The sequence below is a fragment of the Mustela nivalis genome (assembly GCF_964662115.1).
Source record: "Mustela nivalis genome assembly, contig: HAP1_SCAFFOLD_868, whole genome shotgun sequence".
Taxonomy (NCBI): domain Eukaryota; kingdom Metazoa; phylum Chordata; class Mammalia; order Carnivora; family Mustelidae; genus Mustela; species Mustela nivalis.
The window spans coordinates 805-71,251 of record NW_028135796.1 but is presented as its reverse complement, the minus strand read 5'-3'; the positions used below and the strand labels follow the sequence as shown (position 1 = coordinate 71,251).

At 55.0% G+C, this 70,447-nt stretch overlaps 1 protein-coding gene across 1 annotated transcript; it reads left to right on the top strand.

Moving 5' to 3' along the window:
* Window positions 1-32,294: 32,294 nt before the first annotated feature.
* Window positions 32,295-67,956, top strand: LOC309857544 (uncharacterized protein; the record flags this gene model as incomplete). Its single annotated transcript, XM_082750274.1, has 5 exons — window positions 32,295-32,474; window positions 37,872-38,045; window positions 41,377-41,564; window positions 58,497-58,585; window positions 67,932-67,956. The coding sequence occupies exons 2-5, from the start codon at window positions 37,991-37,993 to the stop codon at window positions 67,954-67,956; spliced, it is 357 nt and encodes a 118-aa protein (XP_082606400.1). The 5' UTR covers window positions 32,295-32,474; window positions 37,872-37,990.
* Window positions 67,957-70,447: the final 2,491 nt, after the last annotated feature.

Genomic DNA, 70,447 nt, shown 5'->3' with positions numbered 1-70,447 from the left:
TGGTTCCTCCTAACCAAAGGAACTTAGTAAGTGCTTACTGTGTGTAAGTCCTGCTTTAGGAGCTCAGACGAGACATGGGGGAGAGGACCTGGCGTCAGGTGTGGGCAGTCCACAGACCTGTGGCTTAAATGACAGCACTTCATGTTCTTGCAGTTCTGGAGGCTGGACATCAGAGGTCAGGGGCCAGTGAGGTCCATGCAGATGGCCGCCTTCTTGCTGGGGCCCCAAGTGGCCATTCCTGCCGTGTGTGGTGGGTAGAGGGAGTGGGGAGAGGGAGCTCCCCGGAGTCCCTTCTCACGAGGACACCAGCCATAGTGGCTCAGGGCTCCACCCTCATGACCTCTGTTAAGCTCAGTCACCTCCTCCAGTCGCTCAGGGGGATTTGGGCTTCAACATATGAGTCTGGGGGTAAGGGGGGACAGAAGTCAGCCCTTGGCAGGTACCTGAGGCAGACCAGTGTGAATTTTGATGAAGGGGTACTGTGAGGCCTCAGAGCTCAGGGGAGAGCAGAGAAGGCTTCCAGGAGGAGGTGATCCCAGAGCGGAGCTCTGAAGGAAGAGTGGCATGTGTGCAAATGTGCGTGTGTGTGTGTGTGAGAGAGAAGGGGGGTGTTAACAATCTGCTGTTTTCCAATTCGTGTGTTTTCTTTTTTTTTTTTTTAATATTTTTATTTATTTGACAGAGAGATCACAAGCAGGCAGAGAGGCAGGCAGAGAGAGAGAGGAGGAAGCAGGCTCCCTGCTGAGCAGAGAGCCCGATGCGGGACTCGATCCCAGGACCCTGGGATCATGACCTGAGCCGAAGGCAGCGGCTTAACCCACTGAGCCACCCAGGCGCCCCTCGTGTGTTTTCTTAAGTCATTCCCTGAACGTTCCCCGCGGTTTGCTCTACACAGAACTTGGAGACACTGATGTGGGGCCCGGGGATGATCCGGAAGCTCACATGTGCAGTTTCCCAAATTACAGGCCGTAATGTTTGCTCTATCCTCATCAGCCAACTGCTAGACACTCCCAGTATTTGATTACAGCTGCTAGCCCCTAAAAAAATCAATTGCAAGTGGGTCCCCAGGCCACCAAGTGGGCCATGTCTGGCTTAGGTCAGGTAAACATTGAATTACTGCTGGAGTGGGCCTGCGGAGAAGTGATGGGTTAATACCTACAGTAATAGGAGGTTAGCTCTGATTGCATTTTAAGTCGCTTTGAATTTATCTTTCCCGGGGCGGTTTCTCCTCTCTCAGTCGGACGTTTCCTTTGTTGCTCCCCGTCCTCCTTCCAACATTCCGAGTTGAAGCGCACAGGACTTCTGACTGACCTGTGGGTCCGTGTGTGGTGGCTGGGCCTGAGCTCTTTAGGCACCTCCTCCAGGCCGATGGGGTGGGCGGTGGCCAGGCCAGCTGATGTCGGGCTCCCCACAGTCACCCCGTCTACTCACTGCCTCCTGGGAGCCCTCTGTCTCCACCCGCATTCTAGCTTCCAGACGTGGGTGACCCCACTCCGGCGCACGGGTGTGTGCAGACTGGTGTGAGGAGCCTCACATGCATTCGTTACCCGAAAAGAGTCCAGAACATCCCAGGCTCAGGGCCAACTTCTCAGGGCCCTTGCTCAGGCAAGGGAGGACACGGTGGCCAGGGGCTTGGGAAATTGTTTCTCATACTTAGGGTTTCCTTGTTTTTGAAGTTTTGGACTTAAACGCCTGGGCTGGGGACAAGAATGTGCTGGGGACCTTTGGGTGGAGAGGTCGGGCTCACCGGGATGGGCAGGAGCCTTTGGAGTCGCCCTGCGGTTAAACCCCTCACTCCCCTGGCTGTGGCACGCGCCGCAATTTAGAAAGACTGCTGTCCAGCCGTTTCACTCTAAATAGTAAAACAATAAGTAAGCCTCGAAGAGGCAGCGATCATTTGCTGAGCAAGAATATTCTGAATCGTTCTGATGTGCGAGGCTCTGGGCCAGCCAGGGTGGGAGTCAGAGATGAACAACAGGCAGGACACAAGGCCTGCGTTGTCTGGAAAGTCACATGTGGGAAAGAGTCATCTTTATTTCTCCCCCCGTCAAAATGGGGGTAGAGTGAGAAATACTCCAATAAATGACAAAAATGATGCTTCTGTCTTAGTTATCTCTGTAATTCAGCACGTCATTACGACACATTGAAGTATTATGGGCTTTGTAAGTGTAATTATCTGCTATTATAAATGGATAGCTTCGTGGCATAGGAGAAACTGTGTTTTTGTTTTTGTTTCCCATGATGGCTATTAGAAACATAGTAAACGTCTTGGTCGTTCAGACCCGTGGCCTACCCAGCGTGGGCCCTGGACACGCACCCATGCTGCAGGGACCTCGGAGGGCAGATTAATCACTGCTGAGCAGGTGGACTGTGCGTCTCCCAGCAGGCTGGCAGTGGAGCCAGGATGGGGACCCTGATTTCCTCTCCCTGAGGGCTTCCCTGTGATGTCACTTGCCTTCCTGCAGATAGGTGGGGGCTGTAACGGTGGCCACCTCCCTGGGGTTCTCTGGCTTAGACGAGGTCACATGTGGAAAAGCACTTACAGCGGTGTCTGGGCCAGCATGCGAGCTCCGCGGCTGCGAGCCATCCGTACCTCCTGTGCTTCTCATTCTCCACAAATCCTCTTTAGCCTGCCTTGGGCAGGTGCTTTCCCTCACATCTTGGGTATTAGACTTTGTGCATTCATGAGCAACTCTGTCCTCCCTTAAATTTCCCTTGGACACATTCATGGTTGGGGGGTACTTGGATAAGCTGGTACTTTCTTGCAGACTTTACTATGCAGCTGTTCTTAACCCCGTGGAGGATCCGTCTGCCCCATGTGTCCTCATCTGTCCCTGTGCCAGGTCTGTCCCCTGGGGCCTGAGTATCCAGCCCCCGGAGGCTGGGTTATGGGGCACTGGCAGTTAGCTGCCCACAGCTGGCATGGCAGGTCCCTTTCTGAGGGTGTGGGGAATGTCTGTGTTGAGTGCAGGCAGCACCGTGGGGTCCAGGAGTAGAAAGACAGGTGGAGGGCAGGGGACCAAGGCAGCGCTGTCCCTGAACAAAGTGTGAGGCTTGGTGCTGCTTGGGGGGGCCTCACTCTGGCCTGAACTGCGAGTGTGTTTTGGAGACATGTAGGTAAGAGACACGAAGCATTGCCAGGATGGTGAGCATGACGATGGTGACATGGTGGCCATAGGCCAGCGTGTAGTGGTTGGCTGCTTTATGCATGGTTTACGTGCTGTCCACATATTAATTCGTTTAACCCTGTGACTCAGGTACTGTGTTCATCTCCACTTTCAAGCCCTCAAACTGCAGTACTGGGAGACAGGCGGGCTAGGGTGGTGAGGCTGGGGTCCCATCCTGGCCCGTGGCCCCACAGCCTCCCTGCTGGGGCACTCAGCCCCAGAGCCTTTGAGGGACTTGCCAGCCTGAGGGCGGTTAAGCCCAAAACCCCAGAGGAAGGAAATGACGAACCAGAAGCATAATACCCTGAACACTGTTTCCTTCCCAAGAACTCTCCGGAAGCCGTCGGCGAGCCGTTACGGGGCCCTGAAAGGAGCAGCATGTTTGAGCCATGCTTTACAGCATATCTGTCCTCAGGTGTTGGACGCTGTCTGAGACACAGCGGTTGCCGTGACTGGGATTGGCGTCCAGAGGGCAGACACTAGGGGTGCCGCTGACCCCGGCCCATGCACTGGGCGGAACCACGCGGAGGCGCGCAGCCCAGCTCAGCCCTGGGCCCGAGGCTGGGAAGAGCTGCTCTGGAAAATGGTCTGGCTGTGTTGGACACCGGTGGCTGGGGCGGAGGGGACAGGAAGCCAAAAAGATGCCATGAAGCAAGGGAGGAACGGCAGTCGGAGTTCTCGTGACGAGCGTCCGTATGTGGAATGGAAAGTCGGGGAGAAGAGTTCATTTTAGGAAGATGGTGAATTTGGTCCCAAGACATCTGGGTTCTGACAGGTAGAACAGCCCAGCAGGTATATGAGAATGAGGACGGAGGGACAGGTGGGGGGACACGTTGGCGCTGTGTAGGCGGATTTCTAGTCCTCTTCTGGGAAGCAGTAATTGTGATCAGTGTTTGTGGCCCAGAGAGAAGACTAAAGACCGGGAATTCACCAATGGCTCCCTGGGCCGAGGTGGGACTCAGGGAGAGAGCCTGGAGCCCATCTCCAAATCCCAGCTGCACAGCTCATGACCTGTGAGCTCATTGCTCAGGGGACTCTGGCATTCTTGGGGAGCTTGACGGGAACCCCGCTCACTGCCAGGGTTCCCTGGATTTTTGGGGGGATTGATGGGAACCCCGCTCACTGCTCTGGGGGGCTGGGGAGGTTGGTCTTGGCTGGGGGCTAACAGCCCCCCACTGGTGGATACAGCCACAGCTCTGCTATTTTTAAGCGTCTGCTCCACTCCGGTGGAGGCTGTTGGCACCTGATGCTGAATCACGATCCAGCTTGCTAATTGCGGCGGAGGCCATGGCCTGTCAAGTACCCGACAGGCATCTGGCTCTGCGTGGCGGGTTCCGGAGGTAGCCGGGGATGGGGAGGGCGACACGACCCTGTGACGGGGGCCAGGCAGGCCCAGTGCGGCTGTGGTTCTTGTAGGTACCCCTGGGTGTATAGACTGACAGCAGCATCTCTGCGAGTTACCGTATTGTGGCTGGCTGTGAGATGAGGACTGTGTGCATCAAACCCGGGTATCTTTGCCATCAGTGCTGCTTTCATTCCTTCTCCTAGAGCAGAAGGCAACGACGCGCAGCCGTCAGAAGGCTGCCTTGCGCACGGGAGTCAGATGGAGGAGGTTGCGCGTCTGTCTGGGGTCCTTCTGCATTTCTGAGACAGGAAATTTAAGCAAGTCTCCTGCAGGGGAGTCTCTCCCAAGGTAGGCCTGCCTCACTTGTGCTCTCCCTCCCCGAGCACCTGTAGGTCACAGCCGGCCTTGTGTACCTCCTGTGGGGAGGTCTTCCTGCTAGAGCCCCTGGAGGGCCCACCTCCTGGGAGAGCAGAGCCATCGTTAGGCCTGTGGGTGAGTGAGGGTTTGAAGGAGTAAGCTTCCCAGTCCCTCGCTCACCTCCAGAAGGCCTTCTCTGCACCCGTGTGCCTTCATGCCTCTTCCCCAATGCAAGGGTGATGCAGATCATGGAGCCAGCCAGGGTGCTGGCTGGCTCCACACCATGAGGTTTGGCTTTCCCCCGTCGGCTGAAGTGGCCCCTTGGAGGCTCCCAGAAGTTTCTAGAGCCTGAGCTGTCCATTGCAGAGGCAGGGTGGAGTTCCTAGAGCTGGGCTGTCACGGGAAGGGGAGCGATGGACAGCACAGGCTGCCTGGCTTCTTGTACCTTCTTCCTTGTGGGATGCATGATATTGTGGTGCAGACAAGCATGTCACAGCCCCGGTTGAGACCATGGAGTCCTCCTTAGGGAGCATGATTAGTGCAGGAGGCTTGTGGGCCATCGCCCGGGGCAGGTGTGCCCTGGGCGAGGGTCATGGCGGCGGGCCTTAGGGGCTCTAAGGTTTGGCCCACACATTTCTTGGCCCACGGATGTGCCGCTCTCAGGCTTCTGAAGCTCCTGGTGTCCCAGAACGGCAAGAGTCACGGGGTGTGAGGACAGGTTCCTCCACAGCGGTCCTCCTCGGCCAGCCCGGGACAGAACCGAGTCTCTTTCCTCACTTCCAGCTCCCTCTTTGACCCGCCGCAGTGTGCTTCCAGCCCCCACGGCTCCGAAATTCTCCTGGGAGGTGTTGCCGTGGGAGGATGTGGGAGTGCCAACCCACGGACACTGTGGAGTCATCTGTTCTCAGTGCCCTTGAGCTCTTTGTGGCCCTTGATGGCTCTTCCTAGAGACTCCCCTCCTGTGGGCACCAGGCATCACTCACCAGTTGTTCCTCCTTCTGATCCGTCTGTCTGCCCGCACCAGCCAGTGCAGCCAGGTGTCAGCTTCCACCCAGACCTGGGGGGGTCCTCCGTCCCCATGGAGTTCTCCCTGCACCTGCCCATTGTCTGTGCTGCCGCCTCCCCAACCTACCTGAACTGAAGTATATTCTTCTTTCAAAGTGCTTCTGTCCCCAAGCTCCCCATGTCCGTCGGTGGCATCATCGTCTGCCCAGCTCTCCAGGTCTGGGGCCTGGGTACCCTGCATCCAGCATGCCCTTCCCACCCACCCTCCCCACCGCCAATGGACTGCTCATTCCAAATGTTCGGTGTTTCTGAGTTGTCTGCTGGCTCCCACATTTCCTGATGCATAAACCTTACCTATGGGGTTTTTGGTGTTCCTTTTTTTTAACACGGATGGCAGGATGGTTTCCCTGGTTCTTGTTCTTCCTTCTCTCGGGAAGCTGCCTCTTGTGTTTTGTTCAAACCGTAGTCACTTCGCAGACTTTGTAAGTGTGGTTCACTACCGAGTCCATGTATGTGGGTGACATTTCCTTTCCTTTCCTTTCCAACAATTTGTGTTTTTCCCAGGAGTTAACCATCACCTTGTTTTGTTTTGTTTTAATTTTCTCTTTGGCAATATTTTCTGTGTTTCTATAATATTTCTTCCCTGAGTCCCTAGAAGAGCCCTCATTCTGTCTTGATGCCCCACTCTCTGTGGCTGAATGTAGTCAGTTGGGTGAGCGATCACTCCCAGTTTTCCTGGGGACGTTACCCCTGGAGCCCACCAACCATTGCCCAGGCCTGGAGGGGCTGTTCTCCAGGTTTGCTGCAATCTCTCTGCCCCGCTGTGTTGGGCTCCCCATTTTCTGAGTCTGTCTTCCCATTTCTCAGGTGAGCCCTGAGTTTGGTGGGGACAGATGTTTTAGGAGCTCCCAGAATCAGGGGGTTTGAGGGGTAACTATTTTGGGATTTGACTGTTGAATGTCTTCCCTCCTCACCTCAAATGTGACTGATAGAGTTTTGGAGGAATCGCCCCGGAGGTTCTGCCTCCTGGAACTGTTGCTGAGGAATCTGGGGTCATTCTGGTTCTCAGTCTTCCTGTGTACCTGCCCTCCTGCCACCAGAAGCCTCATGTTTTCCCTTTATATCTGGTTTCCTGAGATTTCCCAGTACCGTGCGTGGTCTGGGGGTCTGTTTGGTTACCTGTCTCTTGCTCAGCAGGCGTGGGGGCTGTGCCCCTCACTTCTGCCCCTCCCTTTCTGTGCTGCGGTTGTGACAACTCCCCTCTTCGTCCCCTCTTCTTCCTGAATTTCACGTCAGCAGGGCACTGAAACTCCCAGACTGACCCTGTAATGTTCTTATCTTTTCTCCCCAACGTTCCATCTCTTGGACTTTTTGTTCCCTTTTCTGAGAGATTGCCATAACTTTTTTCCATTTTTTTTTTTTGTCGAGTTTTTTTCTATCTGCCGTAATTTAATTATTAGGAACGCTTCTTTTTTATATAATCAGTTTTATTCTAGAATAGTGTTCTGCTCTTGTTGCATGGATATGTTCTCTTGTTGTGTGGATTTGCTATCTCCTCCTCTCTCTGGGGCTATGACTGGTTATAGTTCTCTTCCTGTGGTGTGTCCTAGTTCTTCACATGCTGCTTCTCAGCTTGGAGACTGCCTGACCATCTGTGATTATCGCTGAGACCCACAAGGGCTGTGTGTACGCAGGTGCAGCGGTCTGGGCCACGGCAGGACTCAGGAACCATCGTGCAGGCACGAGCACGGCACCCAAGCACCACCAGCCCCTGACACGCTTCCTTCTGCCCTTCGTGTGGACAAGAGTGTTTTCTCGTTAACACTTTTTCTAGGAGTTTGATTTTGTCCTTAAAACCTGTATGTGGCATTCCACAGGAGTCAAGTCCAGCTCCTTTCTCTGCCCCCGCCTTGTGGGGGTCCCGTGGCACAGAGGAGAGTGGGGCCACTGGTCCCTTTCTTAGAGGCGGGTGGGGGACAGGGTGTGGCCTCCAGACCAATGAGCACCCTCACTCTGCCTCACCTCTCCCCAGACTCGAGTCAGCAGCTGCCCTCCCCACCAAAGAGCAGGGACCCTCCAGCTGCCTACCAGCCACGGGCACCCACTCAGGCCCCAGCCTGAGACTGCCTCCTGCATCTTGGGGGCAGAGCACGCACGGCCGAGAGAAGCCAAACACCAGAGCGTACAACCTGTCTTCAACCCTGAGATCAGCCCATTTTTGCTGTGTGCGTTGGGGCCAGTCAGTGAGCCCCTCAGGGCTGCAGTGTCCTACTCTGTCAGAGGAATGATAAGGTGCTTGCTTTCCAGGGCTGATAGGAGGGTTCAGAGATATGATACATGAGGTACTCAGAACCCTGCCTGGGTCTATGGCTATACGCACTGACTTCGTCCGGTCCCAGCTCCCTTGTGTCTTCTGGGAAGACCTCCGACTTCCCTGTGCAGGGCAGAGACTTGCACTCGGTGCCTCCGAACGCCACGCTCACGTCCCCTGCCATGCCTGCTGAGCTGCTGTAATTATTTAGTGTGTGTCTGTCGATCCAACCAGACCAGGCATTCTAAATCCTTCTGTGCTGTGGGTCCTTCCCTGTGGCGTTCTGCTGAAGGTGGTGGACCCATTGATAGAAATTTTCTTTTTTTTAAGATTTCTTTTATTTATTTGAGAGAGAGAGAGAGAACATGAGAAAGGGGAGGGTCAAAGGGAGAAGCAGACTCCCTGCTGAACAGGGAGCCTGACGCAGGACTCAATTCTGGGACTGCAGGATCATGACCCGAGCTGAAGGCAGTCACCCAATGAGCTAGCCAGGTGCCCCCAGAACATTCTTACGTATAACATAAAACGCAGAGACATAGGGTTATTAAAATATTTGTAAGAACTGATCTGTGACATGACGTGTGTGCGTCTTTATTAACACATCAAGAAATGAGATTTACCACTGGGTCTAATGAGTGCCCTAATTTCACAGGAAAGATGTGCATAGATGATATTTTGAGAACAACAAATGGTATGAATATACCCATGACTTCTGCTGCCGACAAAGTCGCAGGGACTTCTAGCATCACTTCTGCCTTCCCGAGGAGAGGGAACGCTGCTCTTCACCAGGAGACGAGCGGAAATAAAAGATAATTCTTTCTAATCTAAGACCTCTTGGATTCTGCATTGAACATTATCTGGACTGGGAGCTTCTAAGAATTCACTGTTCCATTTATCTTTATAACTTCGGTCTCAGGTACAGAGCTTGGGACACAGGAAGGACTTAGCATGTTTCTTTTAAATTAATAAACCTAGGACATGCCACAGAACAGGTGAGGCTCCTTCCTTATTAGAAGCTAAAATCTGTAGGCAAATAACTGATGCAAGATAGAAGCTGGGAGATGCTGTAAGGCAGGCAGTTAGGAAGGTAGATGGCCAGGGATGCGTGCGTGTATGTGTGGGTGCATGTGGTCAGGAGTGCCAGGACTGGGTGTGTGTGCATGTGCGGTCTGGAGTGCAGGACCTGGGTGTGTGTGCATGTGTGTGCGTGAGGTCAGGAGTGCGGGGCCTGAGTGTATGTGTGTGTCTGTGTGTGTGTGTGTTCTGGAGTGCAGGGTCTAGGTGTGTGTGTGTGTGTCCGTGTGCTGTCCGGAGTGTAGGGCCTATGCGTGCATGTGCATGTGTTTGTGGTCAGGATTGCGAGACCTGTTGTGTGTGTGTGCGTGTGTGTGTGTGTGCGTGCCTCCGTGTGTGCGGTTACGAGTATGGGGCCTTGGTGTGTGTGCATGGGTGTGTGCAGTCAAGAGTGCATGGCCTGGGTGTGTGTGTGCATGTGTGTGCAGTCAGGAGTACAGGGCCTGGGTGTGTGTGTGTGCATGTTGTGTGCATGCATGGTCAGGAGTGTGGGGCTTGGGTGTGTGTGTGTGCATATGTGTGGTCATGAGTCCAGGGCGTCTGTGTGTGTTTGTGTATGTGCAGTCGAGAGTGCAGGCCCTGGGTATGTATGTGCGTGTGTGCGCACATGGTCAGGAGTGTGGGGCTTGGGTGTGTCTGTGCACGTGTGGTTTGTGTGTGCACGTGTGTGGTCAGGAGTGTGAGGCCTGGATGTACATGTGCGTGTGTATGTGCACACGTGTGGGAGGAATGCAGGGCCATGATGGAGCTGTGTGTGTCTCACATGTTGTGACTCTCTGGCTGTGAATCTCTCTCCTTGACTGGAGCAGGATTTCCATGGACACAGACCATGTTTCATTTATGTTTGTGCAATGGGACTGATAATTTGAAAGTATTAAGAGGATGTATTTTCATTCCCTAATAATCATGCTCCCTGCAGTCTGGCCTGTCCCCAGGGCCAAGGAACGCAGCCCCAGGAAGGCCAAGAGAGGGAAGGAGGTCTGGAGATGAAGGCACCACCTGCCACGACAGCCAGGGGAGTGGACAGGTCTCCTTGCTGGGGAAGGGCCCTGAGGAGACACGGCTGAGGGCACTACCACCTTGCATCTGTCGGAGACCCTGGTCCCTTGGCATTGCCAGCTCACGTCGGCCACAGAAGGGAAATGCTGCAGTGATGGTGGGGCTCTCGGCTGCCATGCGGCGTAAAGGGAGCCAACGTGGCCACGTAAGGCAGCTGAGGGCGGTGGGCCAGGGAGTCCAGGGTGTGCAGGGAGAGGAGACAGGCTGGGGATGGGCAGGAGCACAAGGCTGAGACTCCGGGTAGGGCAGTAGCAGGCAGCTTTGACGGGGGACCTCACACACACTCCCAAGCGTTCACCAGTGACAGACTCACGCCCTGGATGCCGGCAGGACGCCTGGTGGCCACGGGGCAGAGCCTCTGGGAAGAGGAGCTCCAACCCAGCTTACTGTGCCTGCCACCCTGAGGACATCTGGGTTTCCCTCCCCAGACGACTCACCAGCACTTGGAGTGCAGGGTTGGAACACCACCTCCACGTGACGAAGCGAAGAGGCAGCGATGGGCCGCAGCAGAGCCCTGTGGCACAGTGGGACTGCACACGCTGTTCTCATCACGGCGCACCTGCCCCCAGGTCAGCACAGTCCCCGGCATCAGTCCTCCCTCTACCCAGTTGAGATGGGCCTGTGAAGTCCTCTGCCTTCATTCTATCGCGGGGGAAGGAGCCTGAGTGCCTGCTTCCGTTGGTTGTCCCCGACCAGGATGGGGCTGAAAGCTGCTATTCTAAGTTCCCTCTCTCCTATCTTCCCCACCCTCCCGCATGCCAGATTTTAGTAAAAAAAAAAAAAAATCAATAAACAAATTCCCAAAATAAGAGGATTCCTAAATAATACTATCAATGGATCAAATGGAGCCATGAAAGAAAATTCAGAGAAGACCTGACTCTAATAGAAACATGTTCACAGTGACGATGAGATGAATTTTGCAGGTTACAAAGGTTCTACAGATTTCTAGAGAAAACAACTCAAAATGTACATGAAGCTTTGTCGACGTGTGCATTTTCCTGTGAACTACAGGTTGAGCTTGTCCCAATTTCACCAAGGAAAGAAGAGCAAGCATCCTTCCTGACTGTGTGACCCGGCCGCACTCTGCCCACTCTGTGGGGGGCACAGGGTCCTTGATGGCAGGGGGCAGCCCCCACGCATGCGGGAAGAGGCAGATGGGGGTTCCAGGCCAGCGTCAGGACACGAGGAGTGTGCCTTCTCCTGGCCTGGTACCCAGGCTGGGACCCCTGTGTGACTGTCCCAGGGAGCTGGCTATACACATAAAGACTCCGTGAGATCCTATGTTAACACGCCTGCTACTCACTTGGAAGCTCCTGTTTGCCGGAACTGTGTCTTCTTGAGGGGTGAGTTGTGGTCTGGCTCTGAGGAAGCACCAGACAGAGGCTGGTTCGCAGCCGCTGCCACCCTTCTCTTTGGCCACAGAGGCAATCTTTCCCCCCAAGATGGATTGGAGTCGGGGTGGGATTGGGATGGGACAGGGTTGGGAAGGGTCGGGATGGGGTCAAAAATGGGTCAGGATGGGGTCAGGAAAGGTTCGGGATGGGGTCAGGATGGGGTTGGGACGGGGTCAGGATGGGATGGGGTCACAATGGGGTCGGGACACAGCAGGTGTAGTGTCATCTGTCATCAGTAATGAGAGTTCTTCTAAAAATTTTAAGGAGCTCTGCCATTTTCTTCTGCTCCTGGATGTGACAACGGCAGCCCAATGACTCTTACAAGACCTCCCCACCGCCGCGCCCCGGTTGTTGGACTTTGGATTTATGAGGGCTCTTGGGCCCAGCATTGCACTTCGTCCTTCCTTCGTGCCCGCATGTCCTGTGCTGTAGGGATGAGGCACGGTGATCTTGATGTCCCATGACTTGTGTGTGGTCACAGGGATGTGGCAGAGTCAGGACCACAACCACCACCAGCCCTCCTGAGATAGCCTCTCAGTGCTCAGGGCGCAGCTGGGAGTCCTTCTGAGAGAATTCACCCACTCTGTTCCTAAATAGTCCGTAAACCGCGGGGGGACACGCCAGGGACTCCTCTGCTTGGCGTGGACCTGTGTGTTTTCGCTTTGGCTAACCACCGCCGTCAGAGGCAGGGCGCGAGTCAGAGAAGGGCTCAGTGCTGCTGCTGCCCACCACTCGGCACCTGGGGGCCAAGTCCCCACCCTTTCCTCGTGCCCTGGTTCCTGGTGCGAACCCGACTTATTCTGTGCCACTGAGCTTGCGCCAGCAGCTAACCCTCTGGTGCCCGCCCCATTGCCCTGGCTGGTCGACCCGCTGACTCCTGCGACTGCACCACCATTCCGCCATTCGGTCAGAACGCGGCATGTCCTGGCCATAGAGGGGTCTGCTGTTCCAGTCCTCTGTGGATTTTGGCTTTGGTCTCATGAGCATGAGTACACGCTCCAAGCTCGGGGTCTCCAAATCCCTGTGTACCTGGGTTGTGCCAGGAAAGCAGGAGCTGGGTGCTGAGTTCAGCTGTGACCTTTGGCTCGTGCCCTGGCTCTCGGGTCTCCCTCTGTGGATGCCTCCTATGTACGTTCAGCCCACCACCCTGTCTGGGGCGAATTTCACTTCCATTTGGAGCCTTATCCATGGGTATGGGGGCAGAAGGGGGTTAGGCCCAACTTTCTGTTTTGATCGGGGGCAGGCTGGAACACATGGAAACAGAATTTGGGGTTATCAGCAAACTCCACCCCCAGCTCTCTTAGTCTCATACGAAAAACCATGGGTTATCTGTTCTGACTTGGTGATTTATAGTCTCATTCCAAGAAACCAGAAACACCTTTGCGAGAAATCACCTTTTCCTGGGGCAGCATCTCTCCCCTTTTTGCTTTCTGTGCCCTGCAGCCTTATGTTCCATGCATGCCCCTGCCCCACGCTCCTCAGGCCTTTTATGCCAGAAAGGGCCCAGCAGAAGCAGACTTAGTGATGGATGGATGGATGTCGTGGATGGACAGATGGGTGGACAGACTGGTATGGATGGATGGATGGATGCACAGCTGATGGGACAGATGGATGGTCAGTGCATGGATTATGGACGGATGGTCAGTGGGTGAATGGATGGTGGATGGATGGTCGGGCATAGATGGATGATGGTCAGTGGATGGATTATGGATGGATGGTGGATGGACAGATGCATGGATGATCGGTGGACGGGCAGAAAGATGGATGGCATAGACAGAGGGATAGTCAGTGAAGAGATGATGGACGGATGGTTGAAGGATGGTCGGTAGGCAGATGGACGGGTGGATAGATGGATGGTCGATGGAATGATGGAAAGAAGGGCATAGATGGAAAGATGGGCATAGACAAATGGACAGACAGATGGATGGTCGGTGGTGGACTATGGATGGGTTGTCGATGGAAAAATGGTAAGATGGGCATAGATGGATAGACAGATGGACAAAAGGCAGAGAAGAGGGACTCCTCCTCTCTGCAGCCACTACAACTCTCTTTCCGTCTTTCTTTGGAAAAGCTACCCACACCTGCCTTGTTATTGTGCCTGCTCGACTCAAGCACACTCCCAGCTGGGAGGTTGTGTGGTTTCTCTAGGACCACCAGAGTAAAAGTGTACCCGCAGTGGGAAAGCCACGGGCATTCCAAAACTTGAGTGGCTAGATCTCTGCCTGAAGCACCAGCCACAGATCACTGTTCTCCCTTCATGTTTAGGAGCTGAAAGTTTTCCGACGGGAAACTCTGCAGGCCTGCCCTCTCACACCTGCTTAACGTGCCTTCCAAGTGCTCCCAAGTGTCTTCATTCTTTCCATAGGTGCTGCCAGTTCTCATCAAATTTTAATTTTAAACAAAGACATTCAAAAAGCACAACCAGGGAGAAAATGCGGTAGGTTCTCTGACAGCAAAGGGAGCATCACGGATGACGCCATGTGTTGGAGTGTCTGCCTTTCACTCCCTCCCAGACTAGGCACCATGAGAAACAAAGGCGCATGCATCCCATGCAGCAGGTCCCCTGAGACAGCCCCTCCCTCAGGCCACCTGTTCCAATACCAACACCGTGGTCATGCTTGTCTTGGATCCCAGCCACTCAGAGGAGCCTGTACTACCCACCCCTGACGGGAAACAGTAGCAAGCACTCAGCTCTAGCTCTGGACCCTACAGGGGGCTTCCCAGTGCCACGAGGAGACCTGCTCCTGCCTGTGTAATCGTCCCCTGGGCCCCAAACACAAGTTTTCAGTTTTTTCTTTATTCTTTGCAATCTTGTGTACCAGCCACGCTCTGTCCTTTGCTGTAAAACCACAGGTGAACCTGCGTACTCCATGGCTGGGGCCGAGCAAGAGCAACGTGGCCTGGGGATGGCAGTCATCCACACTGGCTGCCCCGAAGCCCTTGCTGACTTCCGAGGCCCTGTTGGTTGGCGCGAGGCAGAGATGAGGTTCTCGGGGCTGAGCTAACACAGCTTGCCTGGCTGGCTCAAGCTGCACGGGGCCACCACTCACAGGACTGTGTGCGCCTCCCCCAGCCGTGCTGGGAAGATGCCATCTGCTTCCGCAACAGGCTCCGGCAAGGATCCTGAGATGCCCTGTCCCAGCTGGGAGCGCGTGTGCCCTCCCCATCTTCCCAGAGAGATCACCGCCCACACACACTGAAGGACACCGTCCAGGGTGTACTGAAGACAGTGGTAAAGTCTCGGATGAGGCAGCCAGAGCACACTTCATGAGCCCCCAAGGGGCTGTCCAACTCCTGTACCCTACTGGCTGTTGCCCGCTTGCATCTTGCTTCATGAAATCCCAGCCTGGTCGCTGCAGAGAAATGAGTCTTGGTGATGGAGGGACAGGTTCCCCTGTCTCTGAGCATGGCTCCTCCTGGTCAGGTGCCGGGTACGATGGGAGGCAGCTGTGGGGGAGGGGGGGCGGGGGCTTGTTGGGGACGCTACAAGCAGCCATAAGATACATCGGATGTGGCTCGTGAAATCCTGGGCTCCCTCAGCACAGCCTGTTGTATTCCTGATGACAGACCCATGTTCCTGCAGGAAATGGTACAGTATGTATGTAAAAGACACATCTATATTCACACATACTACCTGGATTCCAGCAAGCGCCACCGGGATTAAATGACCTTGGTGAGGTCTTGCAAAAATCACATGTCACCTGCTGCTGGCCCCTATAACAACTTCCAGGCATCTGCGTTCTTGAACATCAGCCTTCCTGGCCCATTGAACCCACATGGTTTCTTAGTATCTGTCCATCAGCCAGAGGTCCGGAGTTGTTTTTAAGGCTGTAGTTTGGATCCGAGAGTTGAGCATTCGCTTCTTGGGCACTGGTCTGAGTTATTCTGCAATGCTCCGTGACGCGAAGTTGCTGTGGGAGGACCCAGACCTGCCGCTCGTCACCAGTTGTGGCAGTTTGTGTCTGCAGAACTGTTGGCCACAGTACCAGCACCTCCTGCCAGGTTGAGTGTGAGGATTCAGCGGGATTGCACACATAAACCACTCAGAACATGTCTTGTACTATCATCCATGCAAGAAAAAAATAACTCTGCAAGAAGATAAAATGAAATTAGGGCTTTTTGCTAAACCCGACAGATTTAACACGTGGAGAGTTTTTTTTTTTTTTCCTTTCCCAAAACTCTACTAAAATGAGAATTAAGGAATAAGAAAACACACAAATCCCCAACAACACTTGAAAACAAGAGAAGTGACCATGCAGAAACAGTCTCTAAGTTTTTTAAAAGCAGAGGGTGGACTGAGGAGTTAGCTGAGCCACGAAGAGCAGCGTGAGGGCTTGCAGAAGCTGCGGCAGGCGAGGGGCAGGAACACCTGCAGGAGCAATCAGACCAAGGTGCTAGAGGCCTGGGCCTTGGGGTGAGCCATCCCCCATGGCATGTGCTTTGCTCACACCTTCTTCACTCTTCAGCCCAACCTAAATTCGAGGGTACCAGGTGCTGCAGAGAACAGGAAAGAGGAAGCAGGCCCAAAGTTGGGGTTTTGGGGAAAGCATAAATCCAGACCAACACCCCTCCCACAGCTTTCCCACCTCTGCAAAAACAGCCCCCTCCAGGCCACTGTCTTCATCCCTCCCCCCAGGGAGACAATGGAGGCCCTCCTCCTCCTCCAGAAAGATGAACAGCTTCAGGGTGAAGAGGGAACCACCTGTCCTGACAAAGTGGCTGAATTGCCCTCTGAGCCCAGCCCTGTGCCAGGGTTCAAGGCCTGAGGGGGGGTTGTGTGGGGAGGGGCCCCAGGCTGCACAGCCCTGCATTCAGACCCAGAACTGACTTCTGGTGAGCAGCCTATCCCTCTCCAGGCTTGGACCTCCCACCCGAACTCTTGGGTCCATAGGAGCTGGGGAGCTGGCACACACATCTGTTTTCTAAGACACACCTACATACAGCATCAGACACTTTTTCCAAATGAGTCTTACCTGTCACCCCCAACACAGAAGACATGAGATGAGTGGTGGTCCCATAGCCCCCTGCCTGGGCCTTGCTGTCCGTCTGAGGGGGATCTTGATAAGCCCCTGGGGAAAGACTTGCTGTAAGGTTCTGTAGCACCTCCCCACATGTAGATGTCTGCCCGGCAGTTTCTACCCAGCGTGGAGCGGCTGTCTGTTGAATACCCACCCAGGTTCCAGGGGGACACTCTGCTCCTCCCTCGTGGCTCCGTGTGGTCCTCCATGTGGAGACTGAGCTTTGGGCAGAGGAAGGTTAGTGACCTCATTGTCACAGGGTGGAATGATGGAGCAACAGCTCGGTCCCAGGGTTTGCCGTCCAGTTCGCCTATCCGTCCTCCTACCCCAAACCTGGGCCACCCGCGATGGGGGGCCGCCAGGTCCGTGCCCTGACAGGCTGGCTGTGGGTTTGGGAGTCCCCCACTCCTCAGGTTCCGTAACGACCGCGGCTCCCGGGGGAGCTGATGGGATTACAGCTGATGGTAAGTACAGGTCAGTTAGATAGCACACAGGCAGGGTGATGGCAGGGAGAGTCCCAGATGCGGAGCGCATGTCCTCGGGAGCCTCATCTTCCGGGTGTCCGCGTGCATCCCGGCAGGGAAGCGCCCTCGAGTGTGCGCATGGGCCTCTGAGGTGGCAGGGAGCTTCTCCTCCGAACGGTTGATTGCGTCACGGACCACATGGGTGAGCTGCAGCTGTAACACCCCCTCCTCCACCGAGGGCCGGCTTGGTTCACTGAAGCACCAACCCCTGGTCACGTGACTGGTGTTTCTGCCGTGGCCCATCTCCAACCTGAGTCATCCGGCTTGTGGGCGCTGTTTGAGGGCCACCATGGGTAAGAAAGAGACGTGCTACTCAGGGGATCTGGAGGAATAGCGGTGGGGGTGGGGTGGGGGGGCGGGACAGGCAGATTCTTTCTTGCCCCCACCCACTGCCACTGTCGCCTGGGCTTTCCTCCTTCCAGACCTCAGCCTGCCCCCATCTCAGCTAGATCCTCCCGTCCCCCGCCGGCCGGCCCCGCGGTCCTCGACCTCGTCAGCAGGCTACCACCACCTGCCTCTGGGTAACATACCGTGCTTCTGAGTTGCAGTGATCCTGGAAACACTGTCATCCCGCCTCTCTCCAGCCGCCTGGGGACACGGGGACCGGGGACATGGGGAGCAGACCAGGGTGATTGGGGGCCCAGGCATCTAGTTGTACTGCTCTGGGACCTCAGTTTACCAGTCCAGGTCCTTCTCAAATTACATTCGGATAGCCTTTCAGAGTTTTCAGAGAAGTTAGGGGTCTTTGCTCCCCTTGCCACCCCCCAGAGGTTCAAGACAGGCAAGGTAATTCCAGATCTCTCTTTTTTACAGATAGTAACAAGGCTCTGGAAGCTGATGCAATTTGCTGAAGGAGACGTGTCCCTGAGGTGCTAGAACAGGTAGCTGCCACTGGGTACACCAACCCTAAGCCCCATGAGTGATTGCATGTGGATTGGTTTTCCGCATGCAGACTTGAGGCCAGAGCTTCTTTCCTGCCCAGCCCGTCCTATTTGCCAGCTAATGAGACCAATTGTAGGCTCCATAAACAAATTAAACAGCAGCTGCTTCATTTTCTTCCTCTCCAACTTTGAGATCATGATGACCTCATTTGCAGGCAGCTCCAGCTAGGGCTTTTGGGGCCTGTAGCGCCCAAGAACCCTGAAATGTAAGCATAGTCCTGCTGTGTTTTTGGGTTGGCCCGAGTGAAATATTCTGAGCACTGGCATTCCCAACCCGAACCAGTCACCAAGTTCATGAAGCACGGGATGCCTGCTCAGCCTGGTAGCTCTAATTAATAATGCCGTTCAGGTAGGGGAAGCACCTGCAGCTTGTCTTTGGAATACTAGCAAGGAGGTGGAAGGAGCAGGTGATGTGAGCCGGGGGAAGATTAGCCAGATGCGGAATCCCAGACCCCAGATGCTGCTGTTTTAGCAACGGTCACTGAGGAACAGTGCAAGCCTTAGGTTCACCCCCATCCTCAGTGCAGTTCCTCCCACTTTGTTCTGGGGTCTGGCCTATGACAACAGTATGGACTGCATCTTGGCACTAGGAAGGAAAGCCTAGTTCGCTTCTGTATCGTAGAGGTTTGGGGAGCTTATAAAATTTTGCAAGAAAAATAATAACAAACCCCGAGCTCTTTCTGAGTCAACAAACACCTGCTGCATTTTTTCCCCCTTTGCGTTCATCTGAAATTACTGTGTTCCCACCCGGACTGTTCACAAACCCCCACCATCCCTGCGGTAATACAGTAAGGCAACATTTCACGCTGTGGGTGAGGGTGGAAATCTGTGATGAACGGGGTGTCTTTCGATGCCCTTTAGTGAGTGTGATTTTTTTGAAAGCAAAGCTGCTCATTAGCAACCCCAGGCTGAGCAGAACAGCCTGCATCATGTGTAGCATTTCCCTTCATCCTCCAAGGTAGTGTGTTGCTGAGATCAGAGAGATTGATGTTTGTTTTGGGAAGGGGTGGTGTTCCATTAGCCCGGTTTCTTCTCCGTCTCCTTTCTTCCCCAGCTAAGCCCACTGACAGCATATTTATAACACAGTTTCAGAAATTTAGTAATTCGGATAGGATGTAACGGTTTATTCTGGATGTCGGCCAGACAGCACTTTTATCCCCGGCATCCATCTGTTTTGCTCTCGTGGTCTCCCAGTGCCTGCCCCGCCTGCGGCCATCGGTTTTCAGCGTGCAGGACCCCATCCCGGAATGAGACCTGTCAATCACGCCCATGGCATCTCAGTGCCTGTGGCCGGGGGACGCTCCCTATAAACCTGCGGGGGCCCGGGGAGCTGAGTCAGCACCACTCCCCCAGTGGGGAGATGATTTAGGGATACCACTCGAGGGAGGTATGTGGTCTGCAGGCACCTGGGTAGATTTACTACCCGCCAATACAGAGCCTGTCCTCGTATGTGCTGCCTCGGGAGAGCCCATTTCACTCTGTCCATCTCTGAGACAGTGACTTTGCCAAGATCCCCTTGGGCCGGCTCTTACCCGCCCCAGTCCGATACTCCCTTCCCACCAGGGTTCATTAAAACATAACGTGGGCTTCTTGATTATAAGCGTTCATCATAGAGAATTTGGAAAACACAGAAATGCATAAAGAAGACTATAAAAGTTGCTCATCAGTCCTGAATCCCAAATAACACAGGTCCTATTGGGGCATCTGTCTTTCTCCACACACACGTGTGCTTTTTGTATGTTAAAAACAAGGATCATGATGTGTATGCTATTTTGTGGTTTTTTAAATTAACTATGCAGGGAATTGTCTCATAATCACCCACATTTAATGATCAGAAGATCTTGAGAGCCTTGCGTGGTGTGAACGGATCACTAGCGACGCTGGAGGTTTGGGGGCCTGCTGTGTGGGGGCTCCTGGGGAAGTGCTGTGGGGCAGGCAGGCATGTGAGGGTTCCCGGGAGGAGGGTGATAGGGAGCACACTGGCTTGCTGTAGCGAGGCCGGAGCATCACAGCTGGCCAGCCGTGCTGAAGGAACAGTTGCGGGGTGCCGCTGAGGTCGGATCTGAATTGCTGCCCTCCCCATTTGCGGAACGGCACCAACCCAGGGCCTGCCCGCCCCCAGAGATGGGGGAGCCTTGCAGGACCCCAGGACTCCCTGAAGTGGGACACAGCCTTTTCCTGCATGCACCCGGGACGTTCCCCTCCGTCTCTCCACCACCAGGCCCCGAGGGAGGCCCTCCCCTCCCTTTCAGGCACTCCTGGTGCTGGAGCTCTTGTGTGGATGGGTTTAGAACTCGGCGGCCAGACGTTGGGGGTGTGATGAGAAAGATCACACGGGGAACCCCGATTTCCTGTGTTTCATGAAGGACAAATAAGATCAGAAAAGCCTGCCTGTCAAAGGTCTGTTGGGCTCAGACGCAAACACCAGTTACTGGTTGGGTACCTCTTGTGCTCGGGGATGCCTTTCACCTGAGTCTGGTGTATCTTGGAGTAGCCACCATGGGGGTCGGCTCCTTCTCTCTTGCCCCAGACGTCTGTACTGGGGATGAGGCTCTGCGGGGAGACAGAGGGCCCAGATGTGGCAGATTCCTGCATTTTTCTAGATTAAATGTGACATCCTCAGAGCCACTCACTGCCTGGCTGGGGTGCTCCTTCCACAGTCGTTCCATGGTCCTTGGGCCAGGCAGCCACCTGGGCTTCCCGTGGTGCTGGCAGGGAGAACCCTGGGTTGTCCATCCTTGGTGGCTGCCACGTTGCCTTCTGGGGTTGCCCAGGCCCGTGTCATAGGCCTGGCTCCTCCTGGAGGGCTCAGGCTGCATCCCCCAAAGCTGATCATGATGCCAGTCCTGCTTCCCTGGCCCCTACATGCCCCTGTTCCCACGGCTGTCCCTGGGACAGAGGCAGCTGGGGAAGGGTAGACAGCATAGGGCAAGGTGCAAAAGGAAGGAGTGGTCCACACGCGGGCGTGGGGACCTGTGGGACAGTGAGGGCGTGTGTACCCTGCCACCTCCTTGTTTTCGTTTTACCCTGCAGCCCTGTTGACCTGTGGCAGGAAGCTGTTTAAGGCCGGCCTTGCCCTTCATGCTTGGAGGTGGCTGATGGAGGGACAGAGCATCAGAAGGGTCATGTGCCTGCATCTTACGGTCAGAAAAGAATGACAGAGTGGCAGACTATGCGAGTTTGTTGGAACGAATTCATGTTGTCATCCTAACCCAGAGGAGAGCCTTCTATTCAACGCCTTGACCCCTATGTGTGTGTTGGAGGTCAGTTTTGGCAGTGGCCGGAGGTACAGATTCATTGGTCAGGGTGCCCATTGTTGGGGGTGCCGCACCGTGGCCTCCCCGATCAGATGCAGACCTGGGCCCCCTCATTCAGAGCTGCGTGAGTCTGCACACTCCGTTAAACTTTTTGGTCTCAGATTTCTCAGCTATAAAATGAGGGAAATTATTTTGGGTGAATTTTAAGATTCCTTCCAGCAAGAACATTCTGTAAATTGTGTGTAGTTAAAAAGCTTCAGCTGATACATACATACATATTATTTTGTAGTTTTCAAAATATTTTTAAAGATTTTATTTATCAGAGAGAGAGCACGCACACGCACGAGCACAGGGAGGGGCAGGCAGAGGGAGAGCCAGGCTCCCCGTGGAGCAGGGAGCCTGACGTGGGACTCAATCCCAGGACACCAGGATCATGACCTGAGCCCAAGGCAGACATTTAACCAACGGCCACCCAGGCGCCCCCCCCCTGCCATTTTCAACTTACTAATCAGCTTTGTAATTTATCCACGTGTTTGTGGGATGCCGTCAGCTAATAACCCCGAGGTTTATGTCAGTGATGAGGTGTGAGTGCCCCATCTCTGGTTGATAGACGAGGCCCTCGGGTTATTCTTTTTTTTTTTTTTTTTTTTTTTTTTTTTTTTAAGATTTTATCTATTTATTTGACAGAGAGAAATCACAAGTAGGCAGAGAGGCAGGCAGAGAGAGAGAGAGGAGGAAGCAGGCTCCCTGCCGAGCAGAGAGCCCGATGCGGGACTCGATCCCAGGACCCTGAGATCATGACCTGAGCTGAAGGCAGCGGCTTAACCCACTGAGCCACCCAGGCGCCCCCCTCGGGTTATTCTGATGGGTGGTTTTCTATAGGAAAGCCTGTTCTTTTCCTCCATGTTGGGATGCAGTCTGGAGTAATTCTGTCGTGTTGGTCGCACATTTATGGAGCAGTATTGAAACTGGAGTGGAAAGCATGTTAGGCATTAGCACTGTTATCGGTTTTGTAGGAGCTGAAACCGAGTGAGAGGGTTTTGGAATAATTGGGTAATCCAAGCGAATTAATCAAGAGGGGGAAAATATCAGTTTTGGCATCAGATGGAGAGAGCGTCGACTTCCACATCTGTGGTCTTTATGCATTTTAATCAAGTCTAAATTATGCTATTAAGATTTACTTTTGCTGCATTTACTTAGATGCTGTGACACAGCTGACTTTGTATTCATCTCTGGATACTTCTTGAAACGGGGAAGCATTCTCACGGTTTCCAGGGGAAGAGTTGCTTCCCTGCGGAGTGCCGGGTGTGGGCTGGGGCCTGGCAGGAGCCATGTCCCCAGGCCACAGGGGCTTCGGGCGGTGGGTGTGCACACCATGTGGCGGGTGTGACTCTTCTGTGATCAGCAGGGCACCATGCTGGGACACAGAAGCAGCTCCATGGTCACGCGCCTGGTCTTGCTTTTTGGCCTTGTGGCTGTGTTCCCCAGGGGATCCTGCTTTTTCAGTGAAGTCTCTTTAGCTTAATAAATAGTAGCAGTGATCAGTGTTCCTTTATTCCAGATGTTTGTTAAATATGTAAAGGGAGGCCTTGTTGAACTGTGGCACGATGATATGCCATATTCACAGACAAAATTAACTTAGACGGCTTTGATTGCCTTTGTTGCATTTTTTATCTGGTATCAGAAAATCTGTCCCAAACCCATTCTTGAATCAAGTGCTTTCTGCATGTGTTCTGTTTGGTTTCCATCTGACTCGCTGGTCCCCAGGAGCATGCCCATCGTTGTGCCCACGCCGGGGAGCCTGACTGCCATCTCGTGCTGCCCACCGCCCTCTGCTCCAAGTCTGGCTCATGAGATACAAAAGGCCAACTCCAGGGCTTTGTGTGACTCTCTTGACTTTCCTGAGGACGGCATTCTGGGAGTATTTGTTGTCCTTCTGACGCTCGACAGCCAAAATTGGCAGACATCTCTAGGGCAAGTTCAGAAAAGAGCCCGAATATTTTTGGAAATGAAGGTGGTTCTAGGAAATCTGGGGATTGCCCTTTGTGAAGTGAGATGTTTTTGTTCTTGAGGGAACTGGTTGAATATTAATGACGTTAACATATTAGTGACGTTATCTATGCTTGTTGTGAACTTTCCATGTGCTGGTTGTCATGCTACTTCTATCTGTCAGTAGCTCTAGAAGCAGAGCTGTGACGCAGAGAGGTGAAGTAACTTACCCGAGAGCACACAGCTAGAAGAATGGCTGGGTCAGGCTACAGAGCGCACAGCCTCCCTCCACAACCTGGAGTGTCTATGTTATTTAAGGAAATTTATGTGTGCATATAGAATGACAGGGTAGGGTATGTTTAAAGCAGGGTCTTTCAAACCTTTTTTGCCTGTGAACTGTGGAAACAAATCTAGTTTCCACTGCAGATTAACAACTAATAAAACGAAAGAGTTCTCCCCCTTACTGTGTGGAATGTACTCTGATTTATTTCTCTTCACTTTGTTTCCCAAAAGTGCCTGTTGTGACCCTTAAAATCTATTTTGTGTCTTGCTGTGAGTCTGTGACCTGCAGATCAGAAACTCTAGTCAGTCCTCGATGTAAACTCACTTTCCAGGGTCGGTGGGGGGTGGCGGGCTCCCATGGTTTGTTGAGTGAATGCCTGTCGGCAGCTTTCCCCCAGTGCCTGGCACTGGATGTTGACCCAATGAGTGTGTATATAGGTTATAATAACCCCTCCTCTCCTCCTTCCCTTTTCCTTTTAAAAACAAAGAGCTGAAATTTCGGCCAAACATGGGTATCATCTGGACTGGAAGACAGAAGGTCAAGAACCACTTAATAATAATTTTGTTGCGGAAATATGGGTTATAAGTGAATTTTTATAAAGCAAATTCCATTTTCACATTGATTTTAATTATAATTTTAACAGTGTTAAATTTTAATTTGCTGTTTTTCCTGCATTCCAACTCCTGTGAGGGTCTTCTGTGTCCCACCTGACTTCTGGCAAGGTGGTAGGCACAGGGTGGGCTCAGCTCCCACAGTAGCCCGGGGCCACCTTGCTCGGTCCTTCCAACACTCCGTGGAAGATGTCTGTCATCAGCGGCGGGGGAGGGTCCCTCCAAGTGTCCGAGGATGACCCTGCCGAGGATGGGCCTCCCAAATGTGTAGATGGTGTTTGGTTGGCTCTGTACAGCTTGTGTGCACAACAAGTAGGTGGCTGGAAACTTCTGGCAAGTGCGTGGTTCCGGGTTCCCTGACCACCATCTGTGTAGGGCATTGCGCTTGAGAAATTTGGTGTTGAAGGTTGATGGATTTGCTGGTTAGGTTTTGCCTGACGTCATTGCCTCAGCATTGTCTCTGTGGCTCTTGTCATTGGTAATGCCTTGTTTTAGACACACCCCCTGCTCTGGTGGCTTCTGGAATAAGGCAGGCTCTCCATACCCACCTGCATTGGAATAATCAGTAAAGGCCACATGGAGATGGGATTTCTGCGGCAGAGGTAAGCCCAAGTGGGCGTCTGTGGTGGTACGGAGGTGGTTGGAGGCATCCCTTGCCTGCAGGCCCTGAGGACCTGCCTAGTGGCTTCATGTTGGCTCCACAAGCCAGGTGCCTAAGTTTCCAGGGTCTTTAAACTTAGAAAAGGCGTTCTGAGAGTCTTCCCCTGACATGACAGGAGGAAGGGCTCCTCCCTGGCTGAGACACAGCCCCGTCGCACTCATTAGCATCTCAGAGACTATGTCCCCCTCACTGGTGAGGAGAAGAAGCAGAAACTGTGCAGGAGGAGCCAGGTGTGTTCGGATCCGCCAGACGGAAGCCGTCGTGTTGCTTGAAGGGACTGTCTGGTTTACGCATGGTCATTGGGCTGCCCTGCCTTTACTCCGGGCCACCAAGGGCGGGAGTCTGGCGCCTTGCCTGGCTGCTTCTGGGTCAGGAGCTTCTCCCTGGGCCCCAAGCTACGACCTCTCCTGAGGCTCTCACCGCCCAGGTCGTCCATACTGTACTGTTGTCAGTGGGGTCTCCATGGCCGGCTCCCCAAGTTGGCATGTGTCAGGTCACGCAAAAGGTTCCCCAGCCCCATCTCCCTGAGACGGTGCACCAGGAGGTGTCAGGGTGGGGGAACCACGAGGATACTTTTCTGTGTGGTGATGAACCCTTCCCCACAGCTGTTTGCTCAGTCCTTTCTGAACAGGTATGGAGACACCAAAGCGTTGACAAATTGTCCTTTCCCTTGAAGCGCTTGCAAAGCCGTGACGATGTGTGACCCCGCTGCATGAAAGGCCTGCTGGGGCAGCAGTGGGGGTGGCTGTGAGCCCCAGGCCAGATGGCCCCAGTGACCGTACTGGACCCCCCACCTCCAGCGTCCTCTCCAGGGTGCGGCAGGGCTTAGACCCTGGCCTGTCGGTGGTCCCATGCCCACCCGTGGGGCAGACTGTGAGTGTGGGGGGCTCCGGAATCTGGCTCAGATGTGCAGACATGTGAGCTTCACCTTGGCAGGAATGCCCTTTTCTTACCCGCCCCAACACCCTCTCCCCAAGTCAGTGCATACACAGTCAATTTCTCTGTCTCTACTCTGTTCCTTCCTCCAAAGACTCACCCAGCAGTGTACAGAGAAATGGAAACCACCCCGACTTCTATATTGATTTGGCTGCATTTGATACAGTCTTCCTTCCTCGAATAGGACTTTTCAGTTATCATAAGCCCAAAGATTGCTTTTCACACCGCTTTTATTTTTATGATTCTTTCCAGCGACTCTTATGTTGCTCACAGTAAAACGGTCTGGTGGGTTTCAACAGACTCCGAAGTCCCCAGACCTGAGGGCTCAAAACCTCCTAATGAGCCTCAGGTTGGGACGCCATTCTCTGGGGTGAAGAACCCACATTCCTGTCACTGCCCCTGCTTTTAGTCGGAAGGAAAGGGAAAGAGGAGATCTCACCTTCTGCCCGAAGCCAAACCCAAGTTACAGTCCTAGCTCTGACCTCTCGGGCGGTCACAGATGCCAGGGTCTAGGAGGGTGTCCCAGGCTGGGATTCTGGGATGGGCTTGCAGACCCAGGCACCCAGCGCTGCCCCACCCTGCAGGCTGCTTCCCAGAACTTGGGTCCAGAGAGAAATAGTGTCTCCTGGGGTGTGGGGACGGCTGGCATTCATGTCTTTGCCTGTGTATCTTTAGGAAGACTGCATGTGTCTGGGCTCGCCAGAGAACACAGGGCCAAGGAGGAGCACTAGCTCCTTCTCTCGCACACATGCACACACGCACACGCACACACCCAGGGACCGGCTGACACAGGGATGCAGGATGGGAAGTCCAAGTTCCGCTTGGTGAGCCGGAGGCCCAGGAGGGCTGCTGATGTGCGCTCCAGCCTGTGTCTGAGTCTGAAGGCAGGAGGACTGATGTGTCAGCCCGAGTATGCAGACAGAGAGAAAGAAGTCTTTCTTACTCAATCTTTACTTCTATTCAGGTCACAAGATTGGATGAGGCCCACTCGTGTCAGGGAGGGCAGTCTGCTTTACTCAGTCTACTGACTCCAGTGGTGATCTCATCCGGAAGCACCCCGCAGACACACCGAGAATACTGTGGGACCAAATGTCTGGGTACCCCAGGCCCAGTAAAGTTGACATATATGAAATGTCTCTTGTACATACGTGTTGTGTTCTGGATTGAATTTAGGAGGAACTGTTAGGGGATACTCTCTCCGGGACTTACTAAAATGGGATCTTCCCTTTTCCTTCCACGTCCCCCAAAAGAAACATTAGAAATCATCCTGTGAACTCTGTTTCCTTCCTAAGATGTGGCTGCTGGATTGTAAAGCAGAATTTGGAGCCCAGGTGGGCAGGTTCCCAGAGCCAGACCCTCTGAGCAGGCCAACTACCCCCGCATGGGTGTGCGTCTGGTGGATGGATCCCCATGTTACAGGAAATGCCAGAGCAGCCTGTGGAGACGTGGCTGAGGCTGGGGACTGTCACTGACCCTCCAGGGTACTTTGAAGAGTGGCATATGGAGCTCTGGCAAGACATGGAAGATGGTGGTCTTGCTTGATGGGATGAGGTGTCCAGAGTGAACCGAGGGCTCTTCTTTAATCCACTGAGCCACCCAGGTGCCGCACCACCCTACTTTCTGACAGCTGGCTCTTCACTCCTGTCTGTTTGGGCCTGGCCAGTGGCATCTTGAGTCTCGGACTGTCTGGATGCAGGGATACACAAGCTAACTGTGGTCCCTCGTAGGCAGGGGAGGGGGGCAGGGAAGGAATAAGTAAGGAGAGCACAGAGCTGGGTCCCTGAGGAAATTCCTCTGTCCTCACAGCATAGTTGTCCTATTTATTGTGAGAACAGGAGTCATTCTGATGGATCCAGGGCTGGCACCCACAGAGGCTCAGCACTCACCTGAGAGAGTTATCTCTCCTCTCTTGGAGAATAGCTCTCTGCCTGGGGCAGGGGGTGTGACAAGCTGAGGGTTTGTGCCTGTGATTGATGATCACTGTGGCTCATTTGTTAGCGGGTGTGACTGCCCAAAGAGTGTGTGTTTGAGAGAGAAACACATGACTCAGTCCAGTCCCAACCCAGACCCACCTCTGGCCCTATGTTGCAGAGGGCGGAGGAGGGGGCGTTCTGTGCAGGTATGGATGGGAAGAAGGTTGTAAAAAAATTAAGGAATTCAGTCCACTCAGGGTGGAAGAAGGGAGGGGGTAAGAAGGTGTAGGAGAAAGCCTGTCTGTGCTAGGGGAGAGCACTTAGTGCCTCCCTCATCTGTGAAATCCATCCGTCCACCATCCATCCATCCATCCATCCTCCCACCATCCATCTATCCCCCATCCATCCATCTACCCACCTACCCATCCATTCACCCTCCATCATCCCCCATCCACCCATCCGTCATTGATCTGTCCATCCATCCATTCACCCACCCACCACCCCACCCGTCCATCATCCCCCCATCCACCATCTATCTGTCTTCTCACCGACCCTACTCATCCATCTACCATCCTCCATCCATCCATCCATCCCCTCATCCCCCCCACCCATCCATCCACCTACCCGTCCATCCATCCTCCACCGTCCCCTCATCCAACATCCTCCATCCATTCATCCACCCATCCATCTATCCATGCATCCACCCTCCTCCCACCCGCCCACCCACCCATCCATCCTCCATCCATGCTCCAACCATCCATCCTCCCATTCATCCTCCCTCCCTCCCTCTATTCTTCCCTCCTTCCCTCTCACCCTCCCTCTCTCTGTCCTGCATTAGCAGCGCCTGTGGCATGCTGGAAGTGAAGGATAAGACATGGTTCTCCAACCCCAGGAGTTCACAGCCCAGTGGCAGAGGCTGTGAGGCAGAGCACAACACTGCCAGGGTGAAGGGTGCTCTAGGAGAGCTGGGCACAGGTGCCTTGATGGGAAGAGAGGCTCCTGGTCATACTTTGCAGAGGGAGGGATGGCTCCCGGGGAGGTACCCATGAGCTAGTCCCAGAGGGTGGATACACCATGGGGACCACCCTTTCCGCAGTGGGGGTTCTGAAAAACCCTTTCTTGTCTTGGTGGAAGTCAAGGCCCTCCTGTAGGGCTGGATCCTCTCTCCACCACACACCTGCTTCCCCATCTGCTACTCATTTGCAGTCTTTCTTTCTCCCTGCTGTGTGGACATGGGTTCAGATCTCTTTCACTCTCAATTTTTAATATGGTAACAGGAAAGTCCCTCCCTTGGCCCGAATGCAGGTATGGCTTGTGCCCTGTGATCTTCTGTCCCCATGCAGCACTATGAATGGGCAGTGCACATTTGCTGCAGCCTCCCCCTGACACATGGGGAGGCAGGCTCCCCCAGGCCAGTCCAGCCCTGTAGCTGTCCCGGATCCTTCCTCTGCAGCCAGCGGCTGCATATTGCGCCTTTGCCCAGCCGCCTGCCCTGGTGGCTGAGACGCCTCCCCTTGCCTCTGCAGCCTTGCTCAGGCCATCTTGTGTTCTCATGCCCCTAGTGCCCGCCTCTGTCTGAGGCATGTGTCATCCTCTCTCTGTGTTTGTTCCCAGGAGGCTGTCCAGCTGCGCCTTCAGCTGCCACCTTTGTGCATTCATGCAGCTCAGGACATCATGGCTTCAACTTGGCTCTCCAGCTGGTCTCCCCCACCTGGCCTCGGTGTCCTGAGGTCTTAGACTCATCGTATCTACCTGCTACACTGGGACTGGTCCCCAGGCCGGTCTTCACCACGTCCCCTCTCTCTGTGTGCAGGCTCAGCGCTCAAACCTGGCAGCTGTCCTCGACGCCTCTCTTAACCCCTTCCCCTCCCCTCAGCCGCAGTCCCTTTGATATCTGAATTCATGCATCTGAATTCATGCAGTAACTTCTCCTGCAGCCTTGAGACTCCACATACCTCAACTACTGGCCCTCTCAGGAGCCAGATTGGCTGCTCAGAGCTGTTTGGAGAGCTTTCCAGGAGGACAGCCCTTCCCCCACCCACCCAGAGAGTGCCTAGTCTGTGGGTCTGCCTTTCACAAACCATCTTGCAGATCCTGGTGCAGCTGGGGTCCGGGAGGCATTTCTGATGGTCTTTCTGCCTCCTGAGGGCTCAGTGGAAGTGCGTCCACTGCCTGGGTGTGAAGGGGCTGAGATACCGATCTGCTCTCAGTCATGCCTTTGTTCAAGTCTCAGTCTCTGGGGTTAATATCCAAAGTATATGAAGAACTCACACAACACCCAAAGAATAAATAATACAGTCAAGATATGGGCAGAAAACATGAACAGACATTTCTCCAAAGAAGACGTCCAAATGGTCAACACACACATGAAAAAATTTTCAACATCGCTCAGCATCAGGGAAGTACAAATCAATACCACAGAGAGAGAGTACCTCCCACCAGACAGAATGCCTAAAATTAACGAGTCAGGAAACGACAGATGTTGGCAAGGATGCAGAGAAAGGGGATCCCTCCTGCATTGTTGGTGGGAATGCAAGCTGGTGTAGGCATTCTGGAAAACAGTATGGAGGTTCCTTAAGGTGTTAAAAATAGAGCTATCTGATGATCCAGCAATTGTGCTACTAGGTATTTACCTAAAGCAAATGACAACACTAATTCAAAAAGATAACTTGCACCCCGATGTTCATGGCAGCGTTATCTACAGTAGCCAGGGTAGGGAAGCAAGGCAAGTGTCCACTGATGGATGAATGGATAATGAAGGTGTGGTATATACAGAGCAGAATGTTACTCAGCCATCAATTCTGGAATGAAATCTTGTCATTTGCAAGGACATGGATGGAGCTAAGGAGGTATTATGTTAAGTGACATAGTCAATCCGAGAAGAAATACTTTAAGATTTTGTGGTATCTCAAACGCAAAACAAGAGGAGAAGCAGAGCCCTGAGTACAGAGAACAGACTGGTGGTTGTGGAGGGGAGGGAAGAGAGGGATGGACAATGGGGAGAGGGAAGTCCGGTTTCCAGGAATGGGATGAATAAGTCCCAGGAGGGAACGGCACAGCACGGGAACACAGTCAGTGCTGTTGTCACAGTGAAGTGAAGTGGCGATAAGATGGCAGCCATGCTCATGTGACCGCAGTGTAACATGCACACTTGTTGCACCACTGTGTTGTGTCCCTGACACTAACGTTACAGCTTGTATCCCCTGCACCTAAAACAACCAAAACAGCACAATAGTCTCCACTCCTTCACATCTCTGCTGCCTGCATCAAGTCCCAGCCCTGGGCCCACATGCGGCGGTCAGGGTCCGTCTCCAGCTCCCCTTCGTTGTCCCTGGGGGTCCTGCTAGAAGGGTTCTGCCCGGCCTGGCAGAGCCGTCCTTTATCCTGGGATTGAGCTCCACCATCCGCACTCCACTGGTCCCCGCAGGACCGTCCTCCCTCTGGCTGGCTCCCTGGGGGCCTCAGCCCTCCCCTGCTCCCTGCATGTATCCCAGCCCCCTGGGGCTACCCTAAGGGTGTCAGACTCTGGGGGCTGATGTCGACCAGCCCCCACGGAGGGGGCACCTCCACTCTGCTGCAGACTGAAGACATGAAGCCAGCCATGTCCCTGCTCTCCGCCCCCAGCAGTGCTGATCCCGGCCCCTCCTTGGGTCATCTGTGGACCTCAGGACGCCCAGCCTGCTCTGTGGATCCACGTTGCTTCCACATAGCCCAGCTGTCGAGGGTCACCCCTTCCCAAGTGGGGTGACTGTGGAGTCTGTGGGAGTCTGTGGGCCTTTGCTCCTCCCTGGGACATGCGTGGGGGTGACGTGGGGCAGCGGCGGATTCTGAGGGTCACAAAGATGAACAGGTGACTCGTCCTTGGAGGGCTCCCAGCTCAGCACCCGTGGCGGTTGAGCTCTAGTTGGAGCACAGAATGGGTGGCTGGGAGGTTTGGAAGGTACCCAGATCCTCGGGAAGTCCGGAGGAGGCCTGGCGGGAGGGGCCAGGCTGAGGGCCGGGGAGGAGACGAGTGTTGGTGGCTCAGGCCTGTCCTGTGAGAATGCCAGCCCTGCCAGTCCTACATCCTTGGTTCTGTCCCTGAAATGTCGTCTGGCCTGCTGGGTGGCTCAGAGTCCATGCCTCCTCCCTGACCCTCCCGCCTCACCCCCCTGCAGCGTCTTGCACGGCGTCATTCCCTGTGTGGCTTCCTTCTCCCCTGCTCCTCCCCGAGCCTCCATGAAGGGCTGTGGTCGGCCGGGGGATGGAGGACGCTCCGGGCGCTGTTCTAAGCAAGAAGCCAGTGTGGCACACGGCAGAATGCGGACATTCTGGGCTGATTGGAGTGGCTAGGTGTTGGCGGTGTGTGACAGTGTCCGTCACGGATGCAGGAAGGCTCCCAGCCTCGGAAGCACATATTTAGAGGCTCCTTTTCTTCTCTCTGTCAATGTAGGGTTCGATGACCTTCCGGTGTCCCTGAGAATGGCTTCAGGACACCCGGTGGAGGGCTTTTCCTTGAAAGGTCTGTCACCCAGTTTCACTGCCAAGACGGGTTCACGCTCCAGGGCCCTACAAAGAGGCTGTGTGTGAGACATCTCAATGGAACCCTCGGCTGGATCCCCAGTGATAAGCCCTTCTGTGCACAAGAAGGTAAAGTGCCCCCCTCGTCCGTGGAGGCTGCTCGTGGGGCTGTGGGGACCAGCCGCGTCAGCCCAGGGGCCCACCCCACATGCTGGCGGGAGAGCATTGTGGCCAGGCCGGGCGCAAAGGAGGCTCGGTGTCACAAGTCACCGTGTCCCTCCTCAACCTCAATGACGACCCAGGTCCTGGTTTCTGTCGAGGCAGGAGAGCAGCTCAGGTCACACCAGGGGTGCTCACTGCTGCGTCCCTAGCCAGCCGCGCACTCCCAGCCCCGGCGCCTGAGAAAGCAGAGTACGTGCTGCTCAGACTTGCCCGTGGAGGCAGGAACGTGTGGTACTCGGGAGATCCACTCAGTCACTGTGGCGTCTGTTCCAGGCGGGTTTTGATAGGGAGACAGGGCGGCACAGTGGGCATTTGTTTCCAGCAGTTACCCTATGGTCTCTCGTCATGGCGCGGTATCTGCCTACCTCTGGCAAGCGTGGCGGTGTCTGCTCTGTGTGCTTCATGCTGCGTGGGTGTGTGTGAGTTTAGAACACTGCTCAGAGGTTACCTGGCGGCGGGCAGGGGGCTGACTGTCTCCGCGGCAGGTTGGGCTGACGCAAGGGAGGCAGTGCCGGTGCGGGCAAGGGCTCCGTCTCTCCCCACCACCCCTGACCGTGGGTGTGGATGGAGCTTTCCTGACCTTGACAGCTCACTGTTTTTCGGAATTAGCATAGACCGTGTTTATGGAAGTCTTCGAAGCACCGAACTCGACTGTCACTGAGCATAGGCAAAGGCTTCCCCAAGCTGAGAGCATGCATGGTCTCTGCTTTTATTTTTGAGGTCTTTTTCTAAAAGAGTCAAAATTAAAACAAAGAAGTAAAGTGAACTAAATCACACAGAGAAGGACAGGTGTGTGTGTGACAGGTGGAATCTCAACAACAAAACAAATGAACAAGTAAGAGAAGCGTTGGAACGAACATGGGAGTGGTGGCTGAGCAGGGCTGAGAGAGCTCCAGCTGTGAGGTGGGTCGCAGGAAGGAACATGCGCCCGGGAGTACTGTCTGTGGTACTGTGACCACGGTGTGTGGGGACAGACGGGGACACCCCTGGCGGCACTGTCGGAAGTTCTGAAATATGGAATCACCGTGGTTATGCCTAATAGCAAGAGGGCATGGTTGGTCAAGTATCCTTCAATTAATAATGGTCAGCGTCACCATTCAGAACGGGTGCTATGGGCCTCGGGTGGATGCTGTGTAGGGAAGGTGGCTCCCTGTGTTGCAGGTAGGAGTCTGTGTCCCTTGATACAGATGCTTCTCTATATTTATTGAGACAGGCATGTGGTTTTTCCTCTTTAACTTTGCAGCCTTGCAGGTTACACAAGCTTTCTCTTGAAAAATCAAAACAAATTTTGAAAAGGATTTTAGAAATAAATGAATATTTTCTGCTATGCGCAGCCCATGCAGGCTGTGGTTTCCATAAGGTTTCAGTAATGAAAAGTTTATTTGGTTTTGTAGATCAACTTCCCTGATAAATCCTTTGGCCCAAGATACTCAGCATTTAAAACCCAGACAGGCTCAGGAACATATCAGCAATAGTAGAACACGCAGGCTCCGCGAATATTGCCTGGAGACAAAGGCCTTCTATTGTTTTATCATCCTGGGAAACAGAGAGCTTATCTAAAAGACAACCTCTTGCCAGTCCTGTCCTAACTACCTAATGAAGTATGCCCCAAGTTAGAAGGCCTTCATCTCCCCTTGCTCACTGTGTCTCAGACACATGGACCCTCCTGTGTGTGTCTGTGTGTTTAAAAGATTTTATTTATTATTTATATGTCAGAGAGAGAGCGTGCAGGAGCAGAGGGAGAATTAGACACTGTACTGAGCCAGGAGCCCGATGCGGGACTTGATCCCAGGACCCTGGGACTGAGCCAGCCAGGTGTGTGTTTTTTTTTTTTTTTAAAGATTTTTTATTTATTTATTTGACAGAGAGAAATCACAAGTAGATGGAGAGGCAGGCAGGCAGAGAGAGAGAGAAGGAAGCAGGCTCCCCGCTGAGCAGAGCCCGATGCGGGAATCCATCCTAGGACCCTGAGATCATGACCTGAGCCGAAGGCAGCGGCTTAACCCACTGAGCCACCCAGGCGTCCCCTCCTCCTGTGTGATTTTAAGGACACTCGTGTTCTCCTGGCTTTTGCACTTACTCTCCCTCTGCCTAAAGCTGTCTTCTCCCAGATCTGCTCGATAAGGCCACCTTGCCATGTGGCCCTGCATCATAAACATTATCTCCTCAGGGTGCCTGTCCCATGCACCCAGATTCCAGGGGCCCCTGGTAGGTCCCTGTGACCTCAGCACCCGTTCCTCCTCATGCGAGCAGCAATCACTGCATGTTAGTCTCTACCTTGCAGATTTACTAACTTGTTAGCGGCCTTCTCCATGCAGCGAGGGTAGGATTCCTAACTCTCCGTGCCCAGCGCTTGCAGCTGGGTGCTCAGCGAGTCACCAGTGGACAGATGGATGGTTGGATGGATGAATACCGGGTGTTATAAATGCAGGGGTAAACAAAACCCAACACCATCCTTTACAGCGAGGCTTCCAGCACCTTTCCTGTGTGGATATGAATGCTGTGTCTCCAGGGTCGATTACGTAGTTATGTTCCTGGAAACACTTTTTAGGGAGAATGGGTGTCAGAGTTGGCACTTGAAGGAATCAGGTTCATGTTCACATATAACTGGCATTTAAAAAGGCCAGTAAATATTGGTCGTGGTATGTATTCTTAGAACTTTGCCTTTTCTGCTCCTTAGGACTCTGCTCTATGCTAACTAATGTCATTGAATAATTTGTTCTTAGGTATAACTGTGTAATATCACCTTAATATCCCCTCTTTGACTTGTTTCTATTAAATCCCCTATTACACGAGCAGGACTCAGATGCAGCGATGCAGTGGTCTGGGGAGAAAGGATGTCTCAAAGTGGAAGCTTTGCACCCTCTCAGCTGTATCCCCAAAGTGCCCGTTTGTGTCTGTCTGTGTCGGGTTTGATCACATCCCCACTCCTGCCAGAGTCAGATACCGATGGAGCTTTATCTGTCATCCTTGGTAATGGCATTTTTGGAGCGGCTTTTAAACATTCTTCTGGCTGACGGGATGCACTCATACTGTAGGAAATTTCTCTTATTTCTGTTTGAAACTTCAGAACTGATGAAGATTATATGTATTTGTTTTGGGGCACTAAAGATCCTGGCTTCTCTGTTTCCATAGACATGAAGTGCATAGTCACGTCCGGCTAAGGATGGCCTGGCTGGGCCAGGCTCGTCTTCCTATCTCCCCTCCTCTGGTGGGGGGCTCAGGCGCCAGACGCCAAGGGTAGGATCATAGCTCAGCTTTGGGGGGCCGACTTCTGTGAAGCTACTGCTGGTCTGTTTTGTTCTGTCCTTTATCTGGGCCACAGCCCTCCTGGCCTCCTGGCCATAGCTCCGGTGCCTGCTCCCAGCTCCCTGGTCAGTGCGAGTCTCTGTTCCATAGCAGCCAGTCCCCATGGTGACTCCATCATGAGCAGAACTTGGGAGGCCATAGTGCCCTGGGATCCTTGGGCCATGTGCCCCGTGGTGGCCCCCAGCTCCTGGCTGTGGACAGAGGCATCTGGTCAGGAGTTCAGGGCACTCTGTGTGAGTGACTGCTGCTTCTGCACAGCCAGTGACCACACACTCACGGGCCGCAGTGTCCCTTCTGTCCACTGGCTTTACTCACTGACGCTGGCTGCCTGCTAAGGACCTGGGTCAGCTCCCGGAGAAGTCGGAAGCCAGTCAGGGGAACGGTGGCTTTGTCGCGTAAATCAGCACCATGGGGTTAGTTGGCAGCTGGGGTTTTACAGAGGGGCGCCTGGATAAAGGTGTTTTTATTTGCTCTGAGTAATGCCTGCGTTAGCACTACTGAGAAACGTGATTTCCCGTTTCCATTAAGAAGGCAGCAGTGGTGCCAAGTTGTCACTTGCCTTGTGACTCCAGTCAGGATCATTCTGGCATTGACTTTGGGGGAATTTGTCTATTCTGGTAGAAAAATTTTTGGTTAAACGTGAGAGGTTGGAAACCCCTTTCCACAGTTTGAAACTCAAAAATAAGAGGTCGAAATAGAACCACAACAGTTTTCCATCAAGGACGCTTCCTGCTGAAATTTGCAGACAGAGGGTTGATGGGGTTGTCCCGGGGCTCCATGGCCGCACTTCCTTGACATTTCTTTGCCAGCCACGTGTGGAGTCCCGGAGTTCCAAGGGCATGTGGGAGAATGCAGGGGTGCAGTCCCTGCTCTCCAGCTAATCTGGAGATGAAGGCAGATGCCACGCCCAAGCTTTGACTTTGACCCTGCGAAGAGGTCATCCTGTTTTCTAGAGTCTGTTGTCAGATTCTTCATTGGTCCCTGTAAACCCAGCCCCAACCCTACATCAAAACTCCTGGGATGTGCTTTTTAAACCCACCTGTGTTCCCGGCCATGGGCTGCTTGGGTCCCTTCCCTCCGCAGCCTCAGGACTCCTGGGCTCAGGCCTCAGAGCCAGCAGTTCATGGTCAAGTCTCCCACCATTCCAACCATATGGCTGATTCAGAAGGCTTTCGGGAGTGGCTGAGAAACCCAGTCTTACAGCATTGAGATACTCTTGGAGAAAGTTTCTGTGATTGTCGAAATGCTGTGCTTGGATTTTGTTTCATTTTTAAAACTTGCGAAGCTTGGAGCGCAACCCCTCTGTACGCCTCCGGGGATGGCTGCACAAGGTTATGTGGGGACACACGCGGAATTGGGAGGAGACCATGTTCGAAGTGGAGGGTTATAATTTATCCACTGTATTTTATCTCTCAATCACGTTCTGTGTGGACTTCCTGTTCCTGCGCCCCTGATGCTGGGCTACAGACCCTTTCCGAGTCTGTATTCTGCTCCCACCTGCTTCCAAGAAGCAGGTCACCTACCTGTGGGGGGCTGTGTGGTGTTGGTGGTTGCATGTGCTTCCATGTTATTACCCCGTGGAGCAGATCCGGTAGGAGGGAGGTGCCGGCCGGTGTGGCCCCAGCTTGTCCCCACTGTTCTGCAAGGCCTTTTTTTTTCTTCTGCCCCAAGGCAGAGGCGGTAGGCTGGGTGGGACCACTTAGCAGGTCATTGTGAGCCCCTAGCTCTGTCCTTCCTCTCTTAATTCCAAAATCGCCTGAGGCTCCACTGTGAGGTGTGAAGGGTTCCAGGCTGGAGGTGAAGCTCCTTTCATGGCTGGATTGGGACATCTTGTCCTCAGTCCCCTCCAGACCAGGGGCTAGCAGTCCGTGTGCGAGGGCGTTTTATCACAGGGAAGCCTGAGGCCAGGTCCGAAAAGAAGAGCTTTGTGCCAAGCTGGGAAGCACAACAGGCTGAAATTTAAAAAAATAACGTGTCCATTTTACACCTTTGCAGATTGCCGTATCCCTCAAATCGACGATGCTGAGATTCATAACAGGACATACAGACACGGAGACAAGCTGATCGTCACCTGTCACGAGGGATTCAAGATCCGCTACCCTGATCTGTACAACATGGTTTCTCTGTGCCGTGATGACGGGACGTGGGACAACCTGCCGCTCTGTCAAGGTAGGGGCGCGGGCTGGGAACACGTGTGTGTCTCTCCACTGGGACGTGGAGGGAAGCAGGGCCCACCGGCTCTGGCCTTGGCATCCGCACACCCTCCCTGCGGTCCCCAACAGCCCCTCGTGCCCATCGTGAGAGCCCAGACCAGAAGAGCCCTTGTTCTTGAGCATGTTGACTTCTCCTTCACACCGAGAACCAAAAGTCTTTTAAGAAATAGGCATTTTGTAACCAGGCTGTGAGCACGATGATGAACTATGGCATTTTTAATGAAAACAGCAGAACGTTTATACTTATTTCAGTGGTGGTGAGGGTAGATTAAAGACGCATCTTTACAGAGGCTATTTTTTCTTAACGTTATCCATTTTTATAATGCATGAGGAGCAGAAAAATAATCAAATTCAGATTTTATCCAAACTACCCAGTAAATAAGAATCCTCTTGCCTTTTTAACATTTGCCTGGGCCAACACGGAGGACCCTGTTTGTGAAAATAAGTCCTTCCGTGCACATTAATTCTGATTTTATTTTCTTGACATGTGACTTGAAAGCCAGTGCATAATTCATTCTTCGGGGAGGAGGCTTGTTTGCGCCGGAGACTTGGCGTGTTCCGGTTGAGACGAATGCTAGCGCTGGGCTCTAGGTCATGGCTGGCAGGCTCTGATATTACTCTGCGTGCCCCGGGGTCGGAAATGAATTATTTCCTTCTGTGAGGGCTTAAGAGTCCTACATGGCCCTTTGCAGAAACAGAGGCTCTGGATCGGGAGGACCAAGGGCGGCCAGGCCACCCCTTTGTGAGCTTCTCTGCTCAAACTCCCTGTGCCACGTAGCCTGCACAGATGACATTTCCAGGGATACATGTGCTCTGGGGGCACTTCTCGGGAGGCTGTGGAGAGTTGTCACCGTGATCTGAGGTTGGGCTGAATATTCACGTGAACATTACCAACGACTGGTCCCTTTCCTTCCCGGGGCCAAGAACGCTCCCTCGGATGCCAGCCCCCTCTGCCTTCATGAATCCTGCATCCCCCACTGTCCCCTGTTCTCCTGCCCTTTCTAGAGATTTCTCCCTCTTAGGTCTTGCAAATTCCGTGCACCTATTTACGAGTTCTTTTGGTCCCTATTATTTCTTAAGAAATGCCCGAGGGTGGCATCCTCATCAGGGGCTCAGGTGTGGCCTCCTGCTCTGCTCTGTCCACCACCCTGCGCTTGCATCTCAGAGCGTCGCCCAGAGCCGGCTGGCTGCTCTCGGAAGGTGCCCTTCCCCGGATAGCACCGTCACCCACACCACCCTCCCTCAGGGCATGTCCCCTGCTCTGTGCCCTGAACTCATCTCCATGCAGAGGCAGGTAGGGGCCTGGCTGCCCAAGCAGTGACTGCCCAACATGGCATGGGCGTGAGGGGTCTGGCGGCATTAGATGGCCTGACACCTCGGAGCGCCACGGGGAGCATGACTGGCCCTTAGCATGACGTCTCGTCCTGTGGCTTTTCTTTGCACTCCCAGATCCGGGGGAGAGAGCCTGACAAGCCGGCTCGCCATTGCCTGGAAGTGTAAATAGAGGTTGCACCAAGCTATTGTGTCAAAGCCTGGTGTCTGCTGCCATGCTTGGGATGGGCTGTCCCCAGCCAAGGAGCATGTCTCTCTTTCCCTGGTTTACTACTGCAGTTACAACCCCTTCTGGCTTCTTTTGGGGCAGGCAAGCAGGCGGGCATGTTCCAAGGCCATGTTTTCCTTGGGAACTTTGTGTTTTGGAGAGCAGTGTCCAGACGCACCTGCTGTTCACTGTGGGTCTGTCCGTTTTATACTCAGGGGACTCCAGCTTCTCTGTGGGAGTGGCCAGGAATGACACTCCTTCTTGGGAGGAGCCGCAGGCACTGTCCCTTGTGCCAGCTCATTTGAACAGCACTTAGGGACTCTGATACGGTCAGTTGTTCATGTTGACGTGCTTGTCTTACTTTTCTCAGTCACGGATTCTGTTTATTCCTGAGTCCCAATCTCCCCCTCCTCCCCGACACTTCACTTTTCCTGTGAACACAGTTCATGTTCAGCTCAACGGGTAAATCCTTCCAGGCCGTGGAGAAAGGATGTGGCCACGTGTCTCAGATGTGGCCTGTGTGGTAGTAGGCCCGTGGATCTCTGTGGCACGGGACACTGTCAGCCCCAAAGGGAGCATTTCCCTAAGTTCTGCATGCCAGGGCTGCCCTGGCCTCTCTGGTCTCACGCCGAAACATCGATCCCACGTACCAGCTCACTGACCAGGGCAGTCGGCGGAGCATGAAGCCGTTCGAGGCTCAGAATGTCAAAGCAAGCCAGCTCGGGAGCAGAGCTCAGACACCTGCTGCCATGGGCATGCTGTGATCCGTGCTCGGCGACTGGAAGGGAGAGTCGGGATTTCCATTATACGTTATTTACTTCACACACAATTAGTTCTCCGCGGGAAGAGCCCCAGCTCTGCAGAGTCATTATTTCCTCTAGTGAGACCACTGACCCCGACAGGAAATGCCAGGATCGCAGCGGGGGCCACACAGAACGGGATTCTGTGCCCCTGGGAATGTTCCCCAGGCACAGGTTTCAACACGGAAAAGCAGCTTCCGTTTGGCAGAAGCAGAAGTGTGGGAACACAGACAGCATGGAGAATTCTGGGTGTGCGTGGGGGCTTGCGACACCCAGCCCCATGCCTGCCGTGCATGTCCTTGGGCTCTGCGCAGACCCTGACCAGGAGCTCCTTGGGAGGGGGCCCAGTGGGGTGTATTCTGAGACACCCTTTTTCTGGGTAGTTCTCAAGGCTGAGAACCATGTCAAGTGCACCTAAAATGCAAATTGATCTTCACGTAGCATCACACGGGGTCCGCAGGCCCCTGCCTCACAGTCCAAGCAGGGGAAGGGTGTTTTTGCTGCCACCTCCTCAGACCCCCCAGGTGTCCCCATTGTTGAAACAGTTGGGGTGTATGTTTGCTGCACAGCACCTCAGTGCTTCTCACCCCCAGGAGCATGTTAGCATCACCTGGGGAGATTTAAAAAATTCGGGGTGCCCTGGCTGTGCATAGACCTAGGGCTCGCAGCCAGGATTGTGTTGCTTAAAGGTTCCCGGATGATTCTGAGGTGTGTCTGGGGCTCCCTGATCCCAGCTGTACCCCCCTCACTTCCTCCATCTTCCCCTGGGCCTCTCTGTGTGGTTTGCAAGCATGACGCCAAATTCTGCGACATGAATCGAACAGGAAAGTGGTTACGGGCGTCTGGCTGAAGAGCCCTTGGTGGCGGGCAGGGGGCCAGGGTTTTGCGGGTCTCGTTGGTGCAGAGGGGACCAAGTGCGACCGTCCCTCCTCTTTTCCTCGCCACAGGCTGCCTGAGACCTCTTGCCTCTTCCAATGGCTACGCGAACATCTCCGAGTTGCAGACCTCCTTCCCCGTGGGGATGTCATCTCCTACCACTGCTGCCCTGGGTACAAGTTGGAGGGGGCCGAGCACCTCGAGTGCCTACACAGCCTCATCTGGTCGACCAGCCCACGCCGGTTCCTTGCTCTGGAAAGTAATGTGTCCACTCTTCAGGAGGGTGACTCACAGTTACAGCGGGTGCTCCTGCGGGAGGTGATGAGCTGGGAATCCTGGTCAGCGCAACTCCCCTTCCTTTGAGTGCACACGGCCCTGAGCTGGGCCATGAGGCTGGTCATCCCCCAAGAGGCAGGACCTACAGCTAGTCGTAAAACGGGCTTCCCCCGTCTGAGGCTGAAGGGCATGAAAGAGAGGCGCTTCAGGCATCAGAGGTTAAACCGTAAAATATTGCCAAGTTAAGTGAAATGTCCTAAAAAATTAATTTTCTCTGCATGAAATGAAAACAGACTGTATTATGGCGTCATTCATTTTCTCCTTGCTTTATTGTGTTGTCCGTGCTTCTCCCTGTTCCTGTGCATTTTATGGCTGGGCTTGAGCCGTGGCTGGCACACGCTGGGAAGCCTGGAGCTGACGGCTCCTTTCTTCCTGTTCTCCTCGAATGTGTGTCATTTCCCTGAGCAGTGGTTCGCAGTAGTGAGGGGACAGGGCATCCAGGGACAGCAGCAGGTCGGGGTCTGAGGGGTTTCCTGCTAGCGAAGGTGGGCATACTGGTTCAGCTCTCAGTTTCATGTGGGTCTTGAAATTATGACTGACGCACACACACTGATTTGCATGTGGGCCTCTGAGCACAGCGTGCAGGACGGGTCTACGAGGGGGAAGAGGAAAACAAAAGCAGGCTCCAGTTAGGAGGCCCCTGGAGCTTTTCCTGGAAACAAGACACGACCACATGACGTTCTTTCAAGGGTGTGCATGCAGCAGGGAAGACGCTGCTGGACCATGGGTTGTGTGGAGTGCTGACAGCCAAAAGAGGCCAGGGGGGCGTCCTAAAGCAGTGCTGGGGGAAGGGCAAGTGGGGGCCCCTGGGACAGCAGCAGGCATGCTCTCGTGAGTCCGGCCCCCACCCGTCCCAGGTCCCTGGGGTTGGGCCTCCAGTGCATGTGTCAGGTAAGACACGGTATGCCTGGTAAAAGCTGAATTTCAGATAAATGACAAATCATTTCTTAATTTGAGCGTACTCTCAATATTGCATGGGACTTAACTCATTTGTTAAATTCTCAATTCAAATATAACTGAGCACCCAGTACTTTCACCTGTTAACTCTGGGGACCCTCACCTGCAGGGATGCGGTGTCCCCCATGTCCAGAAGTGCAGGCAGGTAGAGGTGAGCCTGGGCCATAAGGAAAGGGGCTCCTCTGGGCCTGGGGGTGTCTCGTTGCTCAGAAAGCCAGAACTAGATTGGGTGGACGGTGTCATGATTACGATTCTATCAGTCCAAGATGCCTGTTTCAAGATTTTGACAAGTTTTGTTTAAATGTTTTTCAATCGGTTACCTTCCGATAAGCTTCATTTTGAAGCTTTGAGAGCTGTTTCTGTGGAGTCTGGAGGATCTGCAGGGAGCAAATGAAACAGACCCTAGTGTTAGTAGCTGGTAGCTAAGGTTGGAACATAGAACTGGAGTGTAGCCTCGTCCTCCGCCAGCAAGGGCTATGGCCAGAGTGACCGCTGCCACAAAGGCCACAGTGGCCTTTCCTCTGAGGTTTTGGTGTGCGAGTGTGCGCATGCATGGCTGCGTGCATGTGTGTGTGTGTACACATGCACATGTACACATGTATGTACACCATGTGTATGTGTTTAATAATCCTCGCATGTCTGCTCTCCCTGTAAAGTATCTGGTGGAAGCACTCGTGGGATCTTGAACTGCTAACTGGGCAAAGATGCCAAAACTGTGATTCAGAACCAAGAGGCACAGCGCCGACTGAAGGATTTTTGTGTTTCGAGTCTTGATAGAAACGGGGCCAGGTTGAACGATGGTTCGGGGTACCAGGCAAGGATTCATGGAAGATTATCCAGATGCATCAGATGTTGCTGTTTCCTCAGCCTTACTGGAATCATATGCGGTCTTTGAAAGGAGGAGTCATGCTGTCACGGGGCACCCGTTGTCATCCCCAGGGACTCTGCCCCTTGCCCTCTGTCATCTGGTTCCCCCTTCAGTTTCCCATCTTTCTTAGCACACAGTCTGATTTTTCTTGATGTCCCAGGGAAATCCACTGCATGGTGCTGGGAAGCATGGAGCCTTCAGGGGCTTTTAAATGTAGGGGTGATCTGCCCCCTGAGCGCCTGGGTCTGGTTGGCTGTGCCAGGAAAGTGGTTCCCTCCCGTTTTGGGGCTCCCCGGGACCCACCAGTGCGTCGGCTGTGGTCCCCACCCCAAGCCTTCTCCACACCCACCAACAGCCAGGAGATGGGGTCCCCAAGTGGGTCGGGAGGCAGCGTGCAATGTTGAGCAAGAGCGTGGACTGACGTCTGACTGGTTGGGCTCACATCGTAGGTTCCCACACGATGGCTTTGCCGTGGGGTGCATCACTTAGCTCTGTCAGCCCTGTTCCCTCACCTGTCACATGGGGCAGATGGTCATCGCTCCTCCTGACACCGTGAGAATCCAGCATGGACATCACACATTTAGGGAGGCTTGTGGCACATGCTGGGTGTTCCCTCCAGGGCCACTGTTATCATTCTTCTTGGAATTCTGTGCAGAGGCACATTAAGTAAATAAGTGAGAACCTGGGCGTGGCCATGTGAGCCCAGTACCCACACTTCTGTGCACACTCGGGATCGTCCAGGGTGTTCTGGTGCTCGCGTGGAAGGTGAATCCCACGTGTCAGGAGGAGGTGCTCAGCAGCACCAGTGATGCCATTGGTTCTGAGAGCTTAGCATGTGGCCAGAGGGTTGATGTGGCAAGCCACTTAGCGCCTTGTGAGGCAGGCGCTGGTTTTGACGCACTTCACAGATGGGCCAGCCTGGGCTTGTAAAGTTCCAGAAACTCAGCAAGTGACATAGCTGGGAAACGGGTGCACTGGGACCTCGACATGGGTCCCTGTCCTGTCAGAGCTCGCGCGTGTTATCGTCAGGGTACGTCACCTAACTAGCTTGTTCTGATCACTTTGCAGCCTCGTGGGCAAGCAGTGTGATGTTTTTATAACCTTTTCTTGCAGAGTCAAACAATTTGGAAGCACTAACACGTAGGAAGGGGTTCATCTTTCTAGACTGGCTGCTGACCCTGTGGAGCTCTCCACCTCAGGGGATGTGTGGCGGACAAGAGCCGCTCACTGCCCCCCTGGCACCCCATGTCCCCATCATGGTGCAGAGCCTGGCCAGGCTTGTGTCTCCTCTCGCAGGCCCGGATGGACACCTCAAGGGTGACATGACGTGTCCGGACGCTCCATCTCTTTGGCTATGGCGGCTATTTCTGCCATGTGGGGCCTCCTGTCCTCCATGGGCCGCGGGGCATCTTCTGAGATCAGCCCTCTCTGGCACTGGCATCAGGCAGCCCCACACACATGTCAGCAAGCCCAGAACGGATGCCTTGCTTTGTGACGGAGTTTATGCTTTGAAAGGAAAAGCTCTGGCGGCTTCTTCAAAGGTACGGGTTGTGTTTTCTGATGTCTGTGCGCTTGTACTGAGAGTAGACGCCTCTGGAGCCTGTGTTCCCTGCAGCTGAGCTGGGGGCAGTGGATAAAGCAACAGAAATCATGAGGTCTTGAACCAGGTTGTTGGTCTATCCTTCAAAAATAGATGTGTGCGTATAAATGTACTTGGCCAGAGCCCCACGCGTCCCCGTGTGCCAGCCTGGCTCACTGCGGCCTCGGGAGTTGTCATCCCTGTGCAACGTCCATTCTGCCTTCATCCCTTTCTGTCTCTTTCACACACACACACACACACACACACACACACACACACACACACACACATACACTATGGAGTATTATGCCTCCATCAGAAAGAATGAATACCCAACTTTTTATCAACATGGATGGGACTGGAGGAGATTATGCTGAATAAATTAGTCAAGCAGAGAGAGTCAGTTATCATGGTTTCACTTACTTGTGGAGCATAAGAATAACAGAGAGTACATTGGGAGAAGGGGAGGAGAATGGAATGGATTTGGGGGAAATTGGAGAGGGAGGCAAACCATGAGAGACTGTGGACTCTGAGAAATAAACTAAAGGTTTTGGAGGGGAGGAGGTTGGGGGTTGAGTGAGCCTGGTGGTGGGTATTAAGGATGGCATGTATTGCATGGAGCACTGGGTGTGGTGCATAAACAATGAATCTTGGAACACTGAAAGAATTAAATCAAATTAAAAAAAAAAAAAGAGTGTGTGTTTCTGTGTCAAGGTCATGCTGCCCTGATTATGATGGCTTTGCAATTTATCTTGAACTCTGGGACTGTGATGCCTTCAGCTTTGTTCTTCTTTGTCATATTGCTTTAGCTATTTGGGGTATTTTGTGGTTCCATACAAAGTTCAGGATACTTCAATCTAGTTCTGTCAAAAGTACTATTGGTATTTTGATAGGGATTGCACTGAATCTCTAGATGGCTTTGGGTAGTATCCACATTTTAATATTAATTCTTCCAATCTGTGAGTATGGTTTATCATTCCATTTATGTGTAAGTAGTGGTAACTTCTTAAAAAAACATGCTGGATAGCAACTGTATCAGGATTCTCCAAATGAAAAGAGTCAAGGGATTGGCTTATGGGATGTGGGGTTGGCACATGAAAATCCATAGGATAGGCCATCATTCTGGAGACTCAGGTGGGGTTTGATGCTGTGGTCATGACCCACAGAATTCTTTCCTCTTTGAGAAACCTCAGTTTTTGCTCTTAAGTCCCTTTGGCTGATTGGATGAAGCCCATCTCCATTATTGAGAACAATCTCTTTCATTTCAAGTCAACTTATTGTTGTTATTAACCACATCTACCAAACAACTTCACAGCACCACCTGGATTGTGCCTGAATAAATAGGTGGGTCCTAGACCCCAACTAAGCTGACACATAAAACTAACCATCATATAGCCAGTGAGGAAAAATGATATTTCAAGTTACTGACTAAAATCAGCATTAATTAATAAATTAGCATGAATAAAATCAATGAAGTTTGAAGAGCTACCTTTCTCACAATTTGAAGTTCTGAAGAAGCACTCCACCATCAACATATTCTTGGGCCCTCTCAGCGAAACTAAATTTTCCCCAAGACAACCAAAGACCATCATGAAATAGTTATCTTGGGACATGTTTTCTGCCAAAATTCAGTCAATTCCAAATAAGATTTTTGTGTCAACCTCTTCTCCCTGGTTTATGCAGCTGCTTGAGCAAGTAAAGAGGACAGAGTACATGTCTCAGGAAAGTAACATCCGCCTCCTTTTGGGTGATTTGTTGCAGGGTCCTTTGCATTCTTTTTCTCGGGATCAATATCACCCAATTAAACTCGTGTTGACAGAAGCATGTTTCTCTGTCCTTATCTCTGGTGTCAATGAGGCTATACAAGGAAATGTTTTTCCCTGAAAGACATTCACCTTTTCCCCCTCTTTTGCCTCAAAAGCTGACTCCTATGTTTGCTAGCACTTGGCATTGCTGTAAAAATGCCCTGAGAATAAAATTGATATGGTTGGCTTCATTTAGCTGTAGGGATAAGAAATAACTACATGGTGTGGTTGGAGGTGCTGAAGTTTGGCAAAGGTTAGAAACCTTCACAGGGATAATTGAAGGGCATCCTCATCAAGATCCCTATGAAGATGAAAAAGACCCAAACAACTTCTGGCTGGCTGCTCATCCAGGCAAAGACGGAAAGGTGGGAGACTGTGGCTGCCAAAGACCTTCCCTGATCATGGCAGATTTCCTGAATTTTCACTCTATGGAGGAAAGGTTAGGTGACTCAATTATTAGACAGAAAAAATAGAAAAACTGACTTTAACTTAACTGCTTTACACACCACAAAGTGTCAGAATGTCAAGAATCAGAAAACCATTTGAATTTACTTTATTGATTCAAAAGATGTTTTGTTATATAATTAATTAAATTAGGCACGTTGGACTAAGCGAGAACCTAGCACCTGCTCGATATGGAAGTCAGTTAGATCCATTAAATGTCTAGGGTGCCTGAGTGGCTCAGTGTTAAGCCTCTGCCTTTAACTCAGGTCGGGATCTTAGGGTTCTCGAGGCCTGCATCAGGCTCTCTCTCAGTGGGGAGCCTGATTCCCCCCTCCCCCGCCCTTTGCCTGTCTCTATGCCTACTTGTGATTTTTCTCTGTTAAAGAAATAAATAAAATCTTCTTAAAAAATTTAATGCAATCCCTAACAGAATTCCATCAGCAGTTTTCACAGAGCTGCTCGAAACAGTCCTAAAACTTCTATGGAACACAAAGACATTTTGTGTTTCTTTTCTTTTTTTTTTTTTTTTAACATTTTTTAACTTATTTATTTGACAGAGAGAGGGATGACAAGTAGGCAGAGAGGCAGGCAGAGAGACAGAGGGGAAAGCAGGCTCCCTGCTTCCGAGCAGAGAGCCTGATGCAGGACTTGATCCCAGGACCCTGAGATCATGACCTGATCTGAAGGCAGAGGCTTAACCCTCTGAGCCACTCAGGCGTCCCAGACATTTTGTGTTTCTATGGAACACAAAATTTCTATGGACACAAAGAGGCGGGACCACAGCAGCAGCCGGTCCTCCCCACGCTGCTGGAAGTGCAGGGGTGTCCACACCCGCTAGGGGCATCAGAGGGCCGGCCCGGAAGTGCCTTAAGTATCCAGGCCAGCCGGCCGCATGGGATGGGCGCAGCCGGAAGTGCGGGCAGGACGCCGGAAGTGCCGGAAATACGCCGGCAACGTCCGCAGGCGCTCACAGGGAGCGTGGCAAGCTGCGGAGCAGGATGTCCCTGAGGCGCCCGGCCGGCCTGCGCCCAGCCGCCTGCTCCCCCAGGCCGGCTGCCAAGGCGCTGAGAGAGCTCGGCTAAGGACACCCCATGCCTTCCAGCTCAGCCCGTTGAATCACCCCGTGACTCTTTTTCGAGCCCCTCGTTGTGGGTGTCACGGGCGGCTGCGCACTTCGCCTCCATTGGCGTGGCTGAGGCGGCAGAGCTGGGCTTAGTTCCTGCGGCCTGCGGGATGGACTTGCTCCAGAGTCTGCAGAGCCCACGCCCCCGAGGCCGCGAGAGACGGGAAATGCGTGCGCCCGGTATGCTGACGGCTCTGCGCGGTGCTCCCTGATTCTGAGGGACTGCCGTCCAAGGTGGGTGTGCGCCGGACCTTCCACTGCTCTCACTGGTGTCCAGCTGCATCTCCAGCCCCCATTCAGCCCGGTATCCCGTGGGGTGCGACAGCTGCGTGGGCAACAGGGGCCAAGGACGCCCCCTCTCCACCACTGGGGGAGCTGAGGGAGGGCAGCCCCCGGGGGCTGGGGCTCGGGGTGGGCTGCGTCCAAGCTGGTCCTCTCTCTCTGGGACGCTTCGGGGATTCTCGGGGACTCTGGTGGCAGCACCCTGGCATGGGTGGGTGGTCCTTCCTTCCCAGGTGCCCCTCAGCCCTGGGTTCTTGCTGTGAACTCTGCAGACTCTGATGGGATCCACCGCCACCCATCCCAGAGCTGGCCTCTGTCCAGCAGACGTTCCTGCTTACCCTTTGGTGGTCCCGGGAGGCTTGTGTGCTGTCAGTGGGGTGCACGTGCTGCAGCCGACGTGGTCAAGGCTCGCTCAGTCCATGTCAGTCTGGAAGGCTGCCTTGGGCTTATGACCAGGGAGGTTTCCTCTCTTTCCCTGGGGGGAGGAGAGGGAAGGCACCACAGAACTCCGGACAGCCCCAATGAGTCTGCAGCAGGGGAGGGGTTCCTCCACATGCCCCCTCTGTCTCCCTTTATCCCAGGCACCACCTCAGCTGCTGGAGGCATTGGGCCAGTGGGACACGGGGGGCAGGGGGTTGTGTTTGGATCCAGGAGTCACCAAGGGCTTTGTCCGTGTCCAGTGCCAGTCTGTGGTTGCTGCGCCTAGCATCTTCACTTACCATGCCAGGATCCCACTGACTCTTGTCCCAACTGCACTCTGTGTGTTCTAGAAACATTGTAACGGTTTCTCCTGAGCAGTGTTGTGCACTGGGACCAAGGGCAGCCCTGGCATTGGGCCTCTGCAGGGAATGTTAGGTTCCTTTTCCAGGGTGGTCTCCAGGCGGGCTGGCTCTCCTGAGCTCTGGAAGCACAGAGGGACGGAGTCTGTTCTGGCCTCGTGGCTGGTCGGCGGGTCAATAGGCTCCTTAGTGGTTTGGCAGCCAAGATCTGAGACCATGGGATTAAGAGATACTGTTGAATCGAGAATTTTTACTTCTGACTCTTCCTTCCCTTTGGCTTTGGATGCCTGTGTCACTGGCAAGAAGGACACTGGTTTAGTCTTCAACCCTGTCCTGCCCTCGGCCAATGCAGCCCTGAAGGGCCCGAGATTTTCCTCACTGTAGCCCGCCGGATTCAAGCAGGGCTTTGAGCTGCTGTGGGTGAGGAACTGAGGTGGTCTTGCCAGCCTCTGCCTGCCTCCCGTTGCATGGTTCCTCCTAACCAAAGGAACTTAGTAAGTGCTTACTGTGTGTAAGTCCTGCTTTAGGAGCTCAGACGAGACATGGGGGAGAGGACCTGGCGTCAGGTGTGGGCAGTCCACAGACCTGTGGCTTAAAAGACAGCACTTCATGTTCTTGCAGTTCTGGAGGCTGGACATCAGAGGTCAGGGGCCAGCGAGGTCCATGCAGATGGCCGCCTTCTTGCTGGGGCCCCAAGTGGCCATTCCTGCCGTGTGTGGTGGGTAGAGGGAGTGGGGAGAGGGAGCTCCCCGGAGTCCCTTCTCACGAGGACACCAGCCATAGTGGCTCAGGGCTCCACACTCATGACCTCTGTTAATCTGAGTCCCCTCCTCCAGTCGCTCAGGGGGATTTGGGTTTCAACATATGAGTCTGGGGGTAAGGGGGGACAGAAGTCAGCCCTTGGCAGGTACCTGACACAGACCAGTGTGAATTTTGATGAAGGGGTACTGTGAGGCCTCAGAGCTCAGGGGAGAGCAGAGAAGGCTTCCAGGAGGAGGTGATCCAGAGTGGAGCTCTGAAGGAAGAGTGGCATGTGTGCAAATGTGCGTGTGTGTGTGTGTGAGAGAGAAGGGGGGTGTTAACAATCTGCTGTTTTCCAATTCGTGTGTTTTCTTAAGTCATTCCCTGAACGTTCCCCGTGGTTTGCTCTACACAGAACTTGGAGACACTGATGTGGGGCCCGGGGATGATCCGGAAGCTCACATGTGCAGTTTCCCAAATTACAGGCCGTAATGTTTGCTCTAACCTCATCAGCCAACTGCTAGACACTCCCAGTATTTGATTACAGCTGCTGGCCCCTAAAACAATCAATTGCATGTGGGTCCCCGGGCCACCAAGTAGGCCACGTCTGGCTTAGGTCAGGTAAACATTGAATTACTGCTGGAGTGGGCCTGCGGAGTAGTGATGGGTTAATACCTACAGTAGTAGGAAGTTGGCTTGGATTGCATTTTAAGTCGCTTTGCATCTATCTCTCCCGGGGTCGGTTTCTCCTCTCCCAGTCGGACCTTTACTTTGTTCCTCCCCTCCTCCTTCCAACATTCCCAGTTGAAGCGCACAGGGCTTCTGACCTACCTGTGGGTCCGGGTGTGGTGGCTGGGCCTGAGCTCTTCAGGGGCCTCCTCCAGGCCGATGGGGTGGGCGGTGGCCAGGCCAGCTGAGGTCGGGCTCCCCACAGTCACCCGTCTACTCACTGCCTCCTGGGAGCCCTCTGTCTCCACCCACATTCTAGCTTCCAGATGTGGGTGGCCCCACTCCGGCGCAGGGGTGTGTGCAGACTGGTGTGAGGAGCCTCACATGCATTCGTTACCCGAAAAGAGTCCAGAACATCCCAGGCTCAGGGCCAACTGCTCAGGGCCCTTGCTCAGGCAAGGGAGGACAAGGTGGCCAGGGGCTTGGGAAACTGTTTCTCATACTTAGGGTTTCCTTGTTTTTGAAGTTTTGGACTTAAATGCCTGGGCTTGGGACCAGAATGTGCTGGGGACCTTTGGGTGGAGGGGCCGGGCTCACCGGGATGGGCAGGTGCCTTTGGAGTCGCCCCGCGGTTAAACCTCTCGCTCCCCTGGCTGTGGCACGCGCCGCAATTTAGAAAGACTGCTGTCCAGCCGTTTCACTCTAAATAGTAAAACAATAAGTAAGCCTCGAAGAGGCAGCGATCATTTGCTGAGCAAGAATATTCTGAGTCGTTCTGATGTGCGAGGCTCTGGGCCAGCCAGGGTGGGAGTCAGAGATGAACAACAGGCAGGACCCAAGGCCTGCGTTGTCTGGAAAGTCACATGTGGGAAATAGTCATCTTTATTTCTCCCCCCGTGAAAATGGGCGTAGAGTGAGAAATACTCCAATAAATGGCAAAAATGATGCTTCTGTCTTAGTTATCTCTGTAATTCAGCACGTCGTTAGGACACATTGAAGTATTATGGGCTTTCTAAGTGTGATTATCTGCTATTGTTATAAACGGATAGCTTCGTGGCATAGGAGAAACCGTGTTTTTGTTTTTGTTTCCCATGATGGCTATTAGCAACATAGTAAATGTCTTGGTCGTTCAAACCCGTGGCCTACCCAGCGTGGGACCTGGACACGCACCCATGCTGCAGGGACCTCGGAGGGCGGATTAATCATCGCTCAGCAGGTGGACTGGGGGTCTCCCAGCAGGCTGGCAGTGGAGCCAGGATGGTGACCCTGATTTCCTCTCCCTGAGGTCTTCCCTGTGATGTCACTTGCCTTCCTGCAGATAGGTGGGGGCTGTAACGGTGGCCACCTCCCAGGGGTTCTCTGGCTTAGACGAGGTCACATGTGGAAAAGCACTTACAGCGGTGTCTGGGCCAGCATGCGAGCTCCGCGGCTGCGAGCCATCCGTACCTCCTGTGCATCTCATTCTCCACAAATCCTCTTCAGCCTGCCTTGGGCAGGTGCTTTCCCTCACATCTTGGGTTTTAGACTTTGTGCATTCACGAGCAACTCTGTCCTCTCTTAAATTTCCCTTGGACACATTCATGGTTGGGGGGTACTCGGATAAGCTGGTACTTTCTTGCAGACTTTACTATGCAGCTGTTCTTGACCCCGTGGAGGATCTGTCTGCCCCATGTGTCCTCATCTGTCCCTGTGCTAGGTCTGTCCCCTGGGGCCTGAGGTTCCAGCCCCCGGAGGAAGGGTTGTGGGGCATTGGCAGTCAGCTGTCCACAGCTGGCATGGCAGGTCCCTTTCTGAGGGTGTGGGGAATGTGGTTGGTGGCGCTACCAGGGTTTCCCAACACACGGAGTGATGGGTCCCGAGGCCTGAGTGAAGAAATGACAGCTCCCAGTGAACACGGTTCCCGAGCCAGACCTGTTCACGCTGAGACCAGGGAGCAGGTGTCGTGGGGAACCCGTCATGTTGGGAAAGTCATGGTCCCGAGCACAGTCCATGGGGTTTCACTCTCCTGACCATGGATAAGTCATTAAAGCCAATACCAAGGCTGAACTGTGATGAAGCAATTGCTGATTTCTGGGAGAAAATGAATGAACTCTGCACACACTACACCAGCAGAGCCGTGGTCTTGCCATGCTTCTGACCTTGCACATAAGAACCGAGAGTTTGAAACCTGTCCTCACCCTGTACTTTTAGGAGAATACCTTAGCACAAGTGTCCAGCTCTGCCTTGGGATACCCCTCTGCGAAGAGTTATCACAGTATTGGGAAGAGCATTCCCATGAGAATCACCAAGGACTCACTGTGCACCAGGCACCGTCACCGGCTTTCCCTGGGACCTCGAGCTGGGATTCCATCCCGCGGGGTTTGGGACGCAGTTTGACGGGAGGTAATTCTGTCTCCTGCCGCAGTGATGGGGAAGTTCTGTGTTGAGTGCAGGCAGCACCGTGGGGTCCAGGAGTAGAAACACGGGTGGAGGGCAGGGGACAAAGGCAGCGCTGTCCCTGGGCAAAGTGTGAGGCTTGGTGCTGCTTGGGGGGGCCTCACTCTGGCCTGAACTGCGAGTGTGTTTTGGAGACATGTAGGTAAGAGACACGAAGCATTGCCAGGATGGTGAGCATGACGATGGTGACATGGTGGCCATAGGCCAGCGTGTAGTGGTTGGCTGCTTTATGCATGGTTTACGTGCTGTCCACATATTAATTCGTACTCAGGTACTGTGTTCATCTCCATTTTCAGACCTCAAACTGCAGTATTGGGATACAGGCGGGCTAGGGTGGTGGGGCTGGGGTCCCATCCTGGCCCGTGGCCCCACGGCCTCCCTGCTGGGGCACTCAGCCCCAGAGCCTTTGAGGGACTTGCCAGCCTGAGGGAGGTTAAGCCCAAAACCCCAGAGGAAGGAAATGACGAACCAGAAGCATAATACCCTGAACACCGTTTCCTTCCCAAGAACTCCTCGGGAAGCCCTCGGCGAGCACTTGCGGGACCCTGGAAGGAGCAGCATGTTTGAGCCATGCTTTGTAGCATATCTGTCCTCAGGTGTTGGACGCTGTCTGAGACACAGCGGTTGCCGTGACTGGGATTGGCGTCCAGAGGGCAGACACTAGGGGTGCCGCTGACCCCGGCCCATGCACCGGGTGGAACCACGCGGAGGCGCACAGCCCAGCTCAGCCCTGGGCCCGAGGCTGGGAAGAGCTGCTCTGGAAAATGGTCTGGCTGTGTTGGACACCGGTGGCTGGGGCGGAGGGGACAGGAAGCCAAAAAGATGCCATGAAGCAAGGGAGGAGCGGTAGTCGGAGTTCTCGTGACGAGCGTCCGTATGTGGAATGGAAAGTCGGGGAGAAGAGTTCCTATTAGGAAGATGGTGAATTTGGTCCCAAGACATCTGTGTTCTGACAGGTAGAACAGCCCAGCAGGTGTATGAGAATGAGGACAAAGGGACAGGTGGGGAGACACATTGGTGCTGTGAAGGCAGATTTCTAGTCCTCTTCTGGGAAGCAGTAATTGTGATCAGTGTTTGTGGCCCAGAGAGAAGACTAAAGACCGGGAATTCACCAATGGCTCCCTGGGCCGAGGTGGGACTCAGGGAGAGCCTGGAGCCCATCTCCAAATCCCAGCTGCACAGCTCATGACCTGTGAGCTCATTGCTCAGGGGACCCTGGCATTCTTGGGGAGCTTGATGGGAACCCCGCTCCCTGCCCAGGGTTCCCTGGATTTTTGGGGGGATTGATGGGAACCCCGCTCACTGCTCTGGGGGGCTGGGGAGGTTGGTCTTGGCTGGGGGCTAGCAGCCCCCCACTGGTGGATGCAGCCACAGCTCTGCTATTTTTAAGCGTCTGCCTTGCTCCGGTGGAGGCTGCCGGCGCCTGATGCTGAATCACGATCCAGCTTGCTAAGTGCGGCGGAGCCCATGGCCTGCCAAGTACCGGACAGGCATCTGGCTCTGCGTGGCGGGTTCCGGAGGTAGCCGGGGTTGGGGAGGGCGACACGACCCTGTGACGGGGGCCAGGCAGGCCCAGTGCGGCTGTGGTTCTTGTACGCACCCCTGGGTGTATAGACTGACAGCAGCATCTCTGCGAGTTACCGGATTGTGGCTGGCTGTGAGATGAGGACTGTGTGCATCAAACCCGGGTATCTTTGCCATCAGTGCTGCTTTCATTCCTTCTCCTAGAGCAGAAGGCACCGACGCGCGGCCATCAGAAGGCTGCCTTGCGCACGGGAGTCAGATGGAGGAGGTTGCGCGTCTTTGTCTGGGGTCCTTCTGCATTTCTGAGACAGGAAATTTAAGCAAGTCTCCTGCAGGGGAGTCTCTCCCAAGGTAGGCCTGCCTCACTTGTGCTCTCCCTCCCCGAGCACCTGTAGGTCACAGCCGGCCTTGTGTACCTCCTGTGGGGAGGTCTTCCTGCTAGAGCCCCTGGAGGGCTCACCTCCTGGGAGAGCAGGGCCATCGTTAGGCCTGCGCGTGAGTGAGGGTTTGAAGGAGTAAGCTTCCCAGTCCCGTGCTCACCTCCAGAAGGCCTTCTCTGCACCCGTGTGCCTTCTTGCCTCTTCCCCAATGCAAGGGTGATGCAGATCATGGAGCCAGCCAGCACCCTGGCTGGCTCCATACCATGAGGGGTGGCTTTCCCCCGTCGGCTGAAGTGGCCCCTTGGAGGCTCCCAGAAGTTTCTAGAGCCTGAGCTGTCCATTGCAGAGGCAGGGTGGAGTTCCTAGTACTGGGCTGTCATGGCAAGGGGAGCGATGGACAGCATAGGCTGCCTGGCTTCTTGTACCTTCTTCCTTGTGGGATGCATGATATTGTGGTGCAGACAAGCATGTCACAGCCCCGGTTGAGACCATGGAGTCCTCCTTAGGGAGCATGATTAGTGCAGGAGGCTTGTGGGCCATCGCCCGGGGCAGGTGTGCCCTGGGCGAGGGTCATGGCGGCGGGCCTTAGGGGCTGTGAGGTTTGGCCCACACATTTCTTGGCCCATGGATGTGCCGCTCTCAGGCTTATGAAGCTCCTGGCGTCCCAGAACGGCAAGAGTCACGGGGTGTGAGGACAGGTTCCTCCACAGCGGTCCTCCTCGGCCAGCCCGGGACAGAACCGAGTCTCTTTCCTCACTCCCAGCTCCCTCTTTGACCCGCCGCAGTGTGCTTCCAGCCCCCATGGCTCCGAAATTCTCCTGGGAGGTGTTGCCCTGGGAGGATGTGGGAGTGCCAACCCACGGACACTGTGGAGTCATCTGTTCTCAGTGCCCTTGAGCTCTTTGTGGCCCTTGATGGCTCTTTCTAGAGACTCCCCTCCTGTGGGCACCAGGCATCACTCACCAGTTGTTCCTCCTTCTGCTCCGTCTGTCTGCCCGCACCAGCCAGTGCAGCCAGGTGTCAGTTTCCACCCAGACGTGGGGGTCCTCCTTCCCCATGGAGTTCTCCCTGCACCTGCTCATGGTCTGTGCCTATGGGACCTCGTCTCACCATCCCAAGTCTCCCTGGGCAGACCTCCGGAGTGTGTGACTTTGGGGTCAACCCTATGTAGACCCTCCTGAGATGACCCAAGGCATCTCTGTAGTGTGTGGATACCGAGCACCCTGTTCTCAGCTTGTGATGAGATGCAGCATCCCAGCATGGATCCCAGGGAGTCCCCCCTCCACAAAGGCACACGCTGTTCCTCCTGCCCGACCGAGGACAGATCTCATCCCCTCCTGTAGCACTTGACTGCCCTGCGGTCTTTTTGGATGTGAAGAATGTGCCAGAAGTGACACTGTGTTGTTCAGGGCTGACCCCTGAGGGTCCATCCCATGCTCCCACTTCCCTGCAATCCTGCCCCCATGCTGCTGGGGGGAGGGGCCACCTGCAAAGAGAGGCCCTCGGGGAGGACAGACAGCAGGCTCTGCCTGCTGGATGTCTGCCCAGCGTGTAGGAGAGCTCCCGACCCCTGCCGGCCAGCAGAGGGCCGCTGTGCATGTGTCCCTGCACCGTCAATCCACACTCACGGGAGATGACCTGAGCCTTTGGTTCCTAGCCCCCAGATGCTGGAGCCGCATTGGGCGACTGGAACTGGGAGCCACAGCAGGTTTTACAGGGAAGGTGTGCTGCCTTTGACATGGGTTTGTGATAAGTCTATGTACCTGATCTGGCAGGTTGACTGTGTGTCCTGAGGTGAGAGGCAGGGGAAGGGGTGCTGTGAGGGGAGACTGAAGGGGTCGTTGGGGAGCCCCCCTCTGCTGGGGACACAGGCATCACCTAGATCCCGGTCTTCCACTCCCAGGCGGCAGTCTACTGGGGGGTGAGCCGTATTTCCCAACCTCGCCGCAGGCCTGCTGTCCCACCTCTCTGCACACATTTCTGCGCCCGTTGCTGGTGTAGGGTTCAGGCAATGCCCTGCACCCCATCCTCCCGTGGTGGATGTCCAGGTCACCCAGACGGTGGAGATAGAGCCCTGTGGGCACAGGTGGAGGCCAGCACGCTGCCTGGGGACCCTGCAGCCACACCCTAGGGATCCCAGGAAACCCGGGCAGACATTTGCTGGCTGCAGCGGGCCCGCAGTCCCACTCACCTAGAGTGGGGCCCTTAACTCCGTCTTATGGAGGGAGGGGCATCAGACACTTGGGGACCAGCTATGGCACCATCCCGGAGGCACTGAGTTTTTCCACTCCTGGCTTGGCTTCTCTTTCTACCGTGAAAACGCAGTATCTCAGACGGGACTTCCCCTCCCTGAATGCTGGGCCCTGTGGTGGGAGAGTGGCCGTACTGTGGTTGCCTCGGGTGACAGTGATGGTACCATTGGTGGCCAAAAGTCTGCGGGGCTGGGAGGGAGCCGTCCGGGGAACCCCGGGAGCCCCTGCATTGGGTTGTGTCCCACCTCGTGGCCAGCCGGCCATCAGGGAGGGCTGAGTAAAGGAGTCCCAGAGAAGCCAGAGGAGTCTGCGTAGAGGGCAGCTGGTTGGGGGGGTCCTTGAGGCGGCCTGGCTTGGGTGATCCCCCAGCAGAGTGCGCTGGAGTCCCGAGGGCCCAGCTCTGAGCTGGTTCAGCGCCGTGTGCTTAGGAACTCACTCATTCATGGTTCCTTCAGCCAGCTACCATGTTGTGAGGACCTGCTCTCTGCTGGGCCCGTTTCTCTGCATGGGGCACAGAGGCATGGACAAGACAGATTGTAGCCAGCCCTCAGGAGTTGGAAGTCCAGTACACAGGTGACCCTGGCCTCCTGCCCACACCCTGCGTCCGCAGGGGAGGTGGTCTCTCCAATCCTCTCTGCCAGGACGTCTGATGGCACCTTCCTGGCACCACACGCCGCTTTACCTGGTGGCTACGTGCCACGTTTGGCCGGTGGCTTGAACCTCTGTCCCCATTCCCACAAGCTCCTCTCTGTGTCAGCCTTTCTCATCCGTCCTGTGTGGACATGGACCCTCATGTGAGGATGGAGGTGTTCTTAGAGGAAATCCTCCATGTGAGGGATGGGGAGGTCCTGGCCCTTGGAAGCTCTGCTTCTGACACTGGGGCCCCTGGTGTCCTAGCACAGGTGTGACCTTCACAGCCCCAGCAGGGACGGTTCTATCTGCTGCCCCACATCCAGTTCCAAAAATAACATCTGTTAGACTCTCACGGACTTCATCTCTAACTTCTGTCCCCACAGCTCCTTCACGCTCACATTGACAGCATCTCCGTTCCCCAGCGTGGTTGGAAAAATGAGTCAGAGTCTACCACGTCTCCTTCTCAGGGCTGGTAAGTGCTGCAAAGCATACATCCTGTTTTCCTTTTTGTTGTTGAAGAATGTGTGCCAAATTTCCACAAGAGAGGATTCTTGTTATTAGTGAGGAGCTTTTATTAGGAGGGCTTTTTCCTCACTAGCAGAGTGGGAACCAGTAAGAGTGTTTCTGGGGTTGGGCGAAGGCTGGTCAGACGGAGGTCAGGAGGTCTAGTGGACACTTGTCGTTGGAGGTTGTTGCTGGCCGATCAGCACGAGGGGTTTGCCTTCAACCCATCTCAGAGCCATGCTGAGGGGCACAGGCATCTTGGCGCCAAGAACACTGAGCCTCGGACCCGTGGCCAGCTTGGTCACCCTCGCTACACCCCGTCCTCTGCTTCGGGACGTCCAGGTGGGAGGGTGACATCTTCTGGCCTGTCGTAGATCCTTCCTGACACGCTTCCCGCCAGCCCTTCCCAGCCTCCGGCTAACAGCCCCAGCCAGGTGGCCCTTTCCTGAACCCCCCGAGGGCATCTTTCCTCCGGGAGGCCCCGTAGAGCAACACTGGTGGATGTTTTTATGGGTCATGTTCTGAACGTCACACCCGAGTTAAATCTGTGCTGATTCAATTAGAACACGCAAGCTGAGGGACTTCTTCACGTTCCATGACTGGGTCCTAGGTGAGTGGCTTCTCTCTCTGGACACAGGTGTCCTCACTGCCGTGCTGCTAGCGAACGGCCGGGCCCTCCCTGCTCAGCCTATGTGCCAAGCGGTCTTGCGGCTGGATGGCAGAACTGGAAGCCCATGGCCCTGCACACACGGGAAACTGAGGGCCGGGCGGCGGGGGTGGCACACTGCTCAGAGCCACACAGATAGGCTTCTGTCTGGGGTGGGGGTGGTCAGGCCAAGGCCCGAGGGGCTTTAGAAGCTGCACCTGAGGAGCTGGCCGGGGCTTGGGCCAGGTGGGGTCCCGGCCTCCAGAAGATGCCACGTCCTGCTGCCCCCAAGCTGGGAATGTGTGACATCCCCTTGCAGGAGGGGCTTCGCCGATGTGACTGGTTCAAGGTTCTCACTGGGGGTGGGGTGATCCTGGATTGTTGGGCCACACACCAGCTCCGTGTGAGGAGCTTCCTACGTGGGGGCAGGTGGGTCTGCCTCAGATGAGGTGAGACAAGGGAAGCAGAGGCATGTGTGTGCACACGTGTATATGTTGCTGTGTGTGGGCTTGTGTGTGGAAGAGACAGACCGGGAGCGAGGGAAGCAGGTAGAGGATTGCAGGCGCTGCTGGAGGTGGAGGAGGGCCCAAGGGGCAAGGGCACAGTTGTGTCTGGACTCCTCGGAGACAAGAGAACACACTTGCCTGGGGAGCACGGCCCCGAATTTAGACCTCGTGACTCCAGAGCTACAAGAGAGCGTGTGGTGACTTTTCCCGGTGGCCGCGGGAAACCCGTTAGAGGCATGAGAGCCTGCCTCTAGTTCAAGAGGGAGACGGGCTGTGAGCAGTGCGTCTCGGTGCTGACCGTGACCTCAGGGTGACGTGGATGGCAGTGGACTGGAAGCCACCATCCACTCTGAGTGTTCAGAAATAGCTTTCCACCGTGCGGTCCCAGTTTCCGTCTCCTGGAATGAAGAGCAGACATCAGACTTAAACTAATTCCTTCGCTGGCGGACCATCACGGGCTGGCCTCACGAGGTTCTCCGCCACGTGGACAGTTTCCATGAGACCGGGGGAATGGTTCTTGTGGGCTGCCCACTCCTGGACGCCCCCAGAGCCTTTGTGTGCTGGTCACCCACTGGCCTCCAGCGCTGGAGGCTCGCCCCAGCCCGTACATGTCCTACACTCCAGGGTGCCTGGTGGGGGTGGGGGTGCATCAGCTCTGCTCAGGGAGCGGTTGCCCCATGGTTTGACCAGGGGATGTGACTGGCCACCAAGGACCTACTTCCCTGAGAAAGGAGGGTCCTCCATTGGGCAAAGACTGTCAGTGATCTTTGCTCATCCAGGTGCTAAGGTCCTGCATCTCAGAGAGCAGCTTGGAAGGATCTAGGGCAGGTGGCGCACCCACCGCATGAGCTTCTACGGTGGCCTAATGGCACGTGTTTCTGCAGTTCAGGACTAGGGACCGTGCACCTGCTGCAGGCCATGCCTGGGGCTTGACAAAGCCACAGGCCTCAGGGAACTCCTTGTTTTGAGAAAAAGCTGATCTTTGCATGGTTTGGGCTGCAGGCCCAGCTCAGACGGGTGTGGAGGATCACAGGCAAGGGAGCGTCGCCATGGATGCGGGAAGGGAGCATCGCCATGGACGCGGGGGTCTCTCAGAGGAGCTGTGTCTCCCACTCGTGCAGGAGAACCAAGGAGGGGCTAGACACTGTGACATTCCAGTGGCTTTGGGGCCATGAGCTGGGGTGCTCCTTTGGGTCTTTCTTGCTGTGTGGACTGAGAATCCGTGGGGATGAGAACTCTGTCTTTTGCTCTTTCTTGCCCCTTGGTCCTGAGGGGATGACCAGCAGGCCGGCAGGACCAGCACCAAGAACGTAGTCTTCCTCTCCGTCCTGCTTCCCCAGGGCTGGGCCCAGGTCCTCATGTCCAGGGCAGGAGCTTGCCCTGGCCTGGGGCTCCCCGGTCGGTCCTGGGGATGGCGTGCATGGTGCTGGGGGAGAGGCCTGGCAGCATCTGATTCCTTCGTCCCTCCCTCCGTGCTCGAGGGCTGCATCCCGACCACAAGCCTGGGAAGCTGTTCAGATGGTTTGGATGTGGAGACCGAGGCTTCCTTGGAAGGAAGGGCCGCATCCTCGACCCAGTGAGGCCATGTTCTCTCTGACCTCTGCGCCATCTCGCCCGGACCTGAGCATGCTCCCAGGATCCAGGAGGTGTCCATGGCCCGGTCACTCTGTCTGATCCTTGATGAGCTTCTGCTTTGAGGGCTGCAGAAGGTTCTGGCCAAGAAGAGGACATCCCCATCAGAAGGACAGCTGCCCCCGGTCTCCCACCTCCTGGGCCTTCCTGGTTGTCTGTCCTTTCTGCTGCCGGAGGAGCTCAGAGCCAGCAAGGCATCAGCTGCTGGGGCGCTGGCTCAGGTCCCAAGAAGGTGGTGTCTCTATGAAGTACGGGACTGTCCTGGCACCTGTCGCATGCAGGGCAAATTCTAGGTCCCTTGTCCAGGCGGTGAAGATGACTTTCTTCCAGGGCTGGGCTCTTCTGGATATCGCTCTTCCCTGCATCCTGCGTGACGCATGGAGGGCTGGTCAGGCGCTCTGGTGCTGTGCAGTTTGGGACCAAACTCGCGTGCGCTGTTCTCGGCCAGAGCCAACCCCTTCTCCTCCATGTAGGGCCAGCCCGTCTCAGGACCGCGTTGCACAGCGCTTTGCTCGACCCAATGCAAACACGTCTTGTTCCAGTGGTTTGCCTTGCGGCCCATTCCTCACTGGTCAGAACCTTCTCTGAGGATGGCGAGCGTGTCACATCAGATTCTCGCATGCTCCGTCCTGGCACAGGAACGCTCACGGTATCCCTGGGAAGAATGGGTAGCACTCGGCGCCTGCTGGAGGGTTTGAGAGCCCGTCTGTGAGGAGCTGCCCTGTCCCAGATAAGCTCAGGACCAGAAGGGGGGCCAGAGGTGCGGGGTATGGGGAGCCTCGGACATTGCTGGCGGTGGCCTGGTGAGGAGCTCCCGACTTAGCAGAGTCACAAGGACTTGTGAATCCCTGGCTCTGGTCCACACCAGACCTTGAGAAAGCTTTTCTCAGTTGGTCAAGTCCCTGCTGATAGAGTCCACAGCGTGGAAAAGATCAAATTCTGGTGGAGAAGGTGAGCACCAAGAGTGGTACACGTCATGACAGAGGGGAGTGCAGGCCCCTGGGCACAGGCCACGGAGCTGAGGACTGCCATGTGACATAGAGAGGGTGAGAATCTTCAGGGCGACTCCTGAGTAATCAGAGAGGGCTTCCTGGTGGAGGTGACCCTAGCACAGTCTCAAGGACTTCATCATCAGTGGCAGTCGTACAAAGGGAAGAGTGTGTCGTGCACAGTACTGACAGAGGCCGCTGGCATGAAGTCCCCGTCCCGTGTGGTGCAGCATGGTGTGTGGAGAACTCGCACATCGTGCTGCAGTTGGAGCCCGACATGCTTGCTGGAGGGCGGTTCGGAGGGGTTGCTGAAGCACCAGAGGAACATGTTGGGCAGGAGTCAGGGAACATTTAGGGACACATCCACCTACAGAAATCTCGAGGCCTGGTGAGAGCTGACGCCCCTCCCATGCTCCTCACTGAGCAAGCAGGTGGGACCCACCCGGGCCCTGGAGGACAGGCCTCATGTGAGGCTCCCTTCTGTCTTTGGGCCATCCTGAGATCCTGGGGCGCAGAAGGGCAGGTTGGAAAAGGCATGAAACAGGTCAGGCCAGGGAGGCTAGCCCTGTGATTCCTGGGTCCAGCCAGCAAGGTTGCCTTGGGATGTCTACCCTCCCGACTGCTAGAGAGCAGTGTTTGTGGTCCTGGTCCTTGGGCAGGGTCCTGCTTGGTGCCCCACGCCCACCTGCTGTTCCCTTGGGCTCCCAGTCTCATGGACACCAGCATGCACCTGCTCCATCCTCCAGCCAGGCAGCCAGAGCCGACTCAGGGTCTGCTCCACAGCAGGTGTCAGGCCAAGAGGGAGCGTGAGCTCCTGTGCTCCTGCATGGGGATCCGGGCATGGGCGTGTGGGTGAGTCATGAAGGAAATCGTTCTCGGACATGCCCAGTGCCACGCTGGGAGCCCTGTGCCCTCTTCATGCTGTCTTGGACGTCAGCATTCATCGGCAGTGTAACTGTCGCCCTAGGTGGAGCTCCTTTTTGCAGTACACAACCGGAACAACCACACAGGGTGGCCCTGATGAGGTGCTTGGCCTTGGCAAACTGTCTGACCTCTCGAAGCCTCTCTCTCTTTTGTAAGATGGGAGTAGTAAGAACACGCCCTCAGAGTGCTATCGTGACTCCTATGGGCTCTGGAATAAGCCACTAGTAAGCAGGCGTGGTATCATCGTGGCCACCCTTGTCCTGTTCAGAAAGGTGGGCCAGGCTCGCCTGGCCTGAAGTCACACAGCAGCAAAGGGCAGAGTCGCATGGGCTCAGACCTCCAGAGTCTGAAGGACTTCGTGCTTCTTCCCCTCAGTTTCTAGGCAGAGGACAGGTGAGGGGGAAAGGGCCACCCTGGAGCTCCGCGGGGAGGGGCTGGCACCGCCATGGATTGGACCGCAGTCACAGGAAAGGAAAATGAAGTGACATTCCCCAAGCGTGGTCTCTCTTTTTCCAATCCAGCTTTGTCTGTCAACAGCCAGTATCGTCATCCCAGGCCGGGGGGACCCTGGTCTTTAGGAACCTCTATCACCACGACAGAAATCTCAGCCCTGGCAGAGACACTGCTCCAAATCACACTGCACACTCCCACCCCCATCCTGGGCGTGTGACTCTTATTTGAAGAGTTGATTGGGAGGCTTTGCAGCCCCGTGAAGAGATGTTTTGTCCCGCATCCCATTAAGGGTTTACTCAGCTGGCTGGAACAGCAGGAACAGCCACGGGGCAGCCAACCCCTTGACGGGCAGATGGCTCCCGTCACATCGCAGCTTCACGAAGCACCTGCAGTCACCGTGCAGCTGGTGCCACTGTCCAGGGCGATCCGGGTCCCTGTCTGTGTACCGCCTGCATGGCCTGCCCACCCCAGGGCCTTTGCTAACCCTCTGCCGGCTCCAGTGCTCCACCCGGCACCCCTGCCTGCATCCCAAGCCCACTGCACTCAGGAGCACCAGGTTCTGAAGTCCTGGCCCCTCCACCTAGTAGGCTATTCTCCACCAGGGCAGCGGTGTCTCCCAACCTGGGCCAGAGTGAGCCAGGGTCGTTCCGCATGACAGGGAGCCAAGCCGGGGCGAATGCAGTGGAAGGACACCATTCAAATCTTACAGAGCCCAGGACAGTCTCTCAGCAGGGAGTGTCAGCAGTGTGGTGGCTGGGAAACACATGCTGTGTGGCGGGGTGGACACAGAGTGCATGAGGGGCAGAACCCATAGACCAGAGTGTAGAGCTGGGGAGACCCCCCAGACTAGAGCACGAGAGCTGGGGAGACCCCACAGATGAGAGTGCGTTAGCAGGAGACCCCCACAGACCAGGGTTCGTGAGCAGGGGACCCCACAGTCCAGAGCGCCCAAGGCAGGGAGGTGCTGCAGACCAGGGTGCGTGAGGGGGAGACCCCACAGACCAGAGCGCATGAGCCACGGAAATTCCGCAGACCAGAGTGCAGAGTCGGGGAGACCTCGCGGACCAGAGCTTACGAGCCGGAGACCTTACAGACTCGATCATGTGAGCAGTGGACCTAGTAGACCAGGGCTCATGAGCAGAGGACTCTGCAGATCAGTACGGGTGAGCCAGGGTCCCTACAGACCAGAGATCGGGAGCCCAGGATACCCCGCACACCAGAGTGCATGAGCGGGAGACCTCACAGACAAGAGCACGAGACTGGGTGAACCTGCAGACCACAGTGCATGAGAAGGGGAATCCCTCAGACCAGAGCGTGTGAGCCCGGAGACCCCGGAGACCAGAGCGCTTGAGCTGGGGACCCCGCAGACGGACTGTTACAGCAGGTGCCTTCCACGCACATGCTGTGTCCCACGTGGGCCCTCCCTGCTGTCCATGGGTCCATTCTTCTACACCCTTAAGTCCAGAGCAACCCAAGGGGCAAACGGTTGTTTTTACCAACTACCCCCCCCATTTCACGGGGAGGCTGGGACTCAGCCCCTCAGTACCCACGAGACTCTAACAAGCTGCCCGCTGCCCCTTAAGTGTCCGTGGGGCATCCGGAATCAGTGTCCGGGGGGGCCGTATGTCCATGCGCGAGGCGAGGCCACAGCAGCCACTCAGGCCAGGCTCTGAGGCAGGGTCTGTCTGGCCCTGCACAGCCGCTGTGGCCCCAGGGTCCGTGGTTATGGCTGCGTCCCTCCATCTGTCTCTGTGTCCGTGTGTCCTGTCCTGTGTGTGTGTATCTGGAAAGGACGCTTGTGTCTGGGTTGGGGGATGATCCAGGACCGTCTCATGTTGAGATCCTTCGTTTATTTACATTAGGCAAGACCCGTTAAAGGTATCCGCCACAGGTTGCAGAGTCGCGAACGCAGACGTGCCTCTCTAGCAGCCACTGTTCAGCCCCTTCCGGACCGCGATGTCTGACGCAGTGAGCGCGGTCCTAAGAGTAAAAGCGCCACCACTCACGGGGAACGAGAAATCTTAGAGGAGGCACTTGTGCACGTGAGAGGGGCTGGATGACCCACGGGAAACACTGCGGGCTTGGCTGGCCGCGGCCCGTGGGAGTACCCTGCACTCCAGGCACGGGGGAGTATAGGCTGTCCGTGGCTGGGGGCTAAGTGTGCAAGGTTACAGGCCCGGCACGAGGGGTGCTGACCTTCCCACCCCTTCGGCAGGGCGCAGCCCTGGGACTGGCTCAGCGGGCGGGTAGAGTGCACCTGACGTTCAGTTAGGGCTGGGATGAGTCTGGCAAGAGCACGTTCACATACACTGCTGGTCACCACAGCACATGGCAGAGAGAGAGGAGGAGGAGGACCCGGCTGCCCGAGGCAGGTTCCTGAAGGCACGTGCCCCGCAGAAGGGGCCTACAGGCTGAGGGACATAGAGGCTATGGGGAGCCATAGGTTCAGGGGGAGGGACCGCCTGGGAGGAGGCAGGGTGGGGGCAGGGAAGGGCTCAGAAAGGGGAGGAGGAGGAGCAGGTAGGAGGAAGTGGTACCTGGGGCGCTGGGAGCAGAAAGCATGGCAGGAGTGAGCTGAGCGCATGGCCGGGGCTGGGTACGCAGGTGGGGGCACAAGGTCTGGTCAGCGGGCAGGTTGGTGGCTTTGCGGATAGTCTCCGGCTGTGCTCGCCATCGGGCGTGGCCCAGGGGAAGGACCTTCATGGATGGAACGTGATTTAGGGGGTGTCTGCTCCCTTGGGGAGTGGCAGGATCCAGGAGACCCTGGGCTCTCCACTCTCCAGCAGGTGCAGGCATGAACACAGAGCAGAGGGAACTGGGCGGCCAGAGGGATGGTATGCGCAGCGCCCCAAGGGAACAGAAAAGAGGAGCCTGACTCGCAGGGGGCAGAGCTGGGCGTCGAACCCAGGGAGACCTGAACCCAAAGCGCCCATCTGCACCCCACACTGCGCCGCCTCCTGGTCATGGAAGGCTGCAGGTGGGAGAGTGGGTTGGTGGGGCCGGCCACCTGTGCGGATGCACAGTTCTGCTGGAGGTGGGGTGTCGGTGCCCTGACGGGCCTGCCCCCTTCAGACCCACAGAAGCATAAATGGGCTCAGCTCGCTTTGACGCTGGTCTCGGCTCCCAAAGACCCGTCAGCTCAGGGGCAACTGAGGCAGCGTGACCCTTTGTCCTGCCGTCACAAGGCAAGCTTCCCCGGAGCATGCTCTGGCTGGTGGGGCAGGCAGGGGTCCCCACCTCCTTGGTCGAGCGCCAGAGACCCAGGGAGGCCAGGGCGAGGCTGACTTAGAGTCTGCAGATGCTCTGAGGGCCCCAGGCAGGGCGTGCCCTTCCCGCCCCCCACATCCTGTTTCTTCGCCCCAGGGAGTGTTTCCCAGCCCATTATCACATGAGTGCTTGGCTGGGTCACCCTTTGTCAGGGCAAACATCAGGCATGGGCTAATGGTCCCCTTAACCATGGCCAGTTGGGTCTTAATGTCTGTTCAATGACACCTGCTATGAAGGCTCCCATAACGGAGCTCTTAATGGCAGACGAGGGGCTGTTAGACCTCGGACACTTAGCCCACAGCCATGGACAGATCCCGGAGGGCAGCCTGCCCCTCCAGAGGGCCGAGGGGAGGGGCTTGGGGGAGACACCTAGAGCCCCCCCTTGTTCTGCTGGGCCCCTGAGAGTGGGAGACACAGAAGTGGCTCTGGGGGGATGTGGCCAACACCAGAGCCCATCCCGGTTTCCTGTACAGACCACTGACCTGCGCTCAGAATGAACACCAAGCACTCTGTTTCCCGTGTGGGGTTGGGGATAAGAAATACCAGGGACGGGGAGCGGGAGACGGGTCCCTCCGTGCCGGGTCCCTCCCAGCAGCAAGCAGGTCCCTCCCTGCCCTCCTGCCCCAGCCTCAACCTCCACACTCGGGTGCGGGGCAGAGATGGCTTGCGAGGGTGCGTGGGGACGTCACCGGCCGGCACATCCGTTCTCAGACGCTCTCTTTGTCCTCACGCCTCCCCGCTTGTGGTACCCAGGCGCGTCCAGGCAGCTGGTGCCCGCTTGCTCCTGGGGCACCTGTCCCCCTCGGGAGGAGGGGTCTCTAGGTGTGGGGATCGTTGGTCACACACGAGTAACTGGAAGCCTTCCACGATGAACAGAATGTTCCCTGTGCTTGACAGGTGTGTGGTGGGACCAGAGGCCTAAGCGGTTAGCACAGCCGGCCTGCTGGGCTCTCTCAGACGGGAGCACACCCGGGAGTTTGCCAGTGGCCAGGGAGGTACGACGCTCCATGAGGACGGGACGGTGTGTGGAACAAGGGGTCACAGGAGGGCACCCACGTCCCATGGACGACAGGACAGGGAGCTCCCGAACGCCCTCTGAGGGGGCGCGCAAAACTGCGGCTGAACACCCAGCATCTTCCTCGAATACAATTAATTCTTTCCATCAGCAGGGAAGTTAAAACATTTTTATATTGAAGTTAACAAGAATATATCACAGTAAAAAAGCAAACATTGCATGGTTCTTTTTTTTTTCTTAGGATTGAATTTTTGAAAGTGAGGTATGTTTTGTGTCTCCCCAGGCCTTGCTGAAATGTCCGTGGCAGTGTCGGCACTCGGGCCCGAAGGACGGGAATGTCAAGGGGCTACTGATGGTGAGGGGTCCCTCCGGGAGGTTCTCATCTGGGAGTGAGCTGGGAGCAGACCCCCATTGGAAATAAGTGAGGCGGACGATTCGTGCAGGACGGAAGCCAGGGCTCCGGCTTGGATCCTCCTGGAACGGCCAATGTAGAAGCCCCGTGGAGGGCAGGACAGCTGGGAGGAGCAGAGGGGTCCGCCTGGAAAGACCTCTGAGGCTCAGAGCCCGTGGCACTGGCTGGGACTGCAGACCCCGTGAAGCATCTGGCGTCCGCACCCGCTCACCACGCCACCGTCCTGGGTGCTCACGGCATCAGTAACCACACAGTGCGGCCCCAAGGAGTACTTCCTGCACACCTTGCAGTCTGTGGGCTCACACTGTCCAGAGCACGTTCGCCCGTGAGACAGCTGCTGAAGCAAGAGCTGTCTGGAACTAAGTAGAACACGGCTGACAGGTGCCCAGGAGCACGTCCGGAGCCCAAGGCCCCTCCAGCCCGTCACTGTCCCCTTGGTCCCACGTGGTCAGAGGTTCCATTCAGGTGTTTCTGGAGAGAAGGCAAATGAGCAGCGTCTCTCGCGAAACTTTGTCCTTTTACTCAGAAAGGAATGCGCTCACCAAAATTTCTATCTGTGCTCACGGACAGGAACTGGGGCGCGTGGCCCACGTGGCCGCAGGGAGCCTGAGAAGGTGAGCCGTCATCAGGAAGCATGGCCGCCCCAACAAGCTCAGGGTCCTCTCAGGGAACAAGGGGGTATGGTGGACATGTGTTGGCTGACATGGCTGTCCCCACCGTCCTGGGATGTGATGACCATTTTCATTTTCATAATTTGACGGAGGAGGAGATTAAGGGACAGGCAAGCCAGGTCATTTCTTTCCTGAAGACTACCTAATAGACGGGGAACCGTATCTCTGTGAGACCATAGGCAACCTGAGAGCAGGACTGTGTGTTTGTCCTTTGCCCTGTGTAGCTGTGACCCCATCACCAGACAGAATGTCACTTGGATCGATGCCTGATCGAATGCCTCGTTGATGGCCCAGTAAAGTCCCGTGCATGTCTCAGGCTTCCCCGTCCTCCCTCTCAGAGGAAAGAGTTCCAGAAGCCTCCCCACGCCGGCATGCAGTTCCTCTGGGCCCAGGCAGCGTGGGTGTGCCGGGAGGACCAGTTTCGGCCGACTGCCATCCCAGCCACGTGCAGCTGAGCTCACCAGGACCAAACAAGGCCCGAAGTGTCTCAAGGAGTGTTTTTAACAAGTTGTAAATAATATCTCACCAAGTCCCATCGCTGCCTAGAATTGATGCAGCTGGTGAGAAGTAGTCATGATCCCGTGAATCATTTGTCCATTTACAAGAACATTTCATTCACCTCCTTCCAGAAGGATGCACAGAACACGCTTTAAAAGAAGGCATAACTGGTACTGACATATGGGAAGGCTGTGTTGCATTCCAGTTCCTCACTGGCTCATGCGGTGTGTGCAGAAGAAGGGATACTCGTAATTACTGGGGATTTTTTAAAAAATAGAGATAATTTGTCTTTAAGAAGAAACACGGGCATCTGCAGAATGATGACTTTGTCTCCCCGTGGTCTGCTCTTGGGTCAGAAACTTGGCCGGTACCCTGCCATGTGATTGCTGGCTTCTGGCCCTGCTCTCTCACTCTCGAAGAAAGGGCGTATGTCTCAGCCTCCTGCAGAACCACCCCGCTCTTGCCTCTTGTCGCCCCTGCTAAGGCTGAGCATGGATCTCCGTATGTTGGCACGTGAACTAAGGAATAAGCCTCTGGAAGAAAGTCAGAATCTCTCTCATGGGGAAGTCTTTCCTGCTACAGCGAGCATCCCTATGACAGTTGGGCTTAAGGAGGAAGGGGGGGAGCTTGGATGACCAGGGTTGCACCAGCCCGCAAACAGAGCAGCCACGCCATGGAACAAAGCATCCGACCCTCCGTGACTTGAGACAAAGGCTATTTCTTCTCATGACCAGGGCTCTGCGGGTTCACCTCGCTACAGCTGATCTGGGCTACCCTCATTCTGGGGCGGGCGAGCGGGGCATTCTTTAGGCTCCTG